Raw genomic sequence first — 72089 nt, forward strand, 5'->3', positions numbered from 1 at the left:
GGGAAGGGGAGGATGAGTTGCGAGGGATGGTGCAGCTGGGGGGGCTGGCATGAGCTGAGAAGCGGATCCAGGTGAGGTGGGAGGCTGTAACCCAGCCCTTCGGTACCCTCTTCTCTGGCTATGACTTCATAAGTGGTTGTGTATGAAACCCAGATATAATTATATGGAGTGACAGTGGCATGTTCTCAGAAAAGTGCCTGTGTTTTCATTTTAAGTAGGGTCCCTGCTCTGTAATTACTTGTAAATACTCTTTATCAGTTATATGAGCCAGACGGTACAGTAGATAGCTTTTAGTGACTCCTGAAAAATAGAGAACACTGACTAGACACCATTTACATTGTTTTTTGCTGTTCAGAGTATATATATATTACAGCTTGTTTAAAAACAGAGGGCCAAGATGAGCCCTCACAAGTGGCATGCAAATCCTTCCTACTGAGGTTGGCACTGGCAGTGTGTGGTTGCTGAAGCTGCAGTGCCGATGATTGAAAATACATGTGCTGCTCAACAGCAGCAAGGTGCAGGCTCTTGTCAGTTGGTTTCCGTCCACTCATGATGCACAGGGCTTGTGAGGAACCTCCACTTTCCTCGGCACAGGTCCTGGTGTAGCTTTGCAGAGCATCATCCGTTCTAGATGTCTTCTGGTTTGGACAGGACATGCATCTCCTGCCTTCCATCACTCCTGTCCCGGAATGTCCCCCCCAGCCTTTGAGTCCTTCTTTCCCTGAAGAAAATAAGGGACAGTCAGAATTAGAATAGACAAAAAGACTTAGTTTGTTTAGGGACTGCATTTATGTGTTCCCTCCCTTTTTAGGGGTTAGTCAGTGACAGTAAAGGAGCGATACTCGAAAGGGGGGCAGAGGTGGTTGCTGAAGAGGCAGTAGATGAGGGGGTTGATGGCACTGTTCAAGGCTGGCAGGTTCTGAATAATCACAGATGCATAGAAGCGCTCTTTGGTCTCAGGGAGTATGTTGAAGTTGTCCAGGATATCAAAAAGAAAGTAAGGGCTCCAACAGAGAACAAATGCTGAAAGAGAGACAGAGAGAGGAAGAGCTTGACATTAGATAGTTTAGCTGTTTAGGGATGTAATGACACGCACATAGAGAGACTGTCATAACACATAAATAGTTGTTCATGCAAAAAAAAAAAATCTCTCCCTATTCAGGGTCTTATTTAAGAGAATAGTTATTAGATTGTGCTTTTATTTGTCTTTATTTTTATTTTAATGCCCATAAAATAAATTATGTGTGCTCCTCTAAGTGTTTAGAGTGCTCCCTCTAGACATATCAAGGCACTTTTGAACACTACACAACACATAAAGGGTAAATAGGTAGCCAGTTAAAGCATCATCAGTTATAGTGAAGCGCTCTTTTAATGGTCCCCTGAGTGAGCAGACAATCTAAATGTACACACCACCAAAGTGCCACTCCATGACAGCGCTGCCTGTCACAGCCGCCTATTAAAAAAAGGCTCTTAGACATCCAGGCACTAGGAACGACACACTTTCACACCACAGTATGGCAGACCAATGTATCATTTGGCATGCTGGCTGGAGGTGCTGTGTACATGGAGTGTGCAGGAAGACTCTCTTAATTCCTGTACTGCAATTTGAGAGGTGAATTTGGGGAAGGGAGGAGAGGACTGTGCTGTTCATAGGTGCTTTTGTTCAGAGGTGGCAGAAATAAAAAGGCCACAGATCTACCTTTATTTGCAGGTGGAAGGAATGAATTGTCCCTCACAAATTTCCGTCATCTCCTTTCACAAAAGCTTTGGATTCAAGATTTACATGGAAACACTGGGACAGGCAGTTCACTCAGCTAAGCTGTAAGTACCTGGGTTGCAAATATACAGGTATCTGTGAAATGAGACACATGATGTCTCCCTGACCCAAATGAGACAGCAGAGTGACCTCGTGCTTGCTTTCCCATCACATTGATCAGTATTTCTGAGCAGTATTTCTGCACTGAATGTGCAAGGAAGAGGTAAACTCCCCTTCTGTTTTCTAGAGTAACCAAACTGGCAGTGTCTATGCACACATACCAGCAAAACAGCAATACACAGTGTCAGCGTATGGGTCATAGCACTGACTATGTAGAACTTTAAGTGGCTTTAAAGAAATCCATGAATGTTAGGTGCCTTAATCTGTTTGCACATCAAGACATGCGGGATGCCTAGTATTATCAAGGTCCTTTGAAATACTGAGCATCCAGGTGAGCTCTTAACATCTGATGGCGTTGCGATAGTAGTTGTTTCTGACAAAAGTGTTCTCTTATTGCCACACAGAAAAGTTCAGGTACACAAAGAAGCTGTTCTTGGGCTTCTGAAAAGCATGACTCACACCAGCCTCTCTCATGCCTGTAGACACTACTGCTAAACAGTGAGCTAATACTAGCCATTATTGCAATATCGTCCAATCTGAATTTTGTGTAGCATAGGAAAGAGGAGCAATCTCTTTTTCAGTGTTAGGGGATGGCTGTCAGCCCTTGGGAGTAAATAGTTTCAGTCGCCTTCCTGTCTGTCTCTGGCAGCTAATCACCAGCCCTGTGTGATGCTGCCTTTATTTATTGAGATAGAATGTCAGTCTCCTAACTCCATCAGAATAATGTCATCTCCGTGGAAGACGGAGGACACCTGCACTGAGTCATCTGCTGCCCTGTCAGGAAAGAAGAGCTCGTTCTTCCCACCTTAGCAGGCAACATGCTTCTGACATCAAATTCAATTGCTCTGCATCCCTCACCTCTCCTTCCTCTCCCTTGCACTCCTCCAGCACCTAACATGCCATACCTAGTCTCTAAGCCTAAAAGACAACTTGGTTGCCAAGTCTTTTGGCAGCCTGGATGGGAAGGAGATGACCCCTTCTTTTGTTCCTTTTAAGCAATGTCCCTCCTTTACTTTCTTTATGAACATGAGGGGCTGTGCATATAAATTCATTTGAGGCTTGTGTCAGATGCCTAAAATAGGAGTTTATCAGCCAGAGGAGAGGGGAAGGACAAGGTCAGAAGGCAAGTCAGGGGAGTCTAAGTAAGCTCCTTCTCTAAGCCATCTATTGCATTTTATCTGCTCATGACAGAGGGAGCTGAGGAAGACTAGCTTCCTAAAGTCAGCATCCTCCCTAGCCAGCTGCAGGGCTTTTCACTTACCAATGATAATTACGATGCTGTACTTGATCGCTTTCACTTTTGCCCTGGATATGAACCCACGACTGGTGTAGCCAGCAGAGGTTTTGCCACCTAGGGAAAGAATGGTTCAGCTAGTAAAAGAGCAGGGCTGGTGCATTGATGTGTCAGTGCCTACCTCTGCGGGCAGGACAGCAATATATAGCCCATCTTCTCCTAGAGTCAGGCAGGGGCTCAGTAGTTTCTGAAATTTGGACACTTGCAAACCTGCTCAAGTTGGATGCTCAAAACCTGAGCTACCCCAAATCAAAAGGGGAAATGTAAGCAGAAGAAATCTTCCTGAAGCACTGTGGCAGCTGGGTGTTCCTGATCCTCACCACTTAGTCAGGAGAACCGCTGCCTGTGTGCCCAGCTGTATCAGTCTAATTAAAAACCATGTGCCATCACAGCTACAAAATCACAACCAGTGTTATAGGAGACAGTTTCTGAAAGAAACTGGTAGCTGTAATTAAGAAAACAGAAGAAACAACCTGGCAAAACAGACTACCTGTTCACTTTTAACTGTATTTCAGTCAGAAGGATTTTAAAAGCTACATGCTCCATTCCCTTAACCTCTTACTCCTTTTGATGCTTTGGAGAATCAGTCATGCATTTTACTCTCTATGTTGACTCAGTAATGAAAGACAAAATGCTGTTAGACTAGCTTTTCAGAGATGAAGTGTGGCTTGAATTGAGAAGCAAATCCTATTCAGTCTCACACCAAGGCTGGTTGATCTCATTTCCTCTGAAGTCACACTAATGTCTCCAAGAATCAAGTTCTGTATTTGAATAACAGTACCAGCATGATTGCAATATTATGCCTGATTTCATTATTAATGTCGATTTGCTGTTCATGTTGCTGGGTCAGAATAATTAGGTTCACCACAGTGAATACACAAGAAGACATGTACCAGCAGCTTGGTCCCCATAGCTTGATGCATTTCCACTCATCACTTGGCTGCTGTAAGTGGTTGTGTGCTCTTACAGTTGTGTTGTAAAACATATTACAGTAAATGAACATACCTTTCGTCATAACTAATAGGGAAGGCAGCTGACAAGTGAGGATCTTGAAATGATTTGTGCTCAGATTCTTTGCCAAAATCAATCAGAATGGTCCAAAAAAGTTTATGGTCTTGGGGTGGAAAGCTCAGCTCATTTTATGGCTTTCCATAGCCAGGAATTTCTGATCTTGACCAACACTGGACTTGTAAGGTCATATGAAAGCACAGCAAAAGACTTACATAGGTATCTGCTAGAAAAATTTATTCTGGAAATGGGCAATGTTCTAGGAATAGGGTTTCTAAGTTCTAGAATAAGGATTCTTTACCTTTTAATTCTTTTCTTGTAGATGTTCTCTATCATTTCTCTAAAGGGGATTTAGTGTCAAAGAAAATAAAGTAAAAAATGTAGAAAAGAGTTATGAATGAGCAATTACAGAAACCCTATTCCCACTGCAGTGATGGGGGCCCAATGTGACACTGCATGACCAGGCATTTTGGGATTTGGGGGAGCCGGGTGGCTTTGAATCATGAGGCTGGAGACATGTGTGTGCTGAGACTCACCAGGGCAGCTGGATATGATGACAGCCTGAGCTTTGCTCTTCATCCAGATGGTTTGAATCACAATTGAATATATGACGCTACAGAAGGGAAGGAGTCATTGATATTATGAGGCACAGTAAATTTAACTGACATCCCAGTCATTCGCGCTCTATGAATATACTTATCTATGTGTAAGGAGCTCATAGAGATGACAGGACTTCATAGGAATAATAATAATAATAATGATGACAAGAATAATAAAGAAAATATGACTCTCCCATAGTACTTTTCAGAAGTATATCTGAAGAGTTTTCACCATGGAAGCCATTATCATTGTCCTGGCTTTGCAGATGTCAAATCTGAGGTGCAGAGGAATGCAATGTCTTGGCCAAGATGTCGCAGGCAAGATTTCACTGGGGATTTTGAGCTAACTGAGGCCAGATCTGCCTGGGTACCAGCCTCAGGCAGGACGCACCTCATCCCTGCACAGGGTTGTGCTTGTGGGCTTGGGAGCTGCAAGAAGGACACTAGCCCTGAAATGGGGGAAGCAAGGCAACGGACCTGTTTTGGCTGTGTGTCCACTGCTGGTTTGGTGTTACTTTGTGAGTATGAAGCTGACAAATAAAATGGTACCCTGGGGATGTCGACAGGGGCAAGATCCATGAGAAATGCAGTTAAGTACCATGGTGTTCACTTTTGGGTCTCAAGGTCCTGGGACTGAAACTGAGGGGGACAGAAGTATTAGGTAGATGGGGAGAGTTAAATGATTCAAAACCAAGTCCACCACAATTTGCATATTTAGAGAGGAATATACATATACTTTTAACAAGAAAGATGAAAAGTGCCCTAGTCCACAGTAACTTTGGATAGTTATGACCTTTCCCTAGGCAATAACAAATCTGGAATTCTATTTATTTAATATATTAGGTAAAAATAATTCCTTCAAGCTGAAGAGCTGTTTGAAACCCTATCCTGAATGAGGATGTTACCTTTTCAGCAGTTTACATAAAAAATTATACAAGGCCTTGCTCTGTCTGCCTTTTCTCCTGCAAGCATGCATAACATGCAGCTAAAATCACTAAGCAACAGCATACTTTTGACCCGTGTTTTCCTTTTTGTCTGCTAAGGAAGACAAAAATAATTTAAAAATATTTCAGCTAATGCACTCGGGTTGCCATGTTTTCCTGATGTAAAAACCAAGCATTGTAACAGAAGTCACGATGTGCTGTTTGCAATACACTGCAGTGTTTTGGGGGACTTGGGGCAGCCTGACCATTAATTGCCATAAACCTCAGTGGTGACTCTGTGAAAAAGGTGCAGCTAAGGGGAGTATTTCAGGGTGTTTTACAGAGACAAAAATATGTCTTACTATCATGTGGTTTATTTTTGTTACCAGAAGAAACATTGTTCTTATTAGAGCTTTCAGACTGATACACAAGCCTTTCCTAGAGCACCCTCAATTCCTAGACATGCTTGCAAAGGCAGTATTTGTGTGCCTTGGAGGTTTCCTTTCTGTGGAAGTTTGAACCATCTGGTTTCCAGACTCAATAGGTGAGAGCTGGAAAGTCTGGGCTGTGGAGCAGAGCAGTAGCATATTTGCCCAGTGAAGGTTTTGCATGCATCTGCTGTGGACTCCAGCTTGCCCTCCTTAATCCCTTCAAAGGTCCAGCATGGCTCCCAGCTGACTTGAACATTTTGCTTTTATATCCTGGCTTTTCAAGAACCTGTTTGTATATCAGCTGGTGCACTTGAGAATTCCTTTGTACTTTGTACTGACAATGGTGGAAAATTCATGTATCATTCCTCCTTTGATTGTTCCAATGAATAAGAATGATAATTGTTGTCATCTCAAGAAATTTTCCAGCCAGCTCCTAAAAATCCTGTTTCTATTTTCTCCTAGTCTGAGCTTTTTATTTGCAGTTGAAACAATATCCCCTCTGATGCAGACCTGCATGTGTCTAGCAGGACAAGTTCTGAGTTGCCTAAGCATCAGGACAAAGGAACCTAACTCTGTAGTCAAAATACTCAGACTCCTTGCTTCCAGCCAACTTCCACAAGGATTGAATTACGAAGTCAGGCTCCTCATTTGCTCTCCCTCTGACCCCAGAAATCCTGCCCTCTCAGCTGCAGAGTCTGGTAAGACCATCCCTTTCACCAGATGCAGTTATAGCAGCTGTCGTCTTCTTTTGGCATTTCATGTATGAGATTACATGCTGTTTCATTTGAATCCTGAATTTTTAGAAGTCCAGGGGAAAGTTTAATTCCTGGTTTAATCCAGTGGCTTCTAAAGTGCTGCCAACATAATGGATTTGTACTGGTGTTTTTGCCTCTGTTCATCTTTCTTTCTTTTCTTTATAGCTGGATCCACTAGAGCCTTCCTTACCAGGAGGGGACCAGAGGTGGTGTAAAGCTGCTCAGGGTGGGCATCAGGAAAGAGGAGTCACTTGTCATGCTAGGTACACTTCCTAGCAACGATTTTGCCAACGACAGTTATGCCTTTATGCCTTTCTCTCTCTGGGACTCCAGATCTTATTACTGTCTAATCTTTTTTTTTCCCCAGCTATGCTGGCATGGAGGTAACAAACTGGATTTTCCAGAAATGTGTCACCCAAAGCTTAAGATCATAAAAGGCACCTGCATGTGTGTTTCAAAGCCACAACAGTAAAAAGAAAGCACTTATGCAACAGAAGCTGTAATTTTCTTACAAGGGAAAAGCAGGTTGTTTTCAGAATGCATTTCTAGCTTCTTTCTTTCTGTAAGAGGCAGCTAGAGGAGGATGCCATGGTTGGTGACATCTCAAAGGGTGGGAAGAAATTCCCACTTGATAGAAAATAAAGTGGCAGGTGAGCAAAGAGTAGAAGGGGACAGACAACAACTGGTATTCAGATGGATAGGAAGGTGTTTGGCAATGGTCTGCACAATTCTGACCATATCGTAATCTCTTTCCTTCCTCTCAACATCAAGCTACGCCACCTTCATTGCCAAGATGTAAGAGCACACCATACACACATGCATGGCAAGCCTATCATTGCCACAAACCTTATTTTCCAACACGTGTAATATGCCTGCATGCTGTTTGCTCTTGTCTCCACTGAAAGCACCGGGAGATACAAAGTATAGTTTGTTAGGTCCAGATGTCAGGTTTCTTTGTGTAGTACGCTGGCCTTCCAACCCTCACTGGGGATTCTTGGGGGCTATATAAATAAGTGCTGTAGTCATTTTCATGCATACTATGATATTAAAATATTATATAAGTTGTTGTGGGCCATTATTTGAAGGTAAGAGACTAAAGAAAGGGAGGAAAGAGCTCAGGTGGAGTAGTCAAACCCAGATGGAAAAATAATCCAAGCCTTTTTGAGAAGGAGTTGCTCAGGCTTTGAAGACCACAGGATAGAAAGGACGTGCTGTTGACCTGAAAATGCAGTGATTTTTCTAGCCCTGATAAAATGCATATCTGGAGAGGTGGCAGGAAAATACAAGAATATGTGCAGACTATTCTCAGCAAATGACATTCATTGCACCTGCAAAAGCAATTTAGCTTGATCCAAATTCTGAAGGACTAAGATGCATGTTCATTGTAGCATGTTATTAGTTAATGGTGTTGTTTAATATGGCGCTGTTGGTAATTACAGCATACTTTGTCCATGTAAATAACTAACTTATAGTTAGTCATACAAATGCTACCATGAATAGTCCCACTCCATCTTTATTTTTAATTCATAGATGGCTTTTGGTTTGGAAAATAAAATGTCTTCTGGTATTGATATTAACAATTATAAGAGTTATTGATCTGCCCACTCTTTAAACACAGATTTTATTTTTTTTTAAATAAATGATTGCCTTATGATAGCATCCCACTCAGCCTCAGTATTTACTAGTGAAATGAGCCTTTACCCTGGCAAAAAGTACACTTAAGCTCCCTGCTAATTACTTGTCTTTATCATCCAGCATTGCCTATTGTTCCTTGTACTTCATTTGTGCAAAGTGAAGCAGCTGCATTACGTTTTATGGTAGCTAATTTACAGCACTATTTATCCAAAGACAAAAGACACCTGTAACTTCATCTGAACAAACCATTGTAGGCATGTGTAATGGGTGAGTGAATAGACGAGCAGATATTAGAACATATGTGCAAGATCTAGGCTTTTTTATTTAGAAATGGAAATTGAAGGAAAAATGATTGTGCTTGCTGAATCAAGCTCAGAAAATGACCTTTGGTATTTTTATTAATCGTATTTCTATTCCCTTTATTTGATTTAATTCAGACAAATACCTTTTATTTAATCTATTTTTTATTTCATTGCAATGTCTTGGCTTTAGTTCCATATTTTTCCTTTTAGCTGATTCTGTTTTTTCTCTTCTAATTATTTTTCTGCTGCTCCAAAGCAAATATTCTCTTTGGAGTTTTGATTTTAAACAGCAGATGGATATAGTTTCCTCTATGCTTCAAGAGGAACTTTTGCAAATTTTTTTAACCTGAATTTGGAATTATATTAGATAAATGCCTATGTATTGCATTTATCAGGTTAAAATATAAAAAAAAATATTTGGCAATCTTGAATAACAGCTAAAAAGACTGAATTTCTGAATACTCAAGTGCCAGAATATAATTATGGTTTGGCACAGAGTAGTGATACAGAACGGAAACCCAGTAGCTCTCCTGTCTCCCTACCACAGGACCTGAGGGGCCCTGGTGCAAATATTTGCAGGTAAGTAGTCTGTAATATTAATTTGACCCATATTTAAGCTCTCTTCAGCAAGCCCCAGATGTATTCAACTATCACAGATACCTTTTGAGCTTTGCTTGGCATATCTTGGTGTAGGGGAAAAAGCTTTGGTTATAGCTGATGACACCTGTACCAGAATAGAGGAGAACTTATTACCACAGGTTGCCTAACTCAGTTTTCTGAATTTTCTGGGGTTTGGTAGGTTGACAATATCAACTGCAGAAAAAGTGGTAGATTTGTCCAAATAAGAGGGAAGAACAGGCCAAATTTTTGAGTGCTGTAAAGAAGGACCTGATGCAGGCTCAGTGGCTCTCCCTGCCCAACACTAAGATAGGGGGGAGGAGGAGAGCTTTTACATGAAAACAAATATTCTTCCCCTTTCTCAGCTCTCAAAGATAACCACACTCTTGGGTTAAAAATCTAATCACAGCTTTTCATTCTCTTTTCATTATTCAGGTCTTGTTCGTTTGTATTATAATCAGATAAAAAACTCACCACAAAACCACAGGCTGTTTGATAACTGATTGCTGATTCTCCAGTTGTGAAGAAGTGGTGGGAACAGACCTCCCTAGTATTTAAATCTTTCAGGGCTGTTGTAGTTTTGTTCATAAATTGCATTTTTACATATATATGTTAAAAAAGAAGGGGCAGATTCTTCTTTTCTTATGGTTTGTGTTTTGGCTTGGAATCTATAGGGTTTGCTCACACTGTGTCTGGGGGATTAGCTCACCCGTGGAAATGTTTTCCAGACTGAGCATAAGGTTATCAGCTAAATAATTCATTCCATGGGCTGCAGTGTTATGAATAACACAACTCCTGTGAGTTAGTTGAAGGCTGTGTCAGGAACATGTGAAATCAGCTCTGCTGAGAGAGCTGAGGGATGGATGAGAGAAACTTAAAAGATTATGGTACCTGGACTGTAGCAAGTGAAAACTGCTCAGCCAAAGCAGCATATCTAGTGTGGAATTAAGTCCTGCACCTGAAAAATAAAATTTTATCCTTCGTATGCACTTTGGATGAAATGTGCCAGAAAAAGTGCTGTCATCAGTGAACTGCTTTGCTCCAGAGGTTAGGTTTTCAGCAGATTCAGGCAGCAGAACTAATTAAGAATTAACTCCACCAGCCAGTGTCCCACATTGCGTCAGGCACCTGCCGTGCAGCTAAATCAGAGTGCTTCGGCAGAGAAAATAAAGTAGCTGCGCAAACAAAATGAATTATTGTGGAAAAGGTCTTATTCTTCTTCTATGTGCACCCTGCCTCACTTCCTCACTAAGTGCGGCCTGTGCCTTGGCTTCTGGTTTATTCATATTTGTGGATTCTTAGATACTGATTCTTGACTTTTCAGTTGCACATGTATGGATAGTCTCTCCATCATTATGTCACGGCCTTTTTTTAATAACATCTTCAGCTAAAGGCCATTAAATTAAAAAAAATCACAAAATGCCTTCCTTCATTTACTAAATAACACCTTTAATTCTTATAATTGATCTTTTGACAGAGTAACACACAACTACAATGTATGTGATCTCCCTCACTCACCCTTATAAAACAGCGTCTCATTTGCCATCAAACCCACTGTGCATCTGAAAGTATTCGATGGGAAAAAACTTTTGCAGAGAAATTGAGTCCCTGCAGATGTTCACAGCCATTCCTGCCATTCTTTAGCTGCAAACTGCTTACCAGAGTACTTATTTCTGCAGCCACATCAGGCAGATTAGCTTTAAACTCTGGGACTGCCAAGAAATTTTAAAGAAATATATGTCACACCTTGAGGCTATGTTGACAGATGTTTTAGAGATGCATCAGCTGGGAAATTGCAGCCTTCAGTTGTATGCTTGAAACTTGAAAAAAATATTCTAAGAAAATAGCCATTTCTTTCCAAACTGCATGGCATTTGTTCATAATGTCTCTGCTGACCTTGCCCTGATGGTAATCCTGTTTTTATGTGATTTTAGACAATCCTCTCTACTCTGAAGAAAATAGTATCACTGACAACTAAAAATAAATGGGCACAAAAAAATCCTTCCCTGCGCCACCCCCTTTCCTTCCTCCCAGTACCGGACATCACTTAGGACCTGTCAAAAACATGACTTCTGCTGGCAAGGACGTGGGAGCATTTGTGTTAGTGTACACTGAAACCAGGAATGTGTTTGGGCAGGCAACAGGCACCGCTCTGCCCCATGGCTGCAAGGTCAGTGTTTTAAGTTCCTGTCTTGCCATAAACTTCTCGTGTGAAAGTCAAGGTTAAAGCTGCAAAAAAATTAGAATGCTTTATTCATGTCTCAGCTGTCAGGGCAATCTCATGAAATTCCAGTTTCACTGCCTTTCCCTTTCCCCTCATGTCTTCATCACCTTCTTGCCTCTGGGAATTTACTGTAAAGCAAGTCATAGACCTGATCTGGTTTGAATATCTTCCTTTGGCAGGGAGGAGGGGAGCATAAAGTCAGCAGCTCTGAAAAATTTGTTGCTCTGTAGCTTGCCTTTTCTTGCCAAACGAGTATATATGCCATGTAAAAAGGAGTGGCTGATCTGTAGCAGAAAGCATGCGAATCTGTAAGTTTGAATGTGAAAGAGATGTTTCACACACCTGTGGAATGACTGGTAACTGGATAGGCTATGGGCCTTTTTCCTAAAACACTGAAGATGCTGACTAATATTTCCTGATTGCTAGATACTTGAGAAAATTCAGAACAAAACTCCTCTCACAGTAACAGCCAACCTCAAAGTTTTCTAGTGCCATTTCTTTTCACAGTTAAATTACTTTTTGTCTCTTCTGTGTGTATTTATTCCTTTTGCTGCTAGTGCTGGGCTGCAGATCCACCCACATTTTTATTTACATATTCCCAAGAATATTTTTTGGTTCATTTAAAACTAAGCTGGTTTTACGAGACAGGAAAACATACAAACATAAATGATCCTGTCTAGGAAGGAAGAGCAATTGGACAATCTGGGAGTAGTTTTTCCCTATTGCTATCATTTCCTTTCTTTAAGGAGAACTTTTCATGATTTTGTTTGTTACATTTGTGCAATCTGGCACAAAAATGGAAGGTTTAGCAAACTGATGTGTTATGAGCAAAGTATAAAAATTGTCCCTTCTTTCTAGGGAGCAACACTGGTCAATGTTGAATCCGTATCAAAAAGTCAGCTAGATGAGTTCAAGCACCACACGGTTTTGATTCTATCAGAGATAAACTTGTTTCCATTAGAAGCTGCAGAACTTAATCTCCGTGATTAAAGAGTAAGAAACTTCAATGCACAACTCAACTGGAAAGGAACTAAACCCATGGCACGGTCTTTACTGTTTAGCTTACTTAGCCAGTCTTGTCATCATCTAGAAAAGACCAGCCCCACCCCACCCCCCCCCCCCCGCCCTGCTCTGACCTGAGATGCTAATGAGCGGGAAGCCAGCAGAGTCTCACAGCTCATCACCTGCTGCAAAAGCAGATGGACCAAGAAAGATGTCCAAGGGACATGAAAACATAGCTCCTCTTTCATGGTCCAAATATCATGTCACCAAATTAGGGGTGGGGCAAAAGGAGTCCCAGCAAGTTTTCTTTGCCACTAAGAAGAAGAGATGGACACTAAGAAATCCTGTTATAATCTTGCTACTGAAAAGGAAAAGAAAGGAAAGGCCTTGGAGAACAAATTACTGCCACTGGCAGCCTTTCAAGGCAGTTAAGAAGCCTCACTCCCCTTCAACATCAGTTTTTGACTGCTCCTTTGCATTGGTAGCTCCTCATGGCTAGATAATTTTTGTTTAACAGCAGCTAATGGCAGCATCCCAGAGGGAGGTAATAAAATTCACTGGTCACTAAGCACAGTCTGGGATATTGGTTAACCTCAGTTTAAAATAGATTCTGCTGCAGATTGTCTTTGTGATTTTGAGCAAATCAGTCTCTAATATTTGCAGCTCAGGTTTCACATTACAAAATAGGAAGAATTTTATTTGCTCATATTTTAGGAGTGGTTGGCAGCTTCAAGTGCTTGGAGATTTCTTTCCGATGTTGGTGAAGAAACATTTTTCTAGTACTATGAAGCTTGAGAGCACTTTAAGTTAATTTCAGTTTAATTAGTGTTAAGTGTGGTTTCCTGTTCTTTTATTAAAATTATGTTCTGTCATAATAGCTAGACATTCATACTGGATTTATAAAGATATATTTCAAGCCTGAAGCTGTGGAGATAAGTGGATGCACTTACAGATCCAGTGCTTTCTTCAGAAAAAATGTTTCTGGCCATTAATACCTCGTGGAGAACCCCCAGGGCAAGTAGAGCAACACATGCATTATGTGATTAAAAACTGCAGCAGCTGTAAGGCAGTTGTGAAAATGAAATTGTAATGAATGAGTAGAAATTAAAGCATTAAGCTGATTGCACACTTGACAGCTTTCAGCACATGCTTGCTGGCTGCGGTTCAGGCTTACCTGATAATGATCAGAGGAATGAAGTACACCAGGAAAGCCACCACCGTCATGTAGGGTATCCAGTAGGAATCATCAGGCCACAGAGCCCAGCACTGCATTTCCCCATTGGAGAGCTGCCGTTTCCCAAAAATAATCAGAGTCGGTATGGAAAACAGGAAGGAGAGGCTCCAGGCCACTCCAATAAGAACTTTCGCCTGTCTTTCTGTGCAACAGAGTCAAACAGACAGTGTTAATATCAATGGGGGTGCTGGTGCGACTGGTCCCTTGTAGTGGTACTGATAGAAAGGCAGGGAGGAGGAGGAAACCAGGTGAAGAAAGGGAATTTGGGACTGCAGCTGGCTGATGCTGAAAAGACTGTAAAGGAAAATGGGGATTTCATCTCTTTCTCATGATAAAAAGTCATGTTGTTATGGGCTTGTATTTTACATGTTTTATTTAAAGATGCTAAGGGCCCATTGAATCTGAAACACTATGAGAAAGGCACTGGTCAGGGTCAGCAAGTCAGAAACATGAGATGTAATGATTCCTCTATGCCACCAAGAGAACATCACAAATGAATGCAAAGGACTGCAGGCCGGCTCAGCTGCACACTCTTACCCTGGCACAGCAAAGCGGCTGTCAGTAGGAGGACACAGAGACAGAAAAGAAGAAGGAGCCCTTGTGCTACAGATAACAGAGGAAGGCTGAGGCTGGGAAGGGTTACTTAAAACATAAACTAGGTTGGAGCATACTGGATGTACTGGCTGGGGAAATGTCCTCCTTGGAATGGAAATGAAACATTTTGATGCCCCTTGAAGTGAGAAAGCTCACAGAACATTTCCTATTGGGGAAGAGAAAATGCCTCAGTTCAGGGTCAGAACAAAACTGCACAACCAGCTGCCTTTGACTCCAGCTGCAATTTTACTGCCCCAAAGAAATGTGGTCCTGGAGAGCCCAGGCATCTCCTGCAGTTCTCTGCATCATGGTGGAGACCAAACCCAGCTCCTGTTGATGGGCACATGCCCAAGCCATGGCAAGGGTGGACTGCTAACCACGAGACAGGGCAGATGTTGGTGCTCATGTGCTCAGCCCTGTTTTTTCTGCCACAACAGACATTGACTAGGAGATCCTGATGGACCTCATGGTCCAGGAGCTGAAGGATTCCAAAACACTTGTCAGGTTTGGGCTACTGCTTCCACTTGACTTCTGGCCTCCTCCGCTGCTGAGTGGGGAAAACTGGTGGGAAATTAGATGATGACTGGTGGCACCCATGGGATTTTGTGAAAATCAGTGGCTTGGAGCAAACAGACTCAAGGCTTTTGTTTTCACAAATCTGCATCTTCTAGCTGAAATCCAGGTAGCTCTAGCTGAAAAGTGTGGGGAAAAAGGACTGATCTGTGGAGTACCAGTGATTCTCAGCAGCAGTTATTCCTCCTGAGTCAGATTGCGAGAGGAACAGATGGGGACAAATTTTTTGATCTGGAAGCTTTGGTGCTGAAATACTTTATTGTCCTACAAAATACCAGAGGTTGTGTGTGGAATAGAAAATGACTTTAAATTATGCATATCAAGAAGAATGTATTTCCTCCTTGAAGCTCAAAGAGCAATACGAAAGCGTGTGGGAGAAACATTCAAAAAGTAATTTTATGCTTTATAAAACATCAGTTGCAAACATTCACTTATCCTGCTCATTTTTAAATGCTACCCACATTCAGCAAAATACAGTCTTGCTAATCTAGGACTTGAGGGAACTCTGCTGACATCTATGTCAGAGGGTTAGATTAAGTCTATAAATATTGCACAAGCAAAGGAGAACTGTAAAGTTTCCCAAAGCATAGCAGAATAAACTTAGCGAAAGGCATATTAAGAGTAAGTTTCACAAAATATTTCCTGACAGAAAGGGTTTTTCGACTGCGGGCTAGCTACTTAAATTACATACATACAAGCCTCAGTGGGGCCCACCTGCCTATTTCTAAGGGGCAAAGATCATACTTGGGTAATATACTTTATTTTTTGTACTGTGTAGTGCCATCCTTAACTTGAAGAGAAGTGGGCAATTTGGGTTGGGCAAGGCTGGTATTTTATCTTTATGTTTTATAAAACATTACCTGCGATGTTCATTTATTCTTGTTTTTAGATGTCCCTCGTGTTCAGTAGAATATGACCTTGTGAGTCTAAAAGGCTTTACAGGGCACTGAAAACATCTAGATAAGTAGATTTTTGTTTTATCAGACTAATAGTAATTGGCTGCCTCACAAGCAGGGTTTTTTATGTTGTTTTTTTGTAAATGCTCTAATACGCTCTAAATGCAGGAAATCATATAACTAGAACTATATCAATTATAAATGGAATCAAATAAATAACAGCTTTTGAAATATGATATTCTGTTCAGCTAGTCTCAGTATTTTCCTTTAAAAACAATATTGCTCTTTAAATGGAGAGTTTTTCATATTGGGGTGGTCAAGACTAACACGCAGGGTTGGAGCGGGAATCTCAGTTGCGAGCTCTGGCACTGACTCTCCTAAAGGATGTTTTCATCAACCCCTTTGCTCTGCTTCTGCCACCTGTATGCTGCGGCAGTGGGTTTGTGCATATCTACCTTCTTTTAGCAACACGTGGCGGGGAGGCACCTCTTGTGAGGGGTTTTGCTCCCCACTACCATGAACGGCAATGCTGTGCAATCCTTCTATAAAGTGTCATTTTAAAATTAGGTTTTAAATCTAGAGAGAGAGAGCTGTTCCAGAATCTTGTTGATCTGTTGGACTTTAGCATCTTGCCATGCAAAGGGGCAGTTTACACCTATTTGGATTTTGTCTTTTACTTAAGCAGTTCTATTGTCACCTGTTGCTTAGTTTGTATACTGTTTGCATATACCTTTTCAACATGGTGAAATATTAATAAAATGTCTTCCGCTATAACTTCTCAGTTTCTTTTCTTTTTGATCTTTGTTTTACAACTTATTTTTTTTTAATGACCCCTTTGGTTATTGAATTAGGTGCCTCATACAGTAGAAGTGTTAGGATTTAGATTGTATAATTCTTCCACATCCTGTACTTTCTGTGGTCATTTATGTATTTGCAAAGTAAGTATAAAAAATTTAACTGTTGAACTTTGTTTTCTTAGAAGCCATGCAAAATACAGCTCATTGCAAATACTTTTAACAAGACTTGAGGCTAGTAACTAAACCACAATTTTAAAAAAAGAAATTGTTTGACATTTTCAAAGCAAAATGTTTGATTTTTCTTTCCTAAATGATATTTCAAGGCTACATGGAAACATATTTTTTTAAAATTGGTAAGGAGAAACAACTCTTTTGTTTCTTGATTGAGGGATTTTGGGGGATGAGTGTTTCATTTTGGAAAGAAAATTGCCACAGGTTGACTCAGAACTGTTCTTAAAGTTTGACTGTGTCATCACCAGTGACAATGTTTTCTAAATCTCTTTGTTCTCTGTTTGCAGAATAGCGAAGAGGGCATTTCAAAAGCCCCCCGCCACGACACCTCTTCTAGGAATAGCTGAGTTGAAAAGTTGAATATTTATGTATATTCCAGGAAGTTGCTATTGTAAATATACCTCTCTAGATCCTTCTTTTGGATTTACAGCTGCCTACTTTTTCCCTTTGAACATGGTCTTTGCTCGTCCATCAATGTGTAGCCAGCGTTTGCCAGAGGCAGGTGGGCTTTGTCAGTGTTATCTCTGCTCTTGGCCTTTTCCCCCCACCCAGAGCCGCACCCAGCTGATGGCTCTGCTGCCCCTCAACCGGGTCCGATGTCTGCTCTTCTCCAGTCTTAAAAAGAAAAGAAAAAACTTTATGGTATAGGTATGGGAAATGGGACCGAGTTAAAAGAAAAACGTTTTTATAAAGATTTGAGGTGGTTTGGTGGGGTTTTTTTCAACTTCAAAGTGATTTGCAAAGATTAACCACCAATTTTTTTACTAAGACCAGGCGGTAATTTAACAAGTGCTGCTTTTTCTGTACCATGTATGAAGAAGTAATGCCAGCGGATCTGTCTGACTGCTCGCCTCACTCAGCTGGCAGGTTTATGAGCCCTCCCCAGCCTGGCGCAGCGTTGGCAGGAGCTGCAGAGCATGCTGCACCTCCCAGAGGCTGCTGAAGAAAACCTTGAGATCAATCTCCCCATTCTGAAAAAAGTTCGTCTGCCTGCTGGGGAATATGAAGTTAAATTTCACACAAGTATTTGAAGTTTTCAGACCTTAACATCTGCCAAAGCTGCACCACTGCCTGTGTGCTGTGATTGATTCATCGGTTTTTAAGGCCAGAAAGGACCATTAATCTGATCTCCTGAATAGAGCAGGCTGGCAAAAGCCATCATTACTCCAGAACAAGAATGATATTTGCATCTGATTAACCAGCATCTTCCAGCCCTCATGGTTCTTGTAACTGTTCCCCTTCCTTCCCACCTGCTATTTCTGTTTATTCACTCCGTGCAACACACTTAATGTCCCACTTTGGCTCTGTAGGAAAGAAATCATGTTCTTTAAATTGTACTGCTAAGCAGCCAGGATATATCTGAGTGCTGTAAAAATAACCATTAGAAGAAATTATAAGAAACAACAGATATTCAAACTTATATGCTATAGCTTTTGAAGTTCTCCTATCAAACTGTTGTATAAATTCTCCATACTGGACTCTCTATCCAATTATTTTTTAGTGTGAATAAACAGACAATATAGCTCTTGCAGCTCCTAGAGTCAGTATAGTTGTATGAGGGTTAGCTTTTGCCCATAATAACCTTCTCAAAATGCTGGAAGATAATGAAATCTCTATACTTTTTAAAATGTCATTTCATTCTTTGCTAAAACAATGCTTAAAAAAACTGCTGAGGGCTAAGAGCAGCTTAATAAATCTTGAAACTGCAGCTCCTTTGCCATTTGGAAAACTGTAATGGAGCCCAAATGTTGCTACAGCAGGAATGAATAATTCATGACAACAAGGTTAAGAATTTTGAAACTAAAACATACCCAATAATATCCATAGCAATAGCAAGGTACAGAAATTCTCCTACCTCCCTGCAAGAACTTCATTGGGTAAACTATGGCATGATACCGGTCTATGCTTAGTGACACGAGGACGTAAGTTGAGGCATATAGTAGGACCACCTGGGGCAGAAGGTATATAAGGCAGCAGTTGAGACACATTTATTGCAGAAAATAATGTCAGCAAGAACACTGAAATAAGAATATTTGAAAACTTTTACTAAAAAAAAAAGAAAAAAAGAAAAAAAACCCTTGTATTTTCACCCAGATCTTTTTCCTTTATCTTATCCACAAAATTTAAGATTTAATATGCTTTAATTAAAAGTGTTTCAACTTTAAACAAACACTTTCAGCATTTAACACTTCTGATGCTAGAAAAATGTCTCCACAGGATTTTTGTTGGGGTTTACTGCTGTGGGGATGCAAAGCCATGAAAGCTTGGGCACACAGGAGAGCATGAGGTTTCTATACCTGGAAGTAGCGAACGACTCTACAGATGATATCAGGAGCCATGAAATCTCCAGTGTAGTGCCAAATGATGTCAGTCATTATGTTTATGAGTCCTGTGAATGAATCTGCAAAGAAAATTAACTGAAGAGGCATTAAAAGAAGCAAACACATGACTGCAGGTGAGCCACAGAGGCAGGTATGACCCTTGGGATGTACCAGCTCCCCCAGTCTTGAGGGCAGCCGCGCCATGACTGGTCAGCCCAGGATGCTAGAGGAGCTGGGAAAGCCTCAGAAAACACTTAAAGTTTTGTGTATTTATTTTCTTGTTCTCTTAATTTAATGCCAATCCATTCAGACAGACTGGGCAAGATTCCTCTAAGCACTGGAGCCCACAGCTGGTTTCTTGTGAGCAGGATTTGCCACTGCCCTTCGGGCTGTGGTTCAGCCTGGCTGGCATTGCAAATGGGTCGGGTGAGCTGCACCCTTAAAGTGCCTTTTTCTCTCCGTTGCTTATAAAGGGATGTGAGGTGACCAGCCAAGATGGCCACATCAGCCCTAGGCTGGATGCAGGTCCTGGTCTATACCCGCATCTATGCCAAAGATGCCTAGCATTAGCTGAGATCAATTCCTCCTCAAATAACAATTTGCTTTTTGTGAGTAGAGCTGCATAAAAAAATCACCTGTGGGTGTTAATCCCACCTACACCTAAACGTCCATGAGAGCCATGGAGGGAACTGCCCGATAGGCCTGATCCTGCAGTTGGCCAGGCTCACTGCTGCCTTCTAAGGGCCCCGGGTTTTCCATGAGGTGTGGATAAAATATAGTCTTGAAGAAGCTGTACGTTAGTGTCTGAGTGTGTCGGCTTGATCCCAGCTGTGCCAAATATTGAACTATTTAATGTCCTTTTTTCTTTGTCTTTTCTTTCACTGTAAAAAGAAATATGTCTCCTGCTAAAGCACCTGGGGTGATATCCAAACACTACTGAGGTCAATGGAAATGTTTTTAGGATTTTATTCGCAAACTTAATTATTTAATGACTAACCCTGCCTTGTCAGCTTAAAGTTAGCCTACTTATGCCTGTACTTTTGCATTCACCAAAATAAGTACACCTCAGACCATCTTTTTTTTTGTGTGAGAAAATCTAGGGAGATATTCCAGCCTTTGTTCTGCTTCTTATTGAACAAATGAGCACTCACAGTGATGCAAGTTTTACAGAGGAATTGCAAAAGCAGGTACTGTGGTTGTACCTATGGGCGATACTAAGTTTTGTCTTTAAAACCCAGATAATAAAAAAGTTCTCTCCCTGTAGGACAGGATAAATGTTTTAGGCACTGTCCATGGAAGAAAATGTGTGCCAATCCAGTGTCCTGCCACTTTAAGTAACACAGCATGTTGCTCTTCTTGCAGTTTACCACAAAGGGAGAGAGCAGGTTGGGAAAACATTTTGTGTGATTTGTCAGGACAAAACTAAGAAATACAAAGAAATAGCTTCAATCCATATTTAAAAAACCGAGAGCGGTGAGGTAAAATGTTTCATTTTGATACCATCATTTTGCACATTTGAAAACCATCTCTAAAGTTTAGTGTGATAAAGGCATCCTAACCCTCTTATCAGAAGATTTTGGTTTGAAATGTATGCTTTTGGAAAGAAAATATTTCCACAATTTCAAAACATTCTTTTTGAGCAATAAACAGTTTGAACCAGTATTTCCAAGCAAACAGGTAGGGGTTTGGCAAAATGAGTTTCTTCTAAGCCCTTTGAAATTCCAGAAATTCCAGATACTTCTAGCTGAAAACTAAGATCTCAGCTTAATGCTTTAGAAGAACAACCAGTTTTGCTTCACTGGAAAACTAGGATTATTTTTTCTGTATCAGTAATCCTTTACCTCCTTTTTTTCTTCAATCCTTTATGTCCTCTTTTTCTTCAAGGCTCAGTTCAAAATGAAATTAGAGCAGAAATGTCATTGCTGTTGCTCGTAACTACATTGCCTCCCTCTTTATGACTTTATTGTTCAATTAATTCTGGTTTTCTCTTTCCTCTCCCGGTGTTTCCCAACCCCACTTTCTCTCACTTCCCTCTTCCCCTGCCTCCAGAAGAAGAGTGGATCAGAGATGACCTCCAGAAGGAAGTTTGTGGTTTGAAACCTTGTGTTAAACATTGCTCATTGATTAGAGTGGTGGGGCAAGGGATGATTGTTCCACTGATGAGTATAGTGGCTTTAAGACTTTATGGAAAAGATTGTAGGTGTGTATAACTAAGGTGGCCTTTGAAGAAACCGCAGAGTTTAAGGGTTTCAAAAAGTGAAACACATCTTCCAGCAGTGGTTCCAATCCATCCCTTCCCCTTTCCTTACTCCTGAATTATTGATTCATATTCTTTCTCTCTCCAGTAATGAAATATTCATTGGTTCAAAGTAATACACATCAATAGAGCTTCACCTCAGGGTATCCTCCAGCTTTTGATGGTCTGAGCATCTGCCAAGCAGGTGGCAAATGAGGGTTCAACTTCCCTCCAAAGGAGGAAGGCGAGGGGTTACCGTCCCTCCTACCCACCTCAGTGCTCTTTAGAGGAAAAGGAGGGAGAAGGGAAGGCACCTCAGATGTCTCTTCATTTCCCCCCTCTCACCATCATTTTGCCATCCCTTTCCAACACATTAGGAGAGTGCTTTGGAGGTGCATCCTGCAGGTGAGGTGAGAGATGGGCCAGTGTCCTGGTTGTCTCGAGGATGGCAGGTGTGTAGCTGCCTGCTGGGTGTAAGCAGTTTGGGCAGGTCCAGAAGCACACTGACAGCGTATGCCCACATCAGCTTTTTAGTTTGCACTGGGAGTGCTTTTTTTAACCTGTGGCTGGCCCCCACTTCACTGGGTCATGCAATGGAGAAGCCGCAGGGGAAGGAGCCTTCGCTTCAGCTGACGCTCAACTCGAAGGTGCTCTCCAGGGGTGCCCCTTATGCACCCCACACCATGTAGCTGCCAGCCAGTGCTCAGGCTGAGGGACCACGGGGGTGTTTACTCGGCTGAAGCAGAGCCCTCTCCCCAAATGCACAGTGTGGATATCAGCTCCATCTTTGTCATGCTACAGGTCTGTTCCCGCTGCACAGCATAACCTACCAATATAGCTATAGCCTTAAGTACTTCAGGAGCTTTAAAGACAACTTGAAACTGTCTTTCCCTTGAAAGCCTTTGAGTGAGGTTTTTCAGGTGACTGCAAGGTTTAAACTTCACAGCTGCTTTGTGCCAGCAGCCTCAGCTCCTCTCCCCCAGTGGCACATTTTAAGAGATCTTTGTGCTGAGTTTCTGAATCGCTGTGGAGGGCTCAGCATGTGCTCCTCTGAGCATATGCCCCTGAGCACAACATGCATGTGTGTGCCAAAGCAGATGCAGCCAGCTGTGTGTGAGTACCAAATTAGCCAGATTTCTCAATACCCTTTAATTACAGAAATATTCTCCCACACAACGTCCTCATGCCCTCTGCAGGTTTCAGGAACCTCTTTTGTCTCTTTGATCCTACCAAGTACCAGACCAACTTTTCTCCCTCCTTTGCTCTTCCACTGCCTGCTCCAGAGGATGTTTCTTACCCCATCTCTTCAAAGGACTGAATTCTCTCATTCTGACCCAACTGCACACCTTTAGAGGATTTGTCATGCAGACACAGGTTACTTTACTTAGGGTACCAAGTAAATAATGTTCCTCGTGCTTTAGACTACAAGTCCCAACGTGCCGGTGCTACAAATCTGATACATAGATCATGAATTACCAGCAGAGCTTTAGTCACTGGTAGATGAATCCTCCTCACCCAGCTATCATCTCAGATGCAATTGTAGCCACAATCACAGTGTCTTGAAATCCCCATTCTTCATGTAATTTGAATTGTTGTAATAGAGGTTAATGTTTAGAAGTCAGCTGATTTCAGCAGTGTGATCTCAGCAGATCACATGTTCCCTGGTTGCTTTTGGCAAGCCTACACCTTGATGCGTGTCACTGGATTACATCTTTGGCATCCTAAGTGGTAAATGTCAGGTATAAGAAACCAACACATCCGACACATTGCTGTAAACCTTGGTGTCCTCATTACTGCTTGTATCCTCACTGTTCCTTACTAAGCTGGTGGCTTGCATATTAGATACTTGTGTTCTTTCACTGATGAATGTTCCTGGGCCAAATGGCACCAAGCTCATTCCTGAAAACAGTGCTATCAACCTTCACTCATAACGGTGTGTGAGCTTGTCATTGCCACTGCTTTCTTAATACTCTTCTGTTTTTTTACCAAGAAGTGGTGTGTGTACTGTGGTTCGCTGTCTGCATTGCTAGGCAACTGTGTGGTTATAGGCTCATTTAATTCCTCAGAAAAATGGGCAGAAAATCAATTAATGACATATATTCTCTTTTGACAGAAAATAAAAATACCAGCAAGTGATAGTTTGTGACTTTTAACATAAGCCAAATGTATATTCACAAAATGACGCAGACAAAACGATTCCTTGTTGGAGAGAAGACATGGCACTAGTGTGATGGGGATGGCAGCAGTTTGCTCTTGAGGGGAGGTGGAGTTTCTATAAGCTAATTTAAAAGAAAAATTCCATGACACTTCAATAACAAGGAAAAGCAGAGGGAGGTAGGGAGGAAAGATGGCTTTGCCTGTAGTGCAGAGGGAGGGAAAAATGGCTTGTTGGGATTTGCACAACTTAGAGCTGTATGAACCAGGCAGAGGTCTGCAACCCTTCAGCTGCCTCCCCCCTGTCACCACCATGGCCTCATCCAGTCCTCAAAGGCAGAACCAGTATCTGCCTTTACAAACCTGTCAGTGTTTCAAAATGCAGCATTTATTAAAAAGACCAAGAAAATGGCTGAGAAAGAGAAGCAGCCTGTTCCTAGAGGAGACTGAAACAAGCTGAATATAGTGGTACGGCATCTATGGCTGGGAAATACAGCAGGTAGTGAAACAACCTGTGAAAATCCTGGGCCCTAAAGACCAATATTACCTGAGACCCCATCATGCTCAATAAAATCCTTTTGGATTTTTTAAGGGCGTGACTGAGTGCAGGCATTGCCTCTAGGCTTTTGAGCAAAGGAACCACTCGGTTCAGGAGATGATTGCAGCAGCTTGGGTGGTGGGTGCTGCCTCGTATGACTGACGAGCACAAAAATGGGAAAAAGGAAACACTGCCCTTGGACGGACAAATCTGAATGCAGGCTTTCTGTTGTTGTGAGTGAGACAAATTTTTGTGGCAAAAAAACCTCCACAGAGATAGAAGTCCATTATAGAAAACAAATGGAGGTAATTAGTGATCTGGCATGGGAATAGAGACAGGTTACAACTGTACAACAGTTAATTTGTTCATAGAAATTCATTGACTTGATGGCATTGCCTTGTGCAGACTTCAGGATATTTCTTTCATTATGACTAAGGAGGTTAAGACAAAAATCAGTGCTAGCATGTCTGCAAGAAAATATCTCTATCATTTGATTATTGGTACTGACACCACTCTTCCCTTAAGACACTTACCCTAAAGATGCTAAAAGTCTTTTCTGTCAGAAGTGGAGAGCAGATTGCTGGTAAACAGTGGTGGGTTAAAAAGCTCCACGTGTCATCTCAGCTGCAGTTTGATCATTTTTTCCCCTGATGAAGAACAGTCCTATTAAGTTGGATGTGGTAATCCATGACTTTTTGGTGAAGCTGTGCCTTTTACTGAAATTTCATCCCTCTTTTCACATCACTTACAGAGTGATTCCATTTTAAGGAGGGATGTTTTGTTCTGCTTTGTTGACGGCACCAAGCTGCACAAGGCACCACCACAGCAGCATGATTTTTTAAGGCAAGACAGGGGGTGCAAGTTCCTCATCAGGGCTGAGCATTTCATGTGGCTCATTTTGGTTTTGACCTCACCATGTGCATTCCTGTCACCTACCACTTCCCAAAGAGCACATCCTCTGGAAGCATCAGAAGCAGCCATTTACTAACACCTGCCTGCAACACAATGATAGACCCTTAAAAACAAAAATAGCATCACTGCCCTATTACAGCAATAAGGTCCTGTCCATGATTTTTGAAGTGATGAGGCAGCCACTGCTGATGTGCTATTGCTGCTCTGTACCATAGTTGATGTTCTGTCAGCTAATAAGAGTCAGTGCTGTGATCTTGCCTTGCAAGTTAGTAAAACCCCTAGCTGGTTCTGTTACAGACCTGAGGGTGCAAGAAATTTACATTTAGGTGTACTTAGGGCTCCTGAAGTGGCAGGTTGGCTTGAGGACAGGCACAGGGGAGAGTGAGCAGGAGAAGCTGCCCTACCTTCCACAGACAGCCCTGCAGCTCATTTCATTACGTCCTTACTCCCACTCTTCCCTCAGTCTGTGCTTTCCACTGAAAACACCACATGTGGCTTTGCAAGTATATGCTGCACTAGAAATAATTTTGTGACCATGTTAGCTAGAAAATGTACCCAGCCCTCTGCTCTCATTCAGCAGCTGATGATGAAATAGGTTACGTAGCTGCTCTGGGCACCTGTAGGACAAGATACTTGCAAGATACCTAGAAGATGCCTTTTAAAAGGATTACATTTGAGCTCTTAAAACACTGAGCCCCCAGGAGCCTGGTGCAGTGCCTCCCCATGCAGCCATGGTGCAGCAAGGGACTGCACATGGGGCATGGGTGGGTGCTAAGGGCCCAGGGGCAAGAGCCACCCTCACATTTTCACCCTTTGATAGCCTATTTGTCCTCTTCACAATCCCTCTAGGTGCATTTGTCTGAGTTTGGGGTTGTTTACAACTCCTTGCTCCAGCATTGCAGAGCAACTGGGCATGATGTTGGAGATGCGGCCAATGAGGGGATAGCTGGCACCCCCAGGGCCTACCGTGAACCCACCCACCCTGAATTTAACTCTTTTAGAAATGTTGATGGGGAGCAGATGTGGTTGTGCTTAGGTGGTGCCAGGATCCCAGCTCTCTGCCAGAGACTTCCTGGCAAAGAGGGGAGAAGCACAAGCCAAAATTCAGGGTGTGCTAAGCTTTTGTGGGGAATCAGCAAGCACACTCACAAGCACTTGGTTCTGCTGCGGTGCTTGCACTGGAGCACGCATGAGGCAGCAGGTTTGACACATGTGCCAACAATGTGTACTACACCACTCTTGTGTGTTTTCTCCTTCAGGCCTGGCAGCCTGGAGCAGAACACAAAATATAATGGATGAAACAAAACACACTTGAAAATTTTCAAGAGGAAACCTGTTCATTTCCCTTGTTAAAGCTATGCAGATTTTTTTCTCTTTCTGGCTCACAGGAAGTGACAGGGAATTTTGTTACACTGGGTGAGCATTTTAGTTATTTATTGCATTTCTTACATTTCTGCTCCGAGGTCCCCCTCCTCCTTAGATGAGGCAAGCCCTGTTAGGCTAGATGTTGTAAAGGGTGGATGCAGTGAGGCTCCAGCCTCACTCCAGAGCTCATCCAGGCTAAAAGATGGAGGGCTGAGAAAAGCATGTACTGCACAATGTTAACCTCTTAAGAAACAGTGCTTACAAGAAAGCTGGAGAGCAGTTCCCTAGGAATTAAAATTCATCATGCCCTGACACTGTGAAGGGCATTAAGGTTTTGTTTAATTTGCATTTATTAATAAATCTCTTCCTACCTTTCCTTCCCACCTCACCCTTGCTGTGGGGATAGATCGGAGGGGCACAGGGGGCTAGACTGAATCAGCAGAGCTGCAGGAGGGAGCACAGCACCTCCCAAAACAGGACAGGACAGCTGGAACAGCAGATGCACATCAAATGCAGTGGAGGGTGAGCAAGGAGGAGGATGTGGATTATAATATCAGGTCATCCATATCAGTGGTGGTTTCAGTCATTCAGAAAACCTGGTTCCTCCCGCAAAGGTGAAGAACTGATTGGAGAATTTTTTCCTTGTAAAATCAGGATGTATCATGAAGCAGTCAGGAAAGTAAAGGTAAATGATTTCCATTCAAATGCCCCTTTCTTCAGACCTCTGCCCATACTGTGGTTTTTGATTGGCAGTTCCCCTTAGAGGGCATGTGCAGAGGCAGATGAAGTTGATGATAATTCTGAATGTTAAGACAAAGTTCCCACTTCCCATCTTGTGTTACTTACACATAGACGAGACCACGGTCTACTAGATCAAACATTATTTGGTTGTATGCCATTGCTCAGTAGGACATTCTGTGTAAAGAGAGAATTTTTTCTGAACAGACCATATAGAATCAACTGAATATAGTTTCACACTGGGGTTTGAAGAGTGGACAAAGAGTTTCAGCAGCTGTTCACACAACAGGTAACAGCAAACCTGCAAAAAACATAGTTAAGATTCCTGTTTTATTGAGTCCTGTGGCTGTAGATTTTGAAATAGGAATTGAGCTTCTCTAGATATATGGACATATGACTTATGCATGCCTGAATATGTAAGTCAAAGTTCAGCAAGAACAAGTGTTCAATCACTATTAGTTAACTATTGAGAAAGTATATTTCAAATGCAACTCATTAATTTAACTTTCCTTCAGGCAAAGCAGAACAGGTAGAAAGAATAAAAGCAGTGGGGGGAAAAAAACCTGCATAGGGGAGACTGGCTTCAGTTAGTGTAAATGCAGATGATAAGCTCGTATGCATCAGCTTGTCTTACCTACGTACTGGAAAACAAGGACGTGCCTCCTCAGACGACATAGAAATCACACCATTTGTAATACATTGCCTCTTCATTTATTTCAAGTGGTGCCTGTACTTCTAGCATTTTCCAGGAGAAATACACCTTCTAAGATACCAAGTACCAAACAAGTCCATTTTAATTCTGTCCTTCCCCAACATTTTGTACATAGTTTCTTTCATTATTTCCACTGAATCCCCTTACTGATACTTTTCTGGCAACTCTGTACCTCAAGTATTTTAAGGATTGCACGTTCATATCTTGGTCACAACAGCAGCTGTATGATTACTCTCATGTAAAAGATATGGACTATCCTGGGAGTACTTTCTGTTGGTCTAGTTCAGGCATTCTGGTCATTATAGTCACCCCAATACCTGCACTTCTTACAATCCTGTCTTAGTAGGCTCAGATACTGTTGATGCAGATAGATACTTTAGTCTAAGTAGGAACAGTAAGAATAAAGCTTTCTTTCCTCCCTCGCGGCAAACTGTAAATCAGATTCCTATGATGCTCAAGCAGTGATACTGCATTCTGCAGCTCAATTTTCATCCAACCTTAGGTTTGCAATTACAGAACAGTAGAACAATGTTGATTCCCATTTTTGTACCTGCTTTGTCTCCCCTGGTGTTTGCTGATAGCATAAACAAAAGCATACTGTTCAGATTCGTTGGAGAATTGCCTTGTAAAATCATCATGTGGAAAAGGTAGCACATGCAAATGCATACTGAGCTGTTTTCCATTACATATACTCCAATGCCAGAACAGGCTGAAGATTTCATTACATATGGTCTGGATCTCAGTCCTATAACTGGGCTGAACTTGGCCAAAATGGACTTCTAAGCATTTGGTCTTATTAGACAACTAAGTTTCTGTAGCACCATATGTGATACCTTTGACCTGAATTCCATAAATCCTGTTAAACCTTTGTAAGCATTTGGTAACCAGGTAGGCAATGGAGTTAAAGGAAGTGACTCTCCACGGAAAGCCTGTAAAACATGTGAATGTGAGTCGTACAGATTGGCGGGTGAGGAATTACAGCATGAAAATGCTGGGTGTTTTGTCTTACAGCCCTTTGGAAAGATGGGAAAAAGAAAGTGTTCTATTGTTGGTGGCACAATCTCACTTGGACAATAAATAAATATCACTGCTTTAATATGCAAGAAGGGAATAGAAAAAATCCCTACCTTCTTAATGTAGCTTTTTGTTTCAGTGCTTTTTAGTGCATGCAAAGGCTCTTGCCAGCATAACTTCCATTCGTTTGAAATTAGAAATGCTGCAGTACAGATGATGGACTAAAAGGTGTTAATGATGTATTTGTATATCTGATGTCAAAAGTTTAAAGTCATGTCTTTTAACAGAAGCTAATGAGATCCTAAACGATGATTCCAAGTAAAGCATAGTCATTATGGCCATACTGCTGGCAGCACCATGCTCGTGCAATCCTGTCTTTCAACATTTACGGCCAGCATACAAAGAAGTCAGGTAGAAAACTCCACACACCTATCTTCATTTATCAACAGAAGTCAAACTCTCACGTAGAGTAACTGTAAAATAAATGTCCCCTCTGTCAGATGACAATCCCGCCTGTACTTTCAGCAGGGAATCAAACAGGAATCCATATAATTTAGAGGCAACATGTTTTCCAAGCAATTCAGAAAGAAATCCACTTCCCCCCTTAATGCTTAATTATACAGCTTGGCTGCCAAACACCTTTCATTAAAAACAAAACCAAACATAGCACAACTGTCATTAGGATTTGAATGTCTGAAACAGGCTGAAGGTAGGAAAAGCATAATCAGTCCTTCAGGACCACAGAACAATTCTGTAGCTGTCAAAACAAGAATTAAGCCTTCCTATAAACCGGTATAAATTGACACAGCAAAAACCAGACTGCTGCCAATGTAAAAAAATACGTAGTTGTGTCCATTGGCTGTCAAGTGTATCTACAAAACATATTCAGGGCTACCACCAGGACACAGGAAGCGTTATCAAAATATCAGCCATTCTAATGTCTGCTTTTGCTCTGGGGCTTCAAAGAAAACCCTGAGTTCACCTCTTACCCTTCACGTTTCCCTGTGCCACACTGTGTGTGCCAAGTGTGATAGGAATATAAACCCAACTGTTCTTGCACTCTGCCTTGCCCCCAAAAATGGGTTGCTTTGAAGAAAGTAGTTTATGAAAAGATACACTAAACAGGACCAATGTTGTACCAGCCAGACTTAGAGATGTTGGTGCTCTGTTTTCCCAAAGCACATTACTAATATAAATAAAGGGTGTGCCTATGCCATCCATGACATTGTGTCCATGGGCTGTGGCACAGCATGGACATGGTGCATCAGATGTTTGTTGGTGTGACCAAGTCAGACCTCTCTGGCAGCGCTGGGTGTGCACACTCCTTCTCTGGGGACCCAAAGAGTTCAACCTGATATGACGGCACACAGAGACCCTGAGACCTGCACAGAGCCTTGCTAAAATGGAATCAAAGTTTCCCACCAAGAGTCTTTGGATGAGATGTGGTTTTTGGTTCGAGGGCTAAGTCAACCAGCAGCTGCATCGAGGTTGCAATCACAGCCCAAAACTGAAATGACAGCATGCTAAAATCATAAAAGAAATCAGTTTTTTTTTAAAAAATGTCTGGCTTCTTTTCCTGACCAAAAAGGTCTGGGTATCTTTGAGATGAATAACCAGAAATTTGCATTTTCCCTGCAGGTAATTCAGTGAGATTGATGAGTGTAACGAATGTAAACAACAGCTCTCATTTAAAAGCTAAAATCGATTTACTTGTGCCTTTTCCACATCCTCTCAGTCAGCATCCTAGCAAAGTTCTTCTGAAATTGGAATGTATTGCAAAATAATGAATGAATATGAACTTTTGTATTTATTTACAATTCACACCAAAAATGTAACTCTCATGCAGATCAAAGTGTCTTTCTCCACTTCTGGAGCAATGAATGGTCAACCAAGAAGGGATGTGAATATTTTTAGCAACCTCTTAGAAGAAATAGATAACATAAGCCACAGACTGTATAAACCCAGAAATTCAATGAACTTATAACATCACTATTTTTCAAGAACATTTTCTGCAAAGCATAAAAAATGCATTGTGGAAACATTGTTTGCCGAAAACAATGCTAACCTGCCAAAGCACTTATCTGAAAATGTATTTGATATACTAATGAGTGGGTGTTTAAGGATTTGGAAATGCAATTGAAAATGCATAATGCTATCTTGCAAGAGCAGGTAGTCCATTTGTTTGTGACATTTCAGGATGATCAAATTAGTCCTGAGCAAGAGCAAAATATTTTGTTTGTGACATTATCTGCTCACAAAGACGCCAAATAAAAGAAATCAAATACATTTCCTTTTCCAGATCCTTTCAAATTTACATTGACATTATAAACCATGTAAGTGAAGCACAGAGTTATTTAAAAGCATACCTGTAAGGGGTATGGTTTTGGAAGCACTGCTTTGTTTTTCTGATGGATCTTGTCAGATCAATTTTTTCCAGTCTATTTGTATTAGCTGGCTAGAGCATTCATAGAGATGCAATTGTGTGTTGTAATTTCACTTTGATCACAGTCATTTTCTTTCTTGTGTTTCCCAAGCGGTCTTCTAGAAGATACAGCAGTAATGGTATGCAGCAGTGGATATTGAACTGCTTGCAAACCAGTCAGGCAGCTCATAAAAACATGATTAAAAGGCAAATGCCCTTTGTGCTCATAACTTCTAAACTATGCAAGCTGAAGTGCTTTAATACTTCTAATGTGTTGTAATGTATATTGAGATGCGCTCTGCTGGAGTTAGTGCTGTGGCTTTCCAGCTGACAGCTTGTGCTCTCCTGTGAGTCACCAGTTTGATTTGACTCTAACTCTCCCTCCAGTTCAAGAAGATGGGTGTCTGAGCATGGTTTGCTGGGAAGCTTGATGTCTGTCAGGTGGCACATATATTCTTCCTGAAGTTGTCTCTCATTTCCTACAGAAGGAACCTTTGAGATGCTGAAGCATCTCCCCGGTACCAGTGAGTGTCCTCCTCCCAAACCACGGAGGCTCTGGAGATGCCCAGTCCTGTGGCAGTGCTTGGGCTAACCTGCTGATGTGAGTCTGTCCCAAAAACTGGGGCTCTGGGAGAGCAGTGAAGGCCACAGAGGAAAAGAGGGCTTTCTGTGCCCATGTGCTGTGAGCGCTTCACTCAGTAATATAATAATGGAGCTATTTTAAAGACATCCTTGATGTTTACTGAGGAAATGGCATATCGCTTTAGTTTCTGAATGCATTAAACAGCCATCTTCCCCTCTCCTGAGGTCATCCCTTGCTCAGCAACATCCGTGAACATAATGTTCAGACATGTGAGTTTACTCCTTTACCTAAAGAATTGGGAGTTCATCTGAGGATGTGCTTTCTCTCAAAATCAGACCCTGTGCAGTTGGCCTGTGGCTTTCCCCAGGTAGAGGAGAGCAACGATACCTGCTGTAGTGTTTAGCGGCTGAATGGGTTTTGCCAATCCTCATGGCATGCTGGGGACTTTTTCCATGATGGCAGCTGCCCTGGCTTCAGTGTATTCTCATCATAGATTTCATTTGCTGTAAAGTTTGCTGTAATTCTCTTAATCTTTTGTCTATCTCGCCTGCTTCTACTGTAAACTAAGCATTAACTTTATACTGTCTACAGGGTCCAGGTTTGTAACCTAAGAATTCTTTCTGTAAAGGACGCAGAATATATTGGAGTATCTAAAACCTTCACACAAACAAAAGGCAGCAATCTAGCCAGTATCAAATTGTCAACATATTATTTATTTTTTCAGTTGGCCTCAAGATCTTTATCCCAAATAACAATTTCTCTATTGGCATATGATTTCCCCCAAAAGAGAAATGATTTTTCTCTTTGGTCTATTAGTGGAATATACTTTCTCTTTCATAATGAGTAAACAGTACGGCCTTCTTTTCCTCCACTCCACTGCTTCCTTCCCCATCCTCCATGCCCAGCTGTAAATGTTGATATTTGATAGCTTTGGTCTGGATAGGAGAGTGAGTGTTCCTCTCAGAAAGAGCACTTAAAAGTTATTTTCAATGGTGGAGTTTACATTTCCACCATACCCAGAAGAAGGTAGTAGGCAATGAGCTGAAGTCTAATTTTAAGCACACTAGCTGCTCCATGCTACATGCCTTTGGAGACGGTATGCACTTACAATAAGCTAGCTTCTGAGTGCAATACATGTTTTTAATGCCATTGCTGACAGAAAATCCATACTTGAGGTAGCATATGCTCACATTCCCCCACTCCAGACACAGTGCAAAGCAGTTTCATGCTGATTTCCATCAACCACCCATTTGCTCCAAGGCCTCAGAAGGCTTCAAGGCCAACATTAAACGTGTGTCTCACCCACTCTACAACCAGATGCCTGTTATCCGAGGTGCTACATGCCCACACAACTCAAAAATTCTCTTTGAACAAGTTTTTGCTGTAGAAAAGACAATAAGCACTTTTGAGAAACACCTGAGGGGTGCAAAAGGTGCCATATTTTGAACAAACCCAGTTGGCTTGCTTACTGCATGGAAGGCAAACTGGGCATTTGGGAGATACTTGATGAAAACCATGTTTGTTGTGTTCCAGTTAACTTGCCAAGCTGTAAGTGCTAGCATATCCATGCAGGGAGACTTAGAGACAGTCTTCACTTACAGCCAGGTTGCAAAGGTACAGGACTCACTACTGATTTATTTGTTTGAGAGACAAGCTTCATTGTTTGAGAGAGGTAAGATTTTGCAGCATAACATTATGAGAGGACCCTTCAGAGAAACTAGGTTGATGTGCAAGTGATGTGGTTGACACATTACTATTAGATTAGATACCTTTGCAAAGATTTCAGGTGGGAAGTTTTATCACTGTGTTGTTTTTGTGTGTTAAAATTTCATGAGAGTTTCTGACTTAGAGCAATGAGATTTGCCACTAATAACTCCTTGACACAAAGAAACTTGATGTTTCATAGGGAGTTTGAGTATCACAGCACTGTAAAAACTGATCAGAGGTTGGAAATGTATACATCACATGACTGGATCAGTGCTGTTGTACAGTTTTCATGGGTCCCATGCAGCCAGTACTGTGAGGCTTACTCCAAATGGGCTGTGCCATCTAACAAGCTCAATATTTAAAATGTGTCAATCTTGCTGTGTGCCTGCACGTGCAGGGAAATCCAGGAACCCAAATTTAAATTGATTCTGTAAATGAAAGATTGAAGGGGTGACATGGCATCCTCCTTTTAGAGAGATGAACAAAACACTGAAAGACCCTCACTTTTCCAGGGTTATGTACAAAGCTGGCCTCAGAAGTGGTGACACTGGATTCCATGCTGGGGCTGACAGAAAAAGCCACTTTAATTTTTCAGCTCTTTTAGAGGTGATTTGTTACCAATTTCCATGAGCAAAGGTCCATGGCCTTGCAGTTCTTGAGTAAAGACTGCAAATAAGGGGAACGTCCACTTGGTTTTTAAATATTTTGTGTGTTTTGTTAAAGAAGACTGAGCAACAAAGGATATTTCTTGTATTTCAGTTGACTTATCAGATGTCACTGGAGAGACAATTTCCTAACGAGCAGTATGAAATTACCATATTTAATACACCTTAAATTGTTTTTCTGGACTTAGTAGTAACATACAAGTAACTCCAGCAATCCCGTAACACATTAGAAAACCAGTGTTTATACAATCCCTATCTCTGTAGCGTGGGAGAAGCATTTTCTAAGAAGGCTCTCCATCCCTCTCACACATGACATCAGTTCCTGGTTTTCTTCCTGCCTATGTGAGCTGGAAATGAAAATGGACAGAAATCAGTTCTTCCATTCAAGACTAGAAAATATGCATCTGTAGAACACTACCATTTTAAAATGTAGACGTGTGCTACTCATCTCCACAGTTAAGGTTATACTAAAAACCCGGTAGATAAAAAGCTGTCCTCGCACATCCAGTGGATGGCATCTGATTTTTGCTGTTAACATTATTTCTTCAGTTCATAAATGGCTTCATAAAAATATTTACACACACACACTCATAAAATACTGATTTATATTTTTTTTGAGGAAATAGTTAAACTTCTCTTTTTGTCATGTTTCTTCAGGTTCCTACAGCTTCAAAGCAAACTGTTTCCTTGTGCTGAAAAACCTCCATTCCCCACTTCTACTCTGCAGGCTTCTGTCATGTTTGGATAATATTTTGTCTCTTGTTCTCTTTTGCTAGTTTACAATGAAAGTGCAAACATCTTGCAAGAAAAATTGCTTCTGTTCATTATCAGTAACCTCTCAGTCTATGAAAATGGTGTGATCAACCAACCGCTTCTGCTTTTCAGTGCTGTTATCCCTGTTCCTTAAGAAGTAGCAAAAAGTCTGACTTGGAAGTGAAATATTTGGGGGTTTGTCCAGATGTAATTTCCATCCTATTTTGACTATTCCTGTTCTTGTTAAACAGGTTTTCACCCCTCTCTCTTTCTTGCTATTGCCTGCCTAACTTAATAGGAGTGGGAAAATATATGACTTACCTGCAAGTTTCTTTTGGATTTCAAAGTTTGGGCTATGGAGTTTAGCCACAGGTCCTCCTTCAAGGCTAATCATGCAGCTGTAGTGTTAATGCACAGGTTTGGAATAACATTTGTCACTTAAGCTACGCTTTTTTTCCAGACCCCACCTGAATAAATTGTCTTTTGGGCAGAGCCCAGAAAAGTTTGGACAAATTCCAGATGGCCATTCAGAAACAGAGCTGAAATTCAGAAACAGAGCTGAGCAGAAAAGAAATAATCATGTGTTTTCCATCAGGTAACATGTTGATATGCCTTGCTGTGCTTAAACATAAATAAGTAAAAGAGTACTGAGAAATAGCTTCTCTGTAAAACTTTGTATTTGTGGATGGATTTTGAGTCAGAGCCTTCTGAGGTCTGATTGAAATGGTGGAAGATTAGGTTCTTAGTTGTCAAAGACGAATAGTAAACCCGACATATTTGGTGACGTATGAACACCAAAGGGATTTATGTAGTCAACTTTAGGGCTCTTAATCAGGAATTGAATCCTTCTGTACAAGTCAGTAAAATTTCAAGGCAGCTTAGAGTGTTTTCCTCTATTGGCTGTAAATGGAGCACAGGGAGAATGACTTCGTATCTCTCATACCTACAGTGAGGCGCCTAAAATAGATGGCATGAATAATCCCTAAAATGAATACCAGTGTGCAAGAATGCAGTCATGAAACTTAATCTAATTATCTCTATGACAGTTATGTCTCATTCTGCTTCCCAGGACTGATGTCAAGCCGTATGCTTTCTTTAGACCTACTTCTGTACACATGGCAAGAAGCTAACAGAGCATTTTCCTTCCACCCTCCCTGCTAACGATGATGCCCTATAAAGCAAAAGGTGTAATGCCCCAAACAACAGTAACTTCCTCAGGTGAAGAAGGTCACAGATTAAAATCCCTTTGGCTCAAAGACCTGCAAATGTAGGTTGTCACCAAAGTACTCAACCACCTAGCTATAAGAGAAAGAAGGTGTCTGAAGATATTTTCCTAATTAACATTTCACTAGGCTAACTAGAAAAGTTACTAAGATTAGAATTTCATTGTTCTTTTTGCTGTTTCTTTCAAATACCGCATGGTCACTCTAGCATACGCCCCCAGACCACATCGCATTTTTCTCTTACAGCCCCCAAAAGTGCTGTAGTGAGCCAGGTAAACTTTTATAATCTCCACACAGCCCTAGTGGTATCAGCAGAGCTGTGATGGCGCAGTGATTTAGCTGCACAGTGCAGGACTCAGAACAGGGTTAGAGAAATTACATTGAAGGTGAAAGTGGGGGAGGGAAGCTACTAGCAAAAACCGTCTGAAAGGAAATGCTTTCATTTTAGTCACACAGATGTCTAGTCAGGAAAAGCATTTGTATGCAAAGATCTGAAATAATGACAGCTCCTTTTAAAATAATAGAAATGGTAAATGCGGATCTCCAATGTGGAAATCTGTGGGTGGGTAAGTGGAATCAAGTTTAGGCTGTGTGTTTGTGTCTGTTGAAATGAGAAGATGGTACCTTTGTATAAAGATAGGGCTTATAAGGTCCATTCATAATTTTTTAACCCTTTCAGAAATTACTTATTACCAAGGAAAAGCAAACAAAGTGACTGATTCTGTCTTAGTTTAAAAATGTATGATCTGGGGTGAATTTTGGGAGATAGGATTGTTACAAGATGTTCCACTAGTATTATTATTTCCATTGTGGGAGTGTTCAGGGGCCCAAGCCTTAGGGATGACATTCAAAGGTACTGCTGGGTGACGTAGAAACAGAAGCCTGGTGTCTGCTTGTGATTTTAAACATACATATACACTGCAAAGGAATAATCATTGCGTACTGTATTGAATACTTATAGGCATACTGTAGCTAGTTTTTCTCTGCTTTAGAAGCAGGGGTATTTGTGGACTAAAGCTTATTAAGTCCCTAAAGGTTATATAAGGAAAGACTCAAATTCTTTGTACGGGAATCCACCCCTCTACTGAAAATATGTTATGGCTCCTCAAAATAAAAGTTTAAAAAGATTCCTCTGGCTTGAGAGTGTTATAGTGTCTGAAATGCAGATGAAATCAGGGCATCTTCTCTTTGTTGTTAAATTCACAGGGTCCCAGGTGGTCCTGTGCAACATGGAAAAAACCCACATCACCGTATCCTACACTGAAACTGGTACTGGAACTATTGGCAAACTGGGAGAGTGTGTGTCTGCTGTTTTGCAGTTGCAGAAGGGATATAGTTTATATCACTAGGCACTTTGAAAATCGCACTCTGAGCACCTCTGGATGATGAACACACAAACTGTCCCCTTCTGGAAAAATTTCGTACAGTATTTAGATGCTGTACATTGAGGAAAGAAGAGGTATTTTTCATGAGTTCTCCTTGCCTGAGGGGACCTCAGCTCTATACTTGGAGCTATGCTGCACAGTGTTTTTTGCTACCTGTAAGGGATCTGAAGATCACTGCTCAGAGACAACAGGCTGAAAAATGCTGGTTTAAGGATGTCTGCCTGGTGGGTTGTGATTGCATTAATTACAAACCATGAATCATGGACATCTTGTTCCTGCATTTGTAAGATTAAAGTAGGCTATATAAATAACAGTCATTACAGGGTTTTTAAGTGGATGACCATTCTTGCTTCCAGTAGCAAATTTGGAGAGCTCATTATCTTTATATTTTCACTAATGGGAGAGACATTGCATTTTACTTTTATAGATACAGCACTTCAGCTTTTTTTGCTTTTGTGCTACTGTTTCCTACTACAGTGAGCTACAATAGATAGAGTCACAGCAAACACAAATATCGTGTCCAGCCCTAGACTTTCCAGTGAGCCCTTAAGAAGATATCTGAAAATGTGTGAGCATTAGGCAAAATATAGAGTACATGAGCTTGGGTCCAGGCTGGTTAAAAACACTTTGATTTTGGCTTGAAATTGAAACTAAAGCAGAAGAAGTAGTCAGCAAACTTACAGCTCATTTCTACGCACTCGCAGTGTCCCACCTCTACAAGAGCTCCCTGGTGGGGCACTAACCAGCCTGCTTTTTGGGGTACCATATTCTAGACTAAAACTCTGGCTACTGCATCAAGATCAGCTCCATCGCTGTTTCTTTGTCTTTCTCTTGCCTGCATACATAGAAGGCAGAGGCAATCTAACTGCGTTAGGCCACAAGATTACTGCCAGTCCTCCAGGGCCACCTTTTCTCTTAGACCCCCAGTTTTGTGGGAGCATAATTTTACCTTTTCAAGGAGGGTTCATTTTGCACCAAAAGCAGTTTCTTTCACATTAAACCTCACAAGGAAGTTGTATAACCAGACCGAATGTTTGTGCACTAGACCCAATTGCACTGTTCTTCCTACACTACTAGACTGGATTGGAGCAATGTATTTTCAGGATGCCAAGTTCTCTATGTCAGACCTCTAGCCTCTGATTTCACCTCCAAAACATGAAGTCTACTTTGTTTTCCATGACCACTTTCATTTGGTTGTATGACCAAAAGCTGTGAAATAGAGGTCCTGATACCCCCTCAAGAGACTATGTCTCCTCCTTTGCATAAAGCTTCTTTCTGTCACTCAGTTTTGATGCCAATGCTCACTCTTGGCTTCCTTGCCTAACTTCTGAGAATATTGCACTTTTTACCACATCTGCTTCAGGCTTGGGTTTGGAGAAAATGCATTTTGAGGGATACATGTATTGGGTATTTTCTATTTTCCTCAGGAAAGATTGAGTCTTGTGTTGACTAACCATATATGCAGGCAAGAATGATTATATATAGACATACAGAAATATTCCTGGCTGTTCACATAAGAAATCCAAGAGTATAGTAAAACGTGATTAATATTATCAAACTGGAATTGTATAGTGTCAGTGTCCAAGTTACTTATTACGATCTAGGGTACTGTGACTCATCTTCAGATCTGAGTTAAAGTTCAAAGGAAAATTTGAGTTTCTGCTAGGTGGTATTAAATCACCGGAAATGGCAATGGATATCAAATCTGGTTTGCCACGTGCTACCACAGGATATTGCACATTCATCTTATTGTGCATTATGTCTCAGTTTTGGGGGGTACACTAATGCACACCTAACTTAAAGTAAATCTCCTGTTGTTTTCCAGTTACTGAATTTGTCTTCTTGGCAGAATCAGAATGGAAAATGATTGCTTCTTCTCCAGGCAACTAATGCAGCCATACAATGAATTTTCTTATTCACTTGCAGTCCAGAAAACTCGTCATAGTTTCATGGGATGCACTGAATAAGTAATGTTAATATTGCTGTGTTTACTCCCAGAGACTATTTCTGCTCTTGGTAAATTGATTCTCATTTATTCTGTGAATGCAAAATGAACAGTTGTACTAAACATTATAGTTGCTTTAGCCTGCAGAGGAAAGGTGGGTATAATCTATTTCTCTCCCTGTTTTTCAAGCCGTGTGTACACTCAGATGATTTGCAGAGTTTTTGGACTTCCAGCTAGGTGTTCAGGAATCAGGCTGCTTCCAAAATGGGGGAATTTACCTGCCATTGGGTACTCCAGCAAATTTCAGTGCCTGTGCCTGAGGGAATATTAATAAATGCTTCTCTTCCTTCCCAATTTTGACATATCCTTTTTAGTAGTGATGGGAACATGCAATGCAGAAAACAGACAATCCATTAGCAGAGACTGTTTCCTTACCTATTAATTACAGTTTAAAGAGCTTTTCGGACATAATGAACACAAGAAATGCAGATATCCTTCTTTCAGTTTTATCAATGAACAGTGCAGTACAATTGTAATTTCTTCCAAGTCTTTTTTTCTGCAGGTAGGATATTGAACCATTGCCTTAACACAAAAGAAAACAAAAAGTAGCAAATGCCTCTCCCCTTTCCTCTGCTTTCATTTTTTTTCCCAAAACTGGCAGAAAACAGAGGTGTGGAAAGATGAGAAAGCCACAGATTTCTGGGAATTGTTGCAATAAACTCTATTTCAGTTCAGCAGTCTGCATTAGGTTTCTGTGTCTTGGGTAGGCAATCATGTAAATCAGATGGCAATTTCCAGCCAAGACCCAGCTGGCAAGGTATAAGTTTTCCAGTATAACTGAGAACTCTATGGGCATTTTGGCTGCCAACAGTCCACCTCCATTAAGGTGACTTGCTGAGTTAGCTGCTAATTGGCTCTATGCAATTAACTTCCAATGCTCATAATCACTGTGATGTCTAAGGTACTTGTAAAACTGATGAATTCGTATGTATGATTTCTCTGAACTGAGGAAATATTACATTTTCCAGATGAAAAGCTGGAACAGAGACAATTATCTGTTAATATTGTTCTACATGTTAGTTTTGGTAACAGTGTTATTATATTAGGCTTTTGTACAGATCAGGGAGTAACAAGTAATCTTCATTCCTTCAAGTCACATAGACAAGGAAGAAAAATAATAAAGGACAGACACAGTCCATTAAAGCAGACAGTGCCATAGTCATTTTGGTGTAGGAAAAAAAAAAAGAAAGGAAGAACAACTTCTAAGGTGTTTGTTCATGTTTAGCCATTGTAGTAGTAGAGTCAAATGCACCTATTTAGTGCATCTAACTAGCATATTAGTTGGCAGACTCTGCCTCAGTCATCTTAACCAAAGCCATCCCAGAAGTCGGTGGCTGAGCCCAGTTGGTTTTAGCCGCATAATCATGCTCTCTCTGGGCAGAAGCAGCACAGAAAAGAAACATTCCTTGCTTTAGCAGGGCCCAAGTCCACCTATTTGCTCACATAACTCTCTCATAGCAAGTTTTCAGTGTATTGGCTTTTTACTAAACACTAGATAAAATGAGTACAGTTGCTTAAGGACCAAGGCCTTCTGCGGTACAGCTTTCTGGGAGCAACTGAGGAAGGTGGCAGCGATATAAAAAGACACTTTTAAAAATACCTTCTTGTCTTTTTAATGTCATTCTCAAGTCATCCCTTAGGATTTGGTATTTATATAACAATATAGACTGTAGCTAAATACTTTTACAGGTTGTCTGTCGGGTTTTTTGTTTATATGTAAGCTACCATAGAAGTTAGCTGACTTTCTTTTTATTTTCTCTCTTCATTACAGCCACAGCAATACCTAAGTGAGCATGTATTTCAAATCAAGTCTATTCACCTACAGCTTAAAATTGGGCATGCAGTAAAGAGCCTACTTGTATTTCTACCCCTAATAATGAACAAAATCTAACACTGTTCTTAAGGTACTAATTTCTGCTAAACGTTGGAATAGAAGGAGAAACTCATGGAGCTAATGATCACGACATTTCCCGCTCCAACTTTCCAGATGTTAATTTTAGAGAAAAAAACCTCAAAAGACTACACACCCATTAAAAGGAAATTAAATACGTTCCTCTGTCACTAGTAGTTGAAATTGGATGAAGAAAACTGAGAAGTAAAATACTTTTTAGCAGATATTTTTAATTTATTCCTTGATTGGTTTTAGAATTGGTCAGATAATGGGTTTTGATTCAATGGACTGTTTAGCCAATAAATTACATTCCTTGTCCAAGGCTACTCAAGTAAGTGTGCTTTATATATGTCTGCTACTTTTACATTTTGAGAGTAGGGTTAAGAAGCCTTCATTTGGTAGAGCTGGCAAAGTGATCTAAATGGATATAAATGTGTGGACAAACCATCTTTTCTGAAAACAACCATATTTTGCTTGAAAATTTCCATTGTGATACAGCATCTGTGAACTTGCCCATCTATCAGATGCCAGTCTTTGATCTTGAACCACTCAGTGAATTCAGTCATAGGCAAAGATCTTAAAGACACTAAGACTCTGCAAGTTATGTGAAATGGCATCAGGTAGGGGGAGATGTGAGAGGTTTCCTGCCAGGAGAGATAGCTACGCCATGAGCATAACCTGTGCTAAACTCAGAAGAAATCTGCCTGGGAAAAAGTATTTAGAAATACCATCCTCACAGGGAAATCTTCAGAGGTTACACTGTCTGAGAAACTAAATTGCCTTGGAGGTAGAAATCTGTAGGAAACCTAGCTTTAGTTTCAGTCTTCACAGATGAGCTTGTTCCCACAAAAAAAAGCATTTTTACAAAAAAGTAATATGCCTGAAAGAAAACTGAACACAAGGCAATATTTGTCTTTGTTAAATTAGATGATGCTGAGTGATTAGTACTATTGTTCAACTCTGCTGTTAACTCTTAGCTGATTTCCTAGTGCTTAATTCCCAGAAAATGTCAAAGAGATTTATGCATGAACTGGGAGTTAAACATAGACTTAAATGCAGTACTGACACAGGAGTTGTATGGCCATATATATTTAATATGAAATATTCTTAATCCAGGCATCAGCAACATCTTTAAGCACACTGAAGGTGAAGGGATGGCTCACATTCCTACAGATCCCTGCAGCCTCGAGCACTATGTTGAATTATGGCTTAGCAAGGGATCAGTATGAGTCTTATCTCTGAATTTGCCAAGTGGGTTGAACCATTGAATTCTGGCTGTGTTGAAAGAAGCCTCAATCAGTTAGTTACTTCTTTTCTGCATCTGGCTTGGCAACCAGTCAAGGAGAACAACAGTGCTCATTTCCTATTCATGTATTATGCACAATTTGCTTTGAATACCTTGTTTATTCTAACACGAAGGCTATATTTTCATTTTATTTTGGTAAAACATTAGTTGGAATATGTGAGAATTGAGGACACTACTCAGCTATCAAGCCACAGATCAATAGACAAAAAGTTTTTAAATGGCTTTGAAACGCCTGCATTGATAAACCTATATCCATTATTCTTCCCTCTGCTACTGGATCAGAAATAATAAATATTTTAAGAATCTCAAAATAGATGGAAGTAGTAATATTGAATAAGCAGAAACTGTTTGCCAGGAGATTAGGCTTTAGTTGGTAGGATTTAAATATGCCTGCCATGTCAAAGCAATGTGACAAGCCAGTGTTTTCATAATGTTCTGATTCTACCTCATAACTTGTTGTGAAAGGATGATGACTGTTGCCAGCTTGCTTTTGTTCTTATTAGTATTTTTGAAGATAAGAAAGTGAAATGGCTCCATTTCAGGAATTAAGTCATTTCTTTGTGCCAAAATACTGACAGGAACTCTTGGTACGGGAAGATAAATTACAGTTCTGACTCCTGCATCACAAAAAAGAACTCAACATTGCTTGAAAGGAGGCTTGCTGTTCAAGCTGGTGTTAACTTCTTTTAACATTGCAGATGTGAATGTCAAGTGAGTTTTCTATGGGAATTTCTGTAATATGAAATGGAACACACTTGAACTCAGGCACTTTGAAGTTCTGATTTAAAAGTCAGGGATAATTTTAGGGAAGGGGAGGTCAAAAGAATCAGCAAGTGGAACACATAGTCCTCAGACAATATTGTAACATCAGTTGTATAGCACTATCTGCTGCTCACATCTAATGGGGTATTTGCCTTGTCTTTGCCACTGATTATTACAGCTCCCTCAAAACTGCACTTGCAGTGCCTTCCCCTTCCTTCTTGTAGATGGTATCTGAACCCCTAGTGAATAGCTCTCTACCCACCTCCATTCTAATCCAAAAAGTCAGCCTTTCCTCTGTGTCCAAAATGGCAAAACTCCCACCCAGGTCCTTACCCAGCACAGCAACAACAGTAGACTCCTCCTAGTACACCTCGTGTGGACCAGCCTTCTCCTGAGCTATCCTGGTCCAGACACTTCTGTCTGCTTCTTGCCTGATTTCTTTCACCTGGACACTCGTGTCCTTATGCGGGTTCTTTCTCTGCTGCAGTAAATACATTTGTTTTCTTACTAGGACAAGACCCTTTGCTGTTTAGTTGAGTTCTTCCTATTAGGACTCATCTTCTATTACCTCTACATGTATTACATGTGCCTTTGCTCTGGCAGGAAGCCCAGCCCTTGTGCCCTCTGTGCCAGGTGGACACACGGGGTCATTTTCCACCCTCCTCACTTCCAAAGCCCTTCTCATGACAGTTGTCCACAGTACTCTGCTCCCTGATGACAGTAGGTAGAAAATGGATGGTGTCTGTCTGGGGCTTCAGTTGTGCTCCTTCCCTGTATTATTGCTTGGTTGCCTACCTTTTACCATCTTCCGTGTATTCATCTTGGATTGGGAGCTCTTTGAGCAGAGACTGGCTATTTCGCAGCTCCTGTGAACACAGTAATGCTTGATCTATGATTGATGCTTCCAAACTGTGCTGTGAGGCTGTATCAACACACCTTACCTGATGGAAAATACTGCTGGCACATGAAGGAAGTGACATGAAAGTCACGACTGAGATAAGAAGTGAAACCATTTGTTACGGATGACTCACAGGCGAACAGGAAAACCAGCCATCAGTATTTCAGAAGAGGAGTCACTGCAAACCTTCACCTCCTCACCTTGCAATAATTCTTACATCATCTGTAGCTATGGGACAGTCCCTTTGCATTACTTTGCACACCTTGTTCTAACTGTTTCAACTGAGAGTAGTTCTTCAAATGGGACAAGCTCCTGGGCAGACATGGTTGAAACCATGAGCAGGAGTTCATTTACTTGCAAAGAAAGTATGTTGAAAATACGGAGTGTAGTCCTTTGCTTTTCCAGTTTAAACAGGGATGCAACAGACATCAAATGAGGATACAATATTGCTGGGAAATCACATATTAAACAGCCCTTTAGTGGAAAAGTGCTGTAACTCCTACCATATCTTACCAAAAAAGCAACAGAAAGAATATAGATATATCCTATATACACAAACAATGCAACACAGCTGTCTTGTAAGCAGGGATTAGTAGCAGGACACTGTTATAGAAACAGCACATATTTTCCCTTGGGAAACTTAAAACGCCACAAATTCAGTCCATTCAAGGCCACAGAGAAACAATGTGCTGCTTATGCTCTTGTTTCCATTCCTAGTTGCTGAGATATTGAAGTTTTTACAAACCAGGTTTCTGTACATTTTCCATTTTGTTCAAAAGCTATGAAGTTCTTGGAGCAGCATCCTTTTTTCCATTCAAAAAAATTAACTAAATGTATTCTTCTCCACATTTACATTTTTATATTTTTCTTACTTGGCTAAACCAAACAACATGAAGTTATTTTCACTCTTCAATGCAAGAGCGTAACTGATGGAGCAATACCATTATGAAATACTTTAGAAAGGGTTTTAGTAGAAAAACACAAGAGATTCATCTTAAACTAGTTTAATCTAAACAATACCATGACAACAGCTGGGGACATAATTTCTGGGAAATACAGATGCAAATTCAAACTGGAAGATAAGATTCAGTGAAATCAATGAGTTGCAGCTGCTGCATCTCACACAGACACTACTACATCTAGCAGCATCTTTCTAGATCAGAGGCAGACTGAGCCCTAAGATAAAGAGCCATGCATCTGTCTTATGGCAAGCTGCAGCTGGATGTTAGGTGGCAACTGAATTCTTCACCGCTCAACTTGCAATTTCTTATTTGTCATTTTTATACTGATTTCTGTGTAGTTCAGATGCCCTTTCCCCTCCCATACATTACCTGTGATTGCCAACTGTGTAACGAAGAAGGTCATTCGAGATTTCCGCTTCCTCCTCCAGGTAGAGAAGAGCACGATGGCATTTCCAGAAATTGTGACAATAAAGAGAATCCAAAGAGTCACCAGCTGCTCTGTCTGCATTAGAGAGAAGGAAAAAAAGCATATCGGTAGGTCAGTCGGTAGTGACTTGGGTTAAACAAGTCAGTTATCCTAGGACAAATGAGATGAGAATGGAAAAAAGGAGTGAAATGTGAGTTTTGCCAATTGATTTCTAATTATTTAGTCTAAAAGATACTCTTGTTCTTCCAGAAAAATCCTTAACATGCATCACTGCTGGTGATGTTCATTCCAGTTTAATTTGCAGTGGCTGCATATTACTTTTATCTTCACAAAACCACTTGCAGTGTCTGTGTTAGGCACTTAACACTAAAATGAGAGGCAGCCCTCAGTTTTCTCGTGTTGCTCCAGCAAGCTGTGAAATAACCAGCTGCCTCACTTTGTAAGGAGTATTGATAGATGGGCTCCTTTGGAGAAATGGGGGAAATAAATACTTCTCTCCTTCCCAGCTCCAGCGAGTCTGGGTCATCCACAAGCCCTACAAAATTCAGACATCCACTCCATGATCTAGATGTGCACCAAGATTGAAAGGAAAGCGTGACCCACTGTAAGGAGAAGTAAAATTGTGTAGCGAGCGATACGTGATGACCAAACGTCCCCTAGTGGTAGTGTGTAGAAGGAAAAGAAAGTAAGAAAAAAAAGTTATTTGCGCTGTAAAAGCATCAGGATCCTCTGGCTGCAAGATCAAGAACATACGTATCCATTTTCGCTTGTTTTGTGAGTACACACTCAATCTCCTCCTGCCCTTTTGGCCTACTGACGCCCATTTTGTCCTTTCTAGATGCAGGACAGTTATTTTTCAGCGCTCACTCTGTAGGTTTCCCCTCGCCATGTGAGAGTGAGAAGTTTATGTTCCCCCATAAGCAGCCAGACAGCTCTGATGCCTGAGAAGCACTGAGTCTGGTGAGCGTGGGGTCAGCTGGGAGAAAATATTCTGCCTTTCTGCAAAATTCTCACTTATAAAAAAAAAAAACTGTGCTGTGTAAAGCCGCATGTGGTGGCACGGAGGAAGATGGTTCTGCTGCTTTTCTGCACAGATGAGTAGGAGAGGGGATTTTTCACAGTAAAAGTTAGGTTTGAAGGGCATAGAGCAGCAGAGCTCAGGAAAAAAAAAATCCTAATGTATCCAGCAGTGAAACCTTTTCTAGGTGTTTGCAAATCTCTTCAGAATTTCTTGGAAACAAATTTCCTTCAAAATGTGTGGCAGAGGCATGGTGGAACTATTTTTATGGAGATGCTGTGCTTTGTACAGGAATTGGAAGAAAGTGTGTTTTTGGAAAGGAATTAAAATCTTAAAAGGTAAGATTTCACATCACTTTTGTCCTTGGAATCAGTGGGTTGTCCTCAGGGTTTGGTTTGTCTTTCCCATTTCAGGAAAGATCTTTCACACATGAAGAAAACAAAGGGGCAAGACTTGTTCCCATTTTCTCCTGTATAAAATCAGGAGCGCATTTTCTTGAAAGAAATTCTGTACTCCTATATTATACTGATGTGGGTACAAACAGAACAAGGATCTGACACTCAAATCTTCTTCTGATTCCCACAGAAGAAATACTTGTGGAGCAACAGACACTGTGTTAGGGGGGTGTTTCCCCACCACAGGGGTGCAGCACATATGGTCGGTTTAAATCCCCTCTTGCCAGGTTAAGAAGCAGTGCTTAACAATTCAGCAATTTTAGGCTAAGGCTCTATGGAAATGTATACTTAAACCAGACTACAAAGGCAACCTAAAAGGTGCAAAAGCTGAATATAGGAGAGGTATGCTTGAAAGACCATAGACAAAGGAATAAAGCCAAAGTTTCTATTAATCTATTTGTGGTAGCTGCCACTCAGAGAGAAGAGAAAAAGACCTCATTCTTGGGGATTAGGGAGCTATAACAATAGGCAACTTAAATGACTGCAGGCTTTCTCAGTCTGTGTTAGCTTGCAGAATGAAAACTTCTGTGGTCATTAATGGGATGCCCACCGTGATAAAGGCCTTTGTGAAGGCTAGGATTAGAATTCAAAATTATCTTGATTGATGAATTGGAAACTGGACAAAACCCAAGATGCTGTTCAACAAAGGAGAAGTGCAGGACTGTGGATGTAATCACATTGGGCTGGGCAAGCCTTCAATAAATCCCCCCCACATGCAGCACGTAAAGTGCCCCACAAGTGGAACATGATTTAATAATGTCACCCTATCATGAGAGCGACAACCACCATCATGGGATCAACACTAGTCTCACATGCCTCGGCTCTACTCCTTCCACAGTACCCAGCAGCTGTACTATGCCCACTCCTGGGCACCATGCTTCAAGAGGGACACAGAGCAATGAGTTGACAGCAGTCTAGAGGATATAGCCAGGTGAAAAGACTGACTGTATGAAGTTGCTTAATCTAGCAAAAAGCAGACTGCAGGAAAATAGGAACATAGCCTTGAAGACACAAAAAGACTATGTAAAAAAGGAGAGGAATAATCTCTTATTCAGATTCACAGACTGGCCAAAAATTGGTGAACCAAAACTACAGCACAGAATTCAAGTTGATAATTTTAAAAATTTCACTTTAAAATATATCATATGTATATATAGATTGCTTGAGTCAGTGAAACCTCCATCTGTGAAGGTCTTAAAAATAGCTATTGGGTTAGAGAGATAGCTGGTTGATCCTTGAACTTCACTCCAGCTGCATTTTCTATCATTTTGTTTTATTCATCACCTTAAGGTTGCTAAGACATAGAGGTATTTTATTTCCTGTCTTGTTTGTTCATCAAGCAAAAATCCTCTTTTTGTAACAATCTTCAGCAAGGTGATTTACAAGAAACATTGTTTAATAATGTTGTGCAAACATCACAGGCATAAAGAGGAAAGATAATAACATCTCCTAACCCCCCGTGTAGAAGCTTTAGGCAAGGGCTGCTTTTGCAGTGGGCATTGCTAACTACATTACATGAGAAGAGATCAGTGTCATACATCAGTTCTTTTAGATCAGAAAAACTAGAGGTTCTGGTGACCTAATTATGGTCACAGAACAAATCAAAGTCAAGAGGATTTCCTTGGCTTGTCTACAACTTTTGCATGCGCTGCTATTCCACGAGACTGCTGTGTCTGGAGCATGAAGTGCTTGACATCTGGAGTGCATATTCACATTTTGCTAATTTGCTTTAAGATTAAAACCAGTTTTAGTCAATGAAGCAAGTCTCTTCATGGGTGAAATGTAAGCCAGAAAACCTGTCTGAAGATTGTGTGCATTTTCATTTGCTTGTAGAAGAGGCTTGTTATTTTGTCTCTGACAAAATTTCTGAATCCATAGGCTGCGATAAGTCTAGCAAAAGATGTATTCTGCTTTATATTTGAGACAAAGATCATCCCTGCGAGCAGCTTTAATCAAGACCATAATTAAATCCTTTCAGAGCCATTGGGACACATATTGGTGCCATGATGCCATCCCTCCTACCAGTTCTCCCCAGACAACTTCCTTGCTTACTCATTTCTCAGGATTTGTATCCCCTTTGTTGGGGGTCACCAGTTGCGGCTGGGGAACAGGGATATACCTGATAGCCCATCTCAATGGAGGTGCTGTTGCTCATGTCTTGAGGTGCAGAAGACTTTGCCTGATATCAGAGCAATTGCCTAACAGAAGGAAAGGTTCAACTATCAATGGACAAAGCATGTTTGTCCTTGAACGGGAACCTAACACGGAACAGTTTTGTTCTAGCTGCTGAGGCTGGTTGGGAAACAGCCTGGAAAAAATAGGTTGCCAGGTAAGAAATGAGCAAATAAACAGAAAAAGAGAGGGAGAGGTAGTCCATTCCTGATGTGGCTGGCTGGCCTCTTAATGTGAGGTGAGGAGGCATATAATGAATTCATGTCCTTGCTGACCTGGTGCCTTCCTGCTCCATGTCCTTGGTCACCTGGGTGAAGAAGAGGAACTGATCTCTCATATCAGAGGTCAGTAGTGGCTTAAGTCTCTGAACAGCTTCTTCTTGCCAGTTGGTTAAATTCTGGGAGTATGCAAACGGTCTTACTGCTTGCCTTTGGTATATTTTAAAATTTATGTTTCTAGCATAGCCTATTGCAGTAATTGAGATTGTAGGAGAGATGTAATCACAGAGAAAGCCAAACAATTTTGTAAGGATGTTCTTCTCAACATGTAAGAAGAACACATAAACCTCCTTGCTAAATTGGGGAACTGTCATGCTCAGTCAGGTTCACCAGTAGTAGATTGCATTGTGCTTTCTTAAAGGAGGGGAAAAAAAAAAAGCGAAAAGTCTTTTCTCACCCTCTGAAATAATCACTTTAATTGCAGGCCATGCAAGAAAATAGAGATGTCTAGATTTGCATTTTTTTTGACCTTGCTGTAGAAGATCTGGAGTCTTGAACTTTCAATACTGAAAATGTTCTGGACAGATTTGCTATTTTAACAGCCCCCATTTAGGATGGGGAAAAAAAAAAGAAAACAAACAAAAGAAAACAAACCAAACAAAAACCCCAGGAAGATTAATTTTCCTGAGGCAGACAGGTGCCGTGCAGCTTCACTGATTGCAGTCAGGGATTTATAGTCAGTTTATGTCTAAGGCAAATTGTACTTTGGACACTGAAAGAAATCAAAGAAAGACACTCATCGGTACAATTTAATTAAGGAGTCTTAAAGATACTGGCACAACCTCTGACACAATTCATAAAGTTTTTTAAAATAAATAAACAAAGCAAAAATAAATAAAACCCCCTCTATCTCATACTGCCAGATTCCTCCACAGCAGAAACCCTATGGGAGCCTTGTGGGGTCTAACTGCTGCCTACAATTATCCAACGGGAGGGTCCAGAGAAGATGGAGCCAGGTCCTTCTCAGAAGTGTACAATGAAAAGACAGGAGGCCACCAGTAAGAGTTGTAACATGGGACATTTTGATTAGATACTAGGAAAAAAATGTTCATTGTGAGGGTGGTCAAACACTGGGATGGGAGCCCAGAGAGGCTGCGGGATTTCCATCCCTGGAGATATTAAAAACTTGAGTGGATGCTGCCCTGAACAATCTGGCATAGTTTGAATTTGCTTTTGAGGGGTTGGCGCAGGTGACCTCCAGAAGTCCTTCCCTACCTGAATTATTATGCACACACAAGTATGCATAAGACCTATTTTCTTAAGGAATGAACTTAAAACTAGAAGAAACTTATACAGATGTAAACAGATGAGCGCTTTGCCCAAGTTGTATATTATTTATTGTATCATAGAAACATGAACAACTCAGATCTTTGTGGGAATCTTTATGTAAATTAAAATTCACCCTGCAAGTAAAGAATATGGGTGTAAAGGCTGCTGGCATGGAAATGACACAAACATATTAGTCTTGGGAAAAAGGACTTAAAAGTATAAGATGGTACTTGTCTTATGCTTACATGGAGGCCTGAGATGAAGAATTTCTGCCAGGGTGTGATCAGCTTAAACAATGAGCTGTCAGAAGTAAAGTCACTGAAGGGATCATGACGATTGTTATTTTTACCAGCTACAAAACAAAACTTCTTTAATACATAAAAAAGAACAAACTCGGTTAAAGTGCCAGCCGGAAACATCCATATTTCTTCTTGTGTCGAAACTTTCAACACAATTTGAGTTGTGGGGAAAAAAAAACAACTAACAGAAAACTGCTTGAAGATAAGCTGTAGGTGGATTACACATACTTTAGTTGTAGACAGCAGTTCTGACTGCCAAGAAGGAACACAGTAAGGGGCACCAAATATCTTACAAAAAGAGGGACAGTGGACAGAATAGTTAGAAGTAAGCTTCATACAGTCAATGTTAGTCACCTGAATGTGAAAGTTCAGATGCTTGATTCAAGCCAGCTCCTAATGTTCAAGAAAAGCTGCAAAAATGGCTGGATGACTCTTGATTCATTTGCTGATAGGCCTTGTCTCAGTAAGAAAGAAACAGGCTAACAACTGGGAAGATCACAGAAATCTTATGCCCTAGTTGTCACAAGCAGCAGAAATTGTACTGGCCATCCCTGGAATATAAGTGTGTTTTGAAAGAAATTTCGCTATCTAGGAAGGCAAAACTGAGAAGATGTTTCTGTACAGCATTCACTCAAGACGTTCCTGGAAATTTTGGGAAAGCAATTTGACTGACACAGAAAAGCTCCGGGAAAACTCGTGTGACAATAAGAAAGACTGAGAAGAGAGAAAGTTCAAAGCTAACTGTTATATTTTGTCTTTGAAAGTGCTTCCACTATGATTTAATTTGAGAGGAACACAGCTGGGAGAGCAACAAGCCCTCTAGGAGTTGGCTTTTTTTGGTAGCATCACCTGGAATGGAGCCTGATTCAAACTGCATAAATATTAGTGCAGTCCCAGGTTTGCCTCTGGGCCTGCTGCTTTCTCATTTCCATGGCAATGGTCATGCCTGAGAGGTCTCATATCTCCTTCTGCACAGGGGCTGCTTTACTGAGATGATTTCTCGCAGGTTGTCCATGCTATCCTCCCAGCACGTGGCTACAGGTCATTCTGGTGATCCTGGGATGCATTGCCACACAAGGTCTTCACAGCACATCAGAAGTGCTGGCAACAGTCACTTCTCCATAGGTCCTTATGTTTGAAAGAAGGGCACAGCTGGAAGGGACACAAGCTGATGTTTTCTATTCTGCCAGACTTGAGAAGCAGTTTTGCATGAGCTTTTGTCTACATGGTATTGCATTCATAGTCTGTGAATGTTAATGTGTTATGTCGAGGAAAATTCTATACTATTTTTTCCCTTTTAGACTCAGGGAAACAGAGAAGCTGAGGGAGCCTATTCACTAAATCAGGACACTTTCTCATGGAACGGGGTAATTATGTTATTAAAATTACTTTCACTTATTTTTGAAATGTAGCAAAACTGTATCTATCTTTTTTTGTGAATCCCCATTTTTTTTTTAAATGTATTTCTTAGCTCTGACTTCACCATCATGGGTCAGGCAGGGTCCTTTCAGAGCACAACATTTAATGCATATGGATTGCTGCGATCTTTCAAAGCTCAAATTAACAGGTAAACAAACCACCCCCCACCCTTCCCCCAAAATCCTCCTAAGGTGTGCCTGGGATAGAGGGGAAGATTTTCAGTCAATAACAAATGGTAATAATTCAATTTTACTAGCCGATAGTTCACATTCGCCATTCTGCTGTGTTTTGGTACAAGATGGATAATAAATGAGGACACTACTGTTCAGTTATTGCAGGATTTTTTTACCCTAGGAAACTTCCACATAATTAGACAAACAGATATCCCTGATTTTAATAATGAAAGATACATTTTTCATGGTGTACCTATCTATTTTTTCCTAGAACATTTTCAACATGAAGAGATAATATTACGTCACACCATGGTCCATCCATAATTGTATGATTTTGATAACCCTATTTAAAACTGTGAAATGCTGTTTATTCTTAATCACAAAAAGAGGCAAAATGATTAAGTATGCCTAATCTGTACAATTAAAACATCACAAAAAACTGGAGAAATTAATACTTTCTAGGCATATTTATATAGGAGAGGCAGACAGATGGAAACCCTGTGGCCAAATGAATCATGGAGTCAGAAGTATGAGGGTTGCTAGTATAAAACCGCCCAAATCAGTTGGCTCACAGCTACCCCCAGTTGGGCTGTCATACAGCCAGATCACTTCTGTGTTGCATTTAAGCTACTAGATGAAGCCAGGCTGGCCAACAGCACTGCAGCAGCAGTTTCACAAGGATATCAGCTATTACATTCTCATTCTCACTGTAGCATCTTGGGAACAGCAATAGTCATTACAGCATATTGCAGAGACTGCATTCAGGAGTTCCTGACAACTTATTTGTGTTGACTTAATTCTCCTCCTCTCCCCGCACTGAAAGATTGCAAAGTCACTTATGAATTACTTGATATGCTTATTTTTCTAAAATGTATGGTTGCATTTGCAGAGATTGCTCCAGAAATTTGACACCACCCATTATTATTTTTCTGTTATGTATTCAATGATGGGATGGTCTGTGAGGTTTACTTGAAAATCAGAATGAGCAATAGCATAGGCGAATGCTGCCCAGGAGATAAAGACACTCCTGCATTTGGATGAAATGACAGGGACAACAGATTCTCACTTAAACAGGCCCTGAGGATACCTGGAGCCAAATCCTTGTTACCTGATAGTCCTACAAAACAAGTCAATGCAAACCCTCTCTCCACGTGTTGGTCTCCTCAGCTCTTTGCTGGAGATGGTAAGCCCTGACCTTTGTAAAGAGCATTAGGCTCCATGGATAAGCAGCACATGCTCTTAGATTTGTGCTTACTCTGGCATGGCTATGCAGTCCTGTTTAATACCTGAGCTACATGGGCTAAAAACATGCAGGTATGGGGAATGCTACAGTGTGGGGGGAGGACAGTCACAGGCAGAGTCAAACAGTCCTTCCTGAAATGAACTGGGAATTTAGATTATATGTGTAAAATCATTTGTGGTGGATTCGATATGCACATTGTTCCTCCTGAGAGCTCTAACACTTCAGTGTCACTGATGTGGTAATGCTGCACGGCACCAGGACCAGGGCTCATGGGGCCGGAAGGAGGGGGATGTCAACATGTGGACCAGTGACTGGGGTTCCCATCTGGCAGGGGAGAGACTGGGGTTCCCAAACAACCTTGGGTGTAAACAACAAAACCTTTGTGTCCTGCTGCACAGGTGAGGGCTCAACTCTACACATCAGAAAACAAAATAAGAAAATGTACTAGATGATGGAAGTCAGCTCACTCTCCTGGGAGGCAGGAGATGATGGTGGGAACACAGTCTAACCAAGAAAGGAACAGCAGCTGGGACTTTTCTCTTTTTGATCACTCCAACATCTACCCTATTGCATAAAAGTAGGGCATCCCATTTCTTAGCAGACCTCTTAAAAAAAAGATGACCCCGACTCCATCCTCTCCGAGGATAAGCACATGCTCCTATAACTGGAGAAGCTTTGGGGCTGTTGGGGGCCTGGCAAGTGGAGGTGCTTCCTCCAGCCCTGACGAATCATAGAATCATAGAATCATTAAGGTTGGAAAAGACCTTCAAGATCATCAAGTCCAACCATCATCCATGCCCACTAAACAGTGTTCTGGAGTACCTTGTCTACGCACTTTTTGAATACCTCCAGGGATGGGGACTCAACCACTTCCCTGAGCAGCCTGTTCCAATGTCTTACAACCCTCTCAGTAAAGAAATTTTTCCTAATATCCAACCTAAACCTCCCTTGCTGCAACTTGAGGCCATTTCCTCTTGTCCTATCTCCAGCCACCTGACAGAAGAGGCCAGCACCCACCTCACTACAACCCCCCTTCAGGTAGTTGTAGAGAGTGGTAAGGTCTCCCCTCAGCCTCCTTTTCTCCAGGCTAAACAGCCCCAGTTCCCTCAGCCGCTCCTCATAAGACTTGTGCTCCAGGCCCCTCACCAACATGGTTGCCCTTCTCTGGACATGTTCCAGCACCTCAATGTCTTTCCTGTAGTGAGCGGCCCAAAACTGAACACAGTACTCGAGGTGCAGCCTCACCAGTGCCGAATACAGGGGAACAATCACCTCCCTGCTCCTACTGGCCACACTATTTCTGATACAGGCCAGGATGCCGTTGGCCGCCTTGGCCACCTGGGCACACTGCTGGCTCATATTCAGCCAGCTGTCAACCAGCACCCCCAGGTCTTTCTCTGCCGGGCAGCTTTCCAGTCACTCTTCCCCCCAAGCCTGTAGCGCTGCATGGGGTTGTTGTGACCGAAGTGCAGGACCCAGCACTTGGCCTTGTTGAACCTCATGCAATTGGCCTCAGCCCATCCATCCAGCCTGTTCAGATCTCTCTGTAGAGCCTTCCTACCCTCAAGCAGATCGACCCTGCCTCCCAATTTGGTGTCATCTGCAAATTTGCTGAGGGTGCACTCAATCCCCTTGTCTAGATCATTGATAAAGATATTAAACAGAACCGGGCCCAACACCGAGCCCTGGGGAACCCCACTTGTGACCCGCTGCCAACTGGATTTACCTCCATTCACCACAACCCTCTGGGCTCATACATCTGGCCAGTTTTTCACCCAGCAAAGAGTACACTTGTCCAAGCCATGAGACACCAGCTTCTCAAGGAGTATGCCATGGGAGAGTGTCAAAGGCCTTGCTGAAGTCAAGGAAGATAACATCCACAGCCTTTCCCTCATCCACTAGGCGGGTCACCTGGTCATAGAAGGAGATCAGGTTGGTCAAGCAGGACCTGCCTTTTGTAAACCCATGCTGACTGGGCCTGATTCCCTGTTTGTCCTGGACATGCCGCGTGAGCGATCTCAAGACAAACTGTTCCATAATCTTCCCCGGTACCAAGGTCAAGCTGACAGGCCTGTAGTTCCCTGGATCCTCCCTCTGACCTTCTTGGAAATGGGTGTCACATTGGCAAGCATCCAGTCATCAAGCCTCCCAACTGACGAAGCCTCCCAACCTTGTGGACAACCAGGGCAAAGCTATTTTGAGATTTCCTCTTCTCTCCAGACAGCTTTCTGGTTTGCACCTTGTCAGGTTCATAGAGTTAAGATGGTCCTAAAGTGGAAGAAGGCCATGGTTGTTCAGATGACCTCTGTTCTTTTCACATTACTGTATTTGGCAGAGGGCAGTTGACACTCGCATAGAGCCCTTTTATACGTAGATTAAATGAATATGGGGGAGATTGTAAAGGGATGTAGTGAACTCTCCTTTGGCCTAGGAGGTTGGAGCTGTAATTATAACCAATTTGCACATCTGTTCTGAATTTGGTGCCGACACAGCCAACGGGATTTCTTGTGGTTTAAGACAGTAACCTAGCTGGATGCCTCATGTAAAGGCACCCGGGAAGAAATACAGTCTGGATTTTCAGACCACTTGCCATAACACAGCAGCAAGACCTGAACGTAGGTGGGGATGAGCCAGTGCCTTTGCTGTGGGAAACACCAGTTCATCTTGCATGCTGAGTGGTGCATGGGTGCACCCAATCCTGCCCCAAAGGGTGCAACTCTGCATGCTGAGAGCCAGCCTAGTTAGCACACATGGCCACGGCCTCAAAGCAGACTTCTTGGGCAAAGCCTTGGTGAGCAACTGGCCAAGGAGCTACAGTAATGACTACCAGAAGGGAAATGTGCACTCCTCCAAGTGGATGAAATGCTCTGTTTTCCAGCCAAAGAAAAAGAAAAAAAAAGAAGAAATCTAATTGAACTGGCAAAATGCTTTCTAATCTGAAGCAGTGCAGGACTTCTAGTTGTTAAGGTCTGAAGAGGAATAGACAGAAACTCAAATACTTCTGAAAGGGGGAGCAGGGAAGCACTCACAGTTCAGTCTGTAACAGGACTTTCTGGCACTGAAATTCTCTAAGGTGGATTATTTTACTTTTGTCACACTGCTACCACAGTATGACACAGACACTACCTTAGGTGGGTACAGGCTGTCCTTTTGAAGAATGGGAGGAAAAGAAGAAACCAGCACATGGTCTCATAGTTTGAGCAGCATGTGAGATACCCTATGTAGCTGTCATTGGGTAAAATTGTTAAAAAGTCATTAACACAGGAACTGCTCCAGGTACTGGGTGAGTGTCACTCCCTTGTCTCCATTTATTGGCTTAGATCAGGTTTTCCTATGACCACTTTGGTAAGATAGGTTACACCTGCATTTCCCAAGCAAAAATAGTTTGTGTGCTCTGTCTGCATCCTGGCACGCAGGTTCTGGAGTCAACCTGTGCAGTGGCCATTCATCCAGCCTGCCTTTACCATCAGCCATGGGCTACAACATATTTGAAAATCCCAGTAAACAGCCAAAACCCCATTTGTAGCTACATTTTGAGCACTGAGCTCTGGTTTTTAATCCATTCAGCCTATTCCAAGCTGAACCTTTTATTGCTTTAGCTGCTTAACTAGACCCTTGTGAAGAGGAAGGAGATGCTGCTTTGCTTGCTCGGAGGGGCAAGGACACGGCCACAATGTGGGCAGAGGTGGTGGAGGACAGCCAACTGAGTCAGCAGGTATTAGCAGCACCTTCCACATGTGAGCTTTTACAGAGAGCTGAAATTGCTGTCAGGGAGCTCTGTCTTCCCTGAGCCATAGTCATCAGAGCAGGTGTTTTATCCCTCCTTTCCTGCAGCAGCACCAGTTGTCACTTGTCTCCAGAGTCAAAATATTTCCATGCCTATCAACAGCAAGTAATTGATGTGAATCAGTGAACTTCCTTGCAAAGTTCATGCTATATATGCCAAAGCTAGACATACAAGAGAGGAGTGCAAGTCTAATGAGAAGCTCTCAGCTAGCAGAACTAAGTTTCCTTTAGCAATGGACGAACATGCATGACTATCCATGGTTTCCTAATAATTGTAATTTACTCAATCTCTCCTATTAAGGAGCATTGTTCTGCCTGGGGACTTTCTAATCATGGAATTAATTGTCACTTTTACCATTATAAAATACTGCTCCCATGACTTTGTTCAGATTTACAGCCCTAACTGTGGAAAGAACAAAGGAGATAAAGAGAAAGTTNTTAAAAATATTTTGCTTGTTGTTTTAAGAGTCTAACATGGAGAGAAAAAGAAGAGAAAAAAATAATTTTCATACTTGAAATCTTAGATAAAAAAGTACTGTCTTATCAAGAAAAAAAATGTATGTTAAAAGTGTGTTAAAAGAGACCCTCATTAATTAATTGTACAACTACAGATCAACCTTTTCCTTAACAGGTGTGGAAATCTGTTGTAATTCCACTGATTCCACTGGCATTGTGTCAGAGCACTAACAATCTCACAGAAATCAAAATTGCCTTTGAACATATCCCCTTTTACCTAACATATTATCAAATGATGTAAGTGCCTATATCTTTCCAGTCGAAAGTGGTCTCTTTGGTCCTGAGCTGCAGAAGGAATGTCAGGGTACTCCTTGTCAGACTTTTTAATAACTTGAACTTAACTTGTGTAACGTGCCAGAACAGTAAAATAAGTGACACATGGCATGCAGAGTGAAATTAAGCAATGACAACAGGCACAGAAATCTGAAGGAAAGATGAATTTCAGTACCTCTTTCATCTTTTTCCTACATTCACATATTGCAAGGGTGATGGGTTTTTTTTGAGATGAATGAATACACTTCCCATGTCATTTGACAGCATTCACTCCTGAATGATTCATCTGGTGCATTCTTAACAGCAGCCTTCAAGAGACACTGCATCCCCCACTCAAGTTAAAAACAAACAAGCCAATCAACTAATTAGAACCTGTCCCTAATGATCAAAAACCCCCAAAACTAAACAACAAAAAAACCCAACCAACAGAATACTCTCTCACTTGTGTACAATGTTTGTTGCAGCTTGAAAATTGAAAAGAAATCCCTTAGGTCAAGATGATGGCTATAAGAAATTACACAAAAGACATACAGGCTTTTGATTAAAGATGCATGTATAATTACAATACCTCTATAGAAAAACAGTACTGTCCCCTCTTGGAAAGGGATACAATTGGCTAAGACCTGTAAATCTGAACTCTAATTCCTACAACTATTTTGTTTTTCAGTAAATGCCTCACACATGCTGTCCGCTGTTTTTGCAGGGGAAAAAAACCACCAATATCTGGACAAAAAAGTTCAATAATCCTAGTCGCCTCCCTGCAGAGGTGCTGAAAATCCACCAAAGCTGCAAGCGTGTGAGAAAAGTAATGCACGCCTTAAAAGAATACCTTAAAAGAATAGTAAAATGATCCCCGCTCCTCTTCTGCCACCGCTTCAGTGAAAGTCACCGTTTCAGTGCAGGTGACAAGGGTAAGATCCATCCAGCCAGTGCCTCCCTGGGAGCTGCTGCTGGCTTCTGTGGAGCCGACCTCCATCACTGGATTTTGTTCGAGTTGTCTAGGTTTTTGTAAGAGTTAACGCAGCCAGGCTTCTCCTGTAAAAACGCAGCAACAAAACCAGCTTCTCACTGCTCCGCCACTGGCTAGCAGAGGCATTGGACTTCAGTGCTGCTGAGTGATAGGAAAAAAAAAAAAAGCCAAGCTGGCATCATCCCTTTGAGCTTTCCTTTGGTACAACTCTGACAACAGCCATCCACACGGTCCTTCCAGCAGCATGTAAGAAAGTCAGGACACATGGACCCAGCCATGTGCCTTGTGGACTCTGGATTGTCTTGCACCCGAAGTTGTCAGCTCTGGAGTGAGGCACATCTGTAAAAGTATGGACCTCCTCCCTGCATTAAGCTCAGGAGACCGGCTATTCCACTCAGCAGCTTTGCTTACTTACCCCAGCTCAGCCCGCTTTGATTTCTGATTACCTGCAGAATTACAGTATATCCATATCAAGCACCAACACGCTCTCCTGTATTAGCAAAACCCTATTATGTTTTTAGGCTTAAGCTGTCACGGTCTCCCTGTCAGTGTCTATCTGACTTCTGAAGTTGTCTTTACCAAGAAAAAAAAAAAAAAATCATAAATAGGCCTTGGCACTTATCTTTGCAAAGAGCTCAAATGTGTGGCACAGACAGTATAGGCAGTGCTTTCTTCACCGTGTGGAGAACCTGTCTGGAAAGGTACGGCTCCTAGAGACTGCTAGTGTCACTTTCAGGCTCAAGAACTCTTCAGAACAAGGTAATCAATTATCTTTCTACTCACTGATTTTACGGGCACCAATCTTGCCTACCCTCTGTTGACTCAGATGTTTTTCCCCATCTCTAGCAGCATTATCCCAGGTTTACACCAAAGTGGCAGATGAGAGTGCACACACCTTCCCTGACCGGAGCACAAAATCCCGTGTAAATACAGAACTCATTCAGCTTTGTGGAGATGCTCTGCCTCGATACCAACACAATCCTAAGCAGAATGTGATGCATTTCACAGCCATGCCCCACCAACTCAATGTCCCGTTACCTGCTCACTGCAGAACCCACTCCTGTGCTTATGCGCATGCAAGCACGGATGGCCACAGGGGAGCTCAGGAGGTGTTAAAACTCTGGCCAGCACAGCACACTCTCTTCCCAGCTGCTGGAGCAAGGGTCTCCACAACATGCCCACAGCATCCGCACCCACAGTCCAGGTGGGGCTGTGCCCACCCCACTCATATGAGCAGCAAGAAAGGGGTGGCTGCAGGCCCTCTGGCTCCCTGGGCCAGTAATAGCAGGGAATGGGGGCACAAGCAGTGAAATTCAGGTCTAGGTTTTGACTCTGAACCCTTCCAAGTTGGGACATGTCTGGATCTGGGGTTTTGGACCAGGCTGCTCTAGGGACCGGAGAAACCTCTGAGTGTCTGAGCAATATTCAGACATCCCCAGGAGATGCTGGAGTCATTCAGAGGAGGGAATGGGTTCAGGCCCGTACAGATAATTAGTACCAGTCATGATGAGAAAGGATCAGCACTGATCCATGTGCACCAGTGAGCACTATTAAACAGCAGCGAATGATGCATAGGTTGGAGTGTCATCAGATAAAAAGAAATGTCCCAGAACCGCTATGTTTTGCTGAAAACCATTGGGAAAATGCTCAGTAATATATTATCCAAAAGAGAGCAGGAAATATTTTTGAATTTTTTTCTGACTGATCGTACAGGTTGATTCTGAACCTCTGCTATGCAGTATTTAGGTAGCATTCAAGCCTCTTATAAGCATCCTACCAGGTGTTTTTTTTGCTGCTCTTCTTTCTTTTTACCTTGCTTTCTGATATTTACAGGATTCTCTTTCTTAGAGTTAAAATTTATTACACTGAATGTTTTGGGTTTTTTGGCGCTCTTGTTCCCACAGAGCTCTTATGCTTGAGCATATTACAGGCACTAAGAAGCTTTTCAGTAGCTACATCGCACACCAGATCATGCATAGCTCTCAGAATAACCAAGAGTGACTTCTCTTGTGCCTTTGCTAGCTACTTGCTCTCAGTAGTGCTTATGGTGCTATAAAAGGCTATACCATGCCCCACTCCAGCACTTTCCAGTCTACAGAGGGGTAATTCAGCTCTTCCATTACTACTAGCTTTTCTGTCTTTGAGTATTTCTCAGTCACTGTCACTGCCCTGGTTTGTTGATGGCTGGTTTTGCTAAAATGCTGTTTTCTTTCCATTTAAGTCACAGATTTGAAGCCATGGGCTGTCTATGGTACCACATCTAGAATTAACCTAACTCTCTAGGATACAACATTTTGTTTTTAAATCTCTACAAAGTCATGACAGCTCTCCAAAATTTGGTGTTTGGGGTTTGCTCCCCACCCCACTCCCCACCCTGAGATTAAGCAAGCTGTTTGAATACCTCTGAAATGAATTGCGAAATAAAAGACTTTAATGATTGAACCTCAAAAGCCTATAAAAGGCAAGATCAAATCCTAGCAATTCTTCTTTGGAGAAGGAATAGCTGATCGATTCCTACAACTGACTTTGTTGTTTTCCTCAGCTAGGACATTGAAAAGTCTCCGAGAACTTTCAGTGGTTGAAGAGATTAAGACAGTTTTAACAGAGAGAAATTGAGCCTTCCCTCTGCTTTAATATAAAATGCTCTCAAATTATTATTCAAAGACATTTTTTTTTCTAATGCATAATGAAATGTGATGCTGCTTTCTTAACCTTTTTGAACTGCTTTTTTTTAAGTCACACTTTAGTATTGCACCACAGCATAAGCATGCTTCATAAGTAGGACAGATTAAGCAATTTTGAAAATAATCTTTAAGCAAAAAGAATGGATTATCTGGAAGAAGAATAGAGAGGACCAGTTTTAGAGGCCACTTCATTGGCCATTCCCTTTATCTTGGTCTCAAAAGCTACACAAATTTAGTTTTCTTAAATAAAGCCTTGAACCAAAGGACCAAAAAACCTAAGAGCATAAATGGCTTCAGTGAAAGCTGAAGAGAATACTCTGCATTTGCAGCGTGTAACAAAACTGATATCCTCCATGTGCAGGCATGTGGGGGAGACCTGCAACACATATCTTGTATCTCCCCACAGGGCTGTATTTTTCCTGACTGGCAAGAAGAGGAAGCCTTGTACAACTGCAGAAAGTGAAACCAGGAGATTCATACAATGAGATAGATGAAGGTACTGCTGGAAAAAAAAGAAGCAATGAGTCAAAGTTTTTAAAGACCAGGTACAAAATAGTGATTTTGATTATTGAAGCCAGAAATTTCTCATGCAGAGACTCTGGTCTTTCCTGCACAGCAGCTGTGAAACACAATAGGTGGAGATGGGTCGTTTTGTACACCACAGTGTGGACACTCCATGGCAAGCAGAGGTGCCATCACAGCCATGATGGCCATTGCTCTCCAAAACCCAGCAGCAGTAGAAGGAGGGACTATACAGGAATACACAGTTCCTCCTATGCTATGCATTTCCCTATTTTGTCTTCCCCAATAGAAACTGTTGTGTGGCAGCATTTGTTGTGCATGATAATTTGCCAAAAGTCAGCCAATCTAAATATTCTGATGTGCCTGTTTAAAAGTTTAGGTACATCTGAAATGGACAGAAAAAAGATCTGCTCAAGTGTATTTTATTTTTACAGAGAATTTACAGTAGGTTTCTCTTTGCTGCATTTAGTCAGTATTGGGAGTAAATTGAAAAAATATTTGGATTTTTGCTGTTTGGAGTTTCCTGCACCCTGGAGTAGTTGGGCATAATCATATTAAATGCAAACAAGAAATAATGCTATCAGACTGCAGGAAGAAAGAGATATTTCTTGCTTCTAGAAGAACAGCAAGTTAATTGCTTTTCTGTAAAAAACATGCTTATCCAAATCTGTATATGCTGGCTTTGGAAGAGGAAGGTCAGTCTGCTCTTCCCAACGCACAGCCCTTCTCCCCAGAAGCTGAACATCTGAGCCCCGTAGCAGGGCTCAGCTCCCGACTCTGGCAGTGCAGGACCACTGTAGAGCTGCATTCTCCCCTCCCCGCTGCACAGGAGAGCAGCAGAAATTAGACATTAGTGACACAATTCCTGTTGACTGACGTAAGCTCATTTTCCTTTAACTTACAAGCCGCTTAGCATGCACGTAGTTTTCCTTTGGCGCTGTGCCTCCAGAGTAGTTCTTATCTGTTCAGCACAGGTAGGCAATACCCAAAGTGCTGCCCTCAGAACTGGAACTGACTGAGGGTGCAAGTGGCCCCAGAGCCTGGGCTGTGGCTGGGAAAAGACACCTGTGTTTCTGGACCCTTCTAGGTCACTGCCGTGTGCAAAGCAGGGGGATCCATATGTGCTTTAGCTAGGATGTAACTATTGCCACACCACATGTGCACTCACATTTTTACTTTTTTTTTTTTAGACCCTCCAGGTGAAGACACCAAGTTTCTATATCTTCAAAGACTTGAAATAGCAATGATCTTTCATGAGCTAAATATAGAGTTACTAGGTTTTTCTTGACAGAAACCTCTAACTCCCATTCTCCACCTTTCTGAATGAAGTGGCTGTAACTTAGGATTTGAAGATTCAGGGGACACAGCAACATTTCAGAACCTGTTTACAACCTCACTCCCAAGCATTTTATTTCAGGATCTGTATCCCTAAGCAGGACCAAGAGGTGCTGCCTGGGAGTCTGGCAGCAGCATGCTGACACTGCCAATATCTCAGCCCTTCCCAGGCTGCTCTTTGCAAGTGTGTGAATCTCAGCTACACACTGCAGAGTCCCGGGCTGTGACTGTCCCAGCTGTGCCACATGGGTCACCTCAGGCCACGGGGCCGACAGCCCACTGTGCTCACCAAATTTCTGAGTTCTGGCGTTAGAGGCTGGCAGCTGGAGCTGAAGAGCCTTTCCCTTTTATGGAGAAATTTGTGTTTGATTTTCATCCAGAATCTGAACAAACTCAATTTTGAAATATTAGAAGTATCACAGAATGAGATAACTGCTCTCTGCTGGACACCAGCCTGATCTCTGACCTGTCAGTGTCTATCCAGCTTTGAATCAGATCCCTAGACTGCCAGCAAGTGGATTCTTCCTATTAATTTAAGTTTTGGATCAGATCTTTTACAAAAATCTAGATTTTACCCATAGTAAAGCACTGGAGTTGTAGAAATCACAGAACATTTTTATAATAGCAATGATAAAATACAAGCATGTTATTTCTCTTCCATAGATAAACAAATTTAAAAAGGAGGAGATTTTTTTGCATCTTCATTACTGTTTGTAGTTTTAATTCAGATTGGTCCATTTTACAAAAAGGATACACAGCCATTTATCTGTTTTTGCTAAGAAACTCTTGCAGGAGAATAAGCAATCCTTAAGGAATTATCTTTGAAAAGAAGCAAGCAGATGAAGAAAACACGTGGAGGACTGCCATTAAATATGAATATCATGTTAGTGGAACTGTCAGACACCCTGAAATTTCAAATCCCTTTGCTCTGTTCCCCTCAATATAACCATCAAGAAAATCACATATTTTGCAAGGGCCTGATTCTCCATTCATTCAATCTGTCACAGAGCAGGATCGCTTCCTGCTCTGTGACTGGAATTGCAAGTAGCTTTAGTGAAAAAAGAGCCAAGCCCCATGAACTGAAACAGACACCCGATAAATGTGCATTCCTATAAAATATTGAGGCAGGCAACATAGCCACTTGGAGTATTCCTACTTTTAAGGAGCTGAGCAGGTAGCCAACATGTATGACATCCATCAGGTCCTGGCAAGCAGTTATGCATAGGGACGCCCATAGGTAGGGAGAATAAATTCACAACTCACATCGTCACCAGAAAGATTTTTCCTTCAAAATCTTTTGCTTCCAACTGCCAAGGCACTGTCTGCCCTTCTCAAAGCACTGCAGCTGGAAAGCAAAAACAGCTCAGAAAGAAAGCTAGGCTGCCAAATGGGAAGGGTGGCTTCAGGTGAGCCCTGGCTGGCTCCCAGCATGCCCGGCAGGCGCGCAGCCAGCCTGCCTGACTGCATCACCCAGCAGACTGTATGCTCATTAACAGGACAACCGCAGAGAACAAAACACCAGCCATATGGATGTCCTGTCCTTCTCCTCCCTCCACTTAAGGCCCTAGTTAACTACAACGAGCACTAATGCACATTGAGAGGGGGGCAGAGAGGCTCTGCAGACACAGGTACTAGTTCCCATTTTGTCTACAACTGGCACCAGCAGCTTGTGCATTTACAGTCTTCTGAGCTACAAGCCAGAGCCTCAGCAGGGCCAGAGCTCTGTTTTGCACAGCACAGGAAGGCCATTGGAGGAAAATGGGGTTCAAGGTTTCCACAAGCCAACTTCTTGCAGTGTTTTGAACAGCCACCACTGACACATATTCCCTTTAACATACATAAATAGGAATTCTTTTCAATGCAGTTTTCCTATTGTTGCTTAAAAGCATTTTTCTTCCCTTTGCCCATGTTTAATTGAACTAACAGGCAGTTGGACTAGATGATCATTGTAGGTCCCCTCCAACTGAAAATATTCTATTCTATTCTACTCTACTCTATTTTATTCTAACCAATTCTTAGTCCATCTTAGACTGCAGTATATGGATATCACATCATATCCGCTTTGGGAGAGAAATACTTCTCTCCTCCCGCTCCTTATGCCCTTGTCTGTTACCTCTGGTGGTTGTGCACAAGGCATCATTTCCATTATTTCCATTCAAGCCTGCACTGATTTAGGAATTGCTTCCCTGTTAGAGTGCAGACGATGCCTGGTGCTGATAAACTTCTCTCTTCTTCCACAGGGGATGAAGAATAATCCAATGGCTAAGACACAGGCTTGGAGTTCAGGGAAGATATTAAGTTCCTTGCTTCTCCGCACATTCCCATTCTGACCTTGGCCAAGCGATCTCCTTTCCCGTAGGGAAGACCTTTTTACAATGAAGGTGTGACACAAACTCACACCCTTCTGACTGTCGTTTCTCATCCACCTGCACTCTGCTGTCTGCATAGTTATCCCTGACTCTGGGCACACAGAACAGAGTATCCAGCTGAGTGTTCAACTGTAATTTTTGACAGAGCCTCTATAAACAGGGTCGTAACCCTCTGTTTAAAGAAGGATGCACCCTTGCAGCACCATGGTCCCTGAGTGCCAAATCTGAACCAATGAAATCAGCAGTGAGCTAAGACTGTGCTGAGCCTCCTTTGCAAAGCAGGGGTAGGCAAACCCACACAGTAAGCGAGCTGTTCGTTTCACAGCAAGCTGAATTTTTGCTATGAATTTCTGTCGGGCAGAAGATTTAAAAAAATACAGTTCTAGGTAAAGTTTAAAATTAAAGTTCAAAACATGGCAAAAAACCATAATTAATACATTAGAACATGTTTTAAGACTATATCGCCAGCATTAGTCTCCAATTAAATAGTACTACAGATGCTACAGAGAGAGAAGAGGGTGATCTAGAGAAATTAGTCTAATCCATCAACATTAAAAGCTTTGGAAAAGACCGGCACAAACCACAATGTAGGTCAAAAAAATGGAGGAACTCTGTGCCCACAGGGAAGTAGGAGAATAAAAGAAAGTGTGTGAAGAAAGAATTTGAAATGCCTGCACCCCAGTTCTCCTTTCTATGGAAGAAGTTGTATGTGAAGTAATGAATACGCTCTGTCTTTTGGTGATGAGCAGTGGAGTGGAAGTACAGATTTACAACGGAGGTGGAAAGCCGTTAGATGAATTGCAGAACTTTTTATTGCCGATTACAATTTCACGGCAGGGTTATTATTTATTAAACATAGAAGCAGCCAGTTGAATTCTAACTGCTGTTAGGCTTAATTCCAGTTACAAAAAGGCTGAAGAAATTATACAGAGCTAGAGGAAAAATCCTCTGCAGTAGCAGGCCTGCTTCTGACTGCTTGCACATGGACGCGCACACACACACACAGAGAAATAAAAAAAGCCACTGTACTGAAGGGGAACAAGTTACACCTAATTTCCCTTTAATAAAGCCTAAAGTAGAGTAAAATAAATGTACTGCATTGCTACCACTAACAGGCACCTGAAGAACAGTTTGAAAAGTGTAACTTCCTCAATTACTGAAGCTCAGTTTTTTAGGATCTCCAGAAAAAGAAAGACTTCACCCACTGCCCTCCCTTTCAAAAGCAGTGTGCAGACAGAAAAAAAAATAAAAAATGTTAGCAGGTGAAATGTGTCCCAGGTCAGAACTGGTATGTGGGGGGTCAGAATATAATATTGGCCATAATATGTAATTGCGTCCCAGGTCATTTCCCTAAAGTGGGATGATGAATATTTTCAGGCAGTAAGAGGGATAAGTTATTCAAATCCTAGCAGCTTTGTGCCAGCACTTAATTTGAATTCACTGGATTGCAGAGCAGGGGAAAGGGAGAGGGACCAGAGAGAAGTGAAGAAATACTCACCAAAGAAACTGTCTCAGCTTCATCAGAGAGCTTGTGTGGATAAAGTCATTATTCCTTTGTTCATGCTGATACGTGTCACTGCATCCTGCCACGAGCAATGTGTTTAATAACATACATTGGCCACAACAGCAATTCGGATCTGGTATACTATACAACTGTTTTTTAGTGTTACACAAATAATACAGAAAAATAGTCTTCTGCAAGCCAGCTCTTCCTAGAATAGAATTCCCAGACTAGAATACAGGTGGAAATTACTCAGTCTGGCGTGATTCAAAACTTCATTTCCAAAACATCATAGTGCTTTGTTAACACATTTTTCAGGCATACTTCTTTGGTTATTATCTGGAATTCTTTAGAATATCAAAGGCAGTACATCAATGTTGCCGATCACATTTAGTTTCATTAAAAGTGGGGAAATGGACTGCATTTCTATTTCTGCACAAATAAAACCATTTGATTACACTTCCATTTCAATGAGTAAAGAGGAGTAAAACAGGACTGCTTCATATGCTGATTTGGAAGCAGAAAGGACAGTTCAAAGAAACAATGCTGTCTAAAGAAAAATACAAAATTTAGCAACTGACACAAGGTTTTAGATACACTTGATGTAAGCGTTCACATCCCCTAGTGACCGAATGTGCAGCAAATTGTAACCAGGCAAATCAACCTAGGCCAGTATTTTTAGGTCCCCATGTTTTAATAGACTTTGTGGCTTTTCGACCACTGACATTTCAATAAGATGTGCACAATGATTTGGTTATCTTATGCTAATGATTCTTTGCTCACCATTGTAAATGTATTATGATACAAATGCTCAGAGAAATGTGAAATAGTTTGTTGTTTTCAGAATGGGTATAATTACCCTACTGATCAAAGGACCTAGGCAGCCTTTGCTAGCTAGCCAGAGATGACTGCTCTATTTGCAGTAAGTTATGGACAGGCAGTCCCAGATCTTCATGGAAATAAATGGGCTCAGCTTTCTTCAGCTCACAGGCTGTGCCCAAGCATGCGAGTTGATGATCCGGCTTGCTGGTTCCGCTTGGGAGTAGGTCATTGAGTTCTTCATGTTAGTGACTATATGCTTATATGTATAAACAGAGCTGATTTACTGTTTATGCAGGTGGAACAACATCTCCATTAGTTAGCCAAGAAATTTCCAGTCCTTGTCCAAACACACCTCTGAAACAGGTCATATTGTTCTTGTAATAAAGCTATACAGGATAAAATCATAAGTATCATCTAGGAAACAGGACTGCAAAAGGTTTCCAGTGCATAACAGTGGTGTGGGTGGAAAACATAAAATAGCAAATAAAATACCTAATTTGTTAGGGTCATTAGAAACAAACCTGAAAGCAGTGTGGAGATATTTGTCACTCCTGCTGCCCAGAGCCAAGTTTTCAGAACTTTTTAAAAGACCAAAATTGTTGAAGAGTTCCTTAGTTTTCCTCTTTGGAACAGAAAGATTGGGAGAAAAAAAATTATTGTTATGCATCTACATGTGTATCAAATCAGGGAGAGATTAAATGAAGGAAAAGCAAAACATCTCTGCACTTGAAGCATTCATACTTTTTGTAGCACAATTTGCTTTAGGAGAAAATAATGTTTTTTGTGGTTATGAACATGCAAAATGATTCTAGACTTTATATGAACTGCTGCTTGGGGATTAGATGAGGATTTAATATCTTTCTCAGAGAAAGGATTAATTAAAGTCTCTCTTTGTGAAGGTGATGGGCAAAACAATTTCATATGTACATAGAGTTTTTTATTTATTTCTCTACAGAAATAAAACATGTATGATGATTTCTCATTTCACATATTTCTCTTTAAAAAAAGGAATAATTTTAAAATTTTTTCATAGGAGTTGCTGAAGGGATTTAACATGCTTTCAAAATGTCACAAGAAATTGAATCATGGGAGTCTCCTTTAGAAAACTTTGAAAATCTATTGTTAGGAGCTAAGCAAATACTGCTTAAACATCACTAAGAACCTATCCTTTTGTTTAATTTTTCCCCATGCATAACAGTGAAATTGGTTAGGAAGTCTATAGGTTAGCTGATAGACCTAACTGCATTTCCCATTTCCATGATTGTCTCATGAAAAGTTTTGCTACTCTTTTCATGAAAGGCCTCGGTTGTTATAAAAAAAATGAAGAATACTCACACACAGTCTTCTTGTTGGTGAAAATTTTCAGGTTTTGACTTTTGTGATGTAATTTTTTTCTAATGCAAGCATTTACCATGAAAAATGTGTTCTCATAAAAATTCCAATGCTACATCAAAATAATTTTCAGTAGGTTTTTCTTTTGTCCATTTTTACTTGCTAATTCTAGGAATCTGCTGTTGGATTCTTTCAGACTCAAGTGCAATTTGGATTGTTTCATTGTTAATGTACAGCTGTTATTACCAGATCAGGTTATTTGCTGAATATGATCTGGAATGATGATATAAGAATGATGTGATGTTTTTCTGGACATGGCTGTGATTTCATTTCACCTGGAATAATGTATGGGATTAACAATGTCCTATATTTAATAAACTCTGGAACAAGATTAGTGCCTAACATTATTTAACTCATTTATGTGTGCTGTACCTTTATTGTCTCTGCAGCAAACTGAAGACAACAGAAGCTCCTGATATTTGGACTGTAACATTTACCAAAAAAATAATGAAACTTTTATCCAAATGCAGGTACATTATCAGTGTCCACTTTAAGGCATGGCTCACAGGTGAACTGATATCTCCCTTGTTTGACAGTACAAGTTTTTATGCTTATTTTTTAAGCAAACACCCTGGAAGGATCATTCAAAGCCAGATATTCTAGATAGCTAGAGCCCATTTTCGGATGCTCGGATTTGGTCCACATATTGACACTCAACTGTGATGACAACGTATTTACCATCAGTCAAAGCCCCAAGCAATTATAAGCATATCCGCCTCTCATTTTCACAGTAGGATTTGTCTTAGCAAAGTACTGTTTACACACTCTCTCTAGCTGAATTATAACCCCATTTACAGGTTAACTGGAACACTTTTATATGAATTGCTGTGACTGCTCTGAATGCACAGCTGCAATGTGCAAGTGTTCAATATGTTTCAGTTAACTGAAGGCATGTGCAAAGGATGCTTATCCTGAAATACTTAACAATTTAAAGGAATGCAAAAAGTAGTGATAGACATCGATAGGCTGCTGAGAGGAGGTGCTTACTAATTTGCACTGATTTCTAGCATTTGGTGACTGTTCTTGTGACACTGATGGAAGAAAAAAGCAAGAATTTATTTCTGCGTTCACTCATTGCCCCTCTGTGCAGAGTTTCAGCTGTCCATGCTGCTGCTGTTTAAATGACTGAATGAACAAAAGAATGAAAGAAAATCAGTCTTTTTAGTAATAATAGGGAAATAATAAGGGAAATTTTCTCTCCTTAACCCACATTTTCCATTCCAAAGATCTTAATACATGGCTTTCTAAGATGCATTTCCTGTTATCAGTCATCTTGCTATCAACTATCTGTCACCACAGTTAGCAGCAGGCGCTACAAATAGCATCTGAACTTTGGTGAAATCTGTTCAGGTAAAATGCCTTTCACCAGCTTCTGTTTAATTTACACGAAGATGCAAATCTGAGGATCTATGCTAAGTCACAGAAGAGTATGAAATTATATTTGCAGACCTTAGCAGCTGGTGTTTTAGAGAACTCAGATGAAAATCCAACTGATCTGGCCCTGCCTTAGGGTCTGAAAGTCTGGAAATGGCTTTTACCACCTTGTGTCAGGAATGACATAAATTAGAGCATCTCACAGGAAACCTGCTGGTGCCTGGCCCCCTCCATTCTCCCTCTCCACA

At 41.3% G+C, this 72089-nt stretch overlaps 1 protein-coding gene across 1 annotated transcript; it reads right to left on the bottom strand.

Moving 5' to 3' along the window:
- Positions 1-627: 627 nt before the first annotated feature.
- Positions 628-59848, bottom strand: NPSR1 (neuropeptide S receptor 1). The gene is made up of 7 exons (XM_010582824.1): positions 59702-59848; positions 45914-46046; positions 13842-14043; positions 4715-4791; positions 3138-3227; positions 843-1023; positions 628-721 (listed from the first exon to the last, which is right to left on the bottom strand). Exons 1-7 carry the CDS (start codon positions 59846-59848, stop codon positions 628-630), a joined length of 924 nt encoding a protein of 307 aa, XP_010581126.1.
- Between the last annotated feature and the right edge of the window lie 12241 nt (positions 59849-72089).

Source organism: Haliaeetus leucocephalus, unplaced genomic scaffold (assembly GCF_000737465.1).
Source record: "Haliaeetus leucocephalus isolate CR32 unplaced genomic scaffold, Haliaeetus_leucocephalus-4.0 Scaffold83, whole genome shotgun sequence".
Classification (NCBI taxonomy): Eukaryota; Metazoa; Chordata; class Aves; order Accipitriformes; family Accipitridae; genus Haliaeetus; species Haliaeetus leucocephalus.

Coding starts and splice junctions, on each gene's coding strand:
- NPSR1 (XM_010582824.1), bottom strand. CDS start 59,848: ATGGAGGTCGGCTCCACAGAAGCCAGCAGCAGCTCCCAGGGAGGCACT. Junction 14,044..45,913: donor TACACAGTTGGCAATCACAG/GTAATGTATGGG, acceptor TCTGTTGCACAG/AAAGACAGGCGAAAGTTCTT. Junction 722..842: donor CACCTCTGCCCCCCTTTCGA/GTATCGCTCCTT, acceptor TATTTTCTTCAG/GGAAAGAAGGACTCAAAGGC.